At 37.8% G+C, this 72,089-nt stretch overlaps 5 protein-coding genes across 9 annotated transcripts; 3 read left to right on the top strand and 2 right to left on the bottom strand.

The window, feature by feature from the left end:
* Positions 1-13,756: 13,756 nt before the first annotated feature.
* LOC131949128 (uncharacterized) lies at positions 13,757-15,892 on the top strand. Of its 2 annotated transcripts, none has more exons than XM_059310898.1 (4): positions 13,757-13,828; positions 14,694-14,783; positions 15,130-15,222; positions 15,455-15,892. In XM_059310898.1, exons 1-4 carry the CDS (start codon positions 13,766-13,768, stop codon positions 15,878-15,880), a joined length of 672 nt encoding a protein of 223 aa, XP_059166881.1. In that variant the 5' UTR covers positions 13,757-13,765; the 3' UTR covers positions 15,881-15,892. The 2 variants fall into 2 exon arrangements, with proteins under 2 accessions (XP_059166881.1, XP_059166882.1); XM_059310899.1 differs by having other exon boundaries at positions 13,786-13,828; positions 14,707-14,783.
* Positions 15,893-19,641: 3,749 nt separating this feature from the next.
* LOC131949127 (CD40 ligand) lies at positions 19,642-33,394 on the bottom strand. 4 transcript variants are annotated; one of them, XM_059310893.1, is made up of 10 exons: positions 33,331-33,394; positions 32,781-32,811; positions 32,535-32,598; positions 32,056-32,118; positions 31,792-31,807; positions 29,411-29,509; positions 28,363-28,479; positions 22,352-22,425; positions 21,410-21,530; positions 19,642-20,467 (listed from the first exon to the last, which is right to left on the bottom strand). In XM_059310893.1, exons 1-10 carry the CDS (start codon positions 33,368-33,370, stop codon positions 20,349-20,351), a joined length of 744 nt encoding a protein of 247 aa, XP_059166876.1. In that variant the 5' UTR covers positions 33,371-33,394; the 3' UTR covers positions 19,642-20,348. The 4 variants fall into 4 exon arrangements, with proteins under 4 accessions (XP_059166876.1, XP_059166878.1, XP_059166879.1 ...); XM_059310895.1 differs by having other exon boundaries at positions 28,363-28,422; positions 33,331-33,392; XM_059310896.1 differs by lacking the exon at positions 19,642-20,467 and adding an exon at positions 24,417-24,561 and having other exon boundaries at positions 21,426-21,530; positions 33,331-33,392.
* A 4,393-nt stretch (positions 33,395-37,787) lies between these two features.
* On the bottom strand, positions 37,788-42,469 carry LOC131949093 (uncharacterized). Its single transcript, XM_059310853.1, has 5 exons — positions 42,356-42,469; positions 40,798-40,932; positions 39,747-39,904; positions 39,098-39,174; positions 37,788-38,748 (listed from the first exon to the last, which is right to left on the bottom strand). The coding sequence occupies exons 2-5, from the start codon at positions 40,888-40,890 to the stop codon at positions 38,414-38,416; spliced, it is 663 nt and encodes a 220-aa protein (XP_059166836.1). The 5' UTR covers positions 40,891-40,932; positions 42,356-42,469; the 3' UTR covers positions 37,788-38,413.
* Positions 42,470-52,897: 10,428 nt separating this feature from the next.
* On the top strand, positions 52,898-63,378 carry LOC131949095 (epithelial membrane protein 1-like). The gene is made up of 5 exons (XM_059310855.1): positions 52,898-53,089; positions 54,366-54,474; positions 61,808-61,932; positions 62,395-62,544; positions 63,047-63,378. Exons 2-5 carry the CDS (start codon positions 54,392-54,394, stop codon positions 63,220-63,222), a joined length of 534 nt encoding a protein of 177 aa, XP_059166838.1. The 5' UTR covers positions 52,898-53,089; positions 54,366-54,391; the 3' UTR covers positions 63,223-63,378.
* A 2,575-nt stretch (positions 63,379-65,953) lies between these two features.
* Positions 65,954-69,986, top strand: LOC131949094 (uncharacterized). The gene is made up of 4 exons (XM_059310854.1): positions 65,954-66,055; positions 66,654-66,808; positions 68,148-68,191; positions 69,534-69,986. Exons 1-4 carry the CDS (start codon positions 65,963-65,965, stop codon positions 69,869-69,871), a joined length of 630 nt encoding a protein of 209 aa, XP_059166837.1. The 5' UTR covers positions 65,954-65,962; the 3' UTR covers positions 69,872-69,986.
* The last annotated feature ends 2,103 nt before the right edge of the window (positions 69,987-72,089 follow it).

The raw sequence follows: 72,089 nt of genomic DNA, 5'->3' as shown, positions 1-72,089 counted from the left end.
TATCTAAGTTCGGGTTTGTTGCTTATTCGCGACATCAGGCACTATTGAACCAAACAGTATTAAAAACTTATTGTAGTCGAGATCAATTAACTAATTTTACTGACATGTATTTCTCTAAATATCCACACACAAACAATAAAATATCACAAATTATACATATGGACACGCAAGGAGATGAAAACTTACCAATAAAATATCACGAATTGTACATATGGACATAAACTACCGAAGCTTTTAATTAAATTTTCATCAACGCTTTACCAATCACTTGGCCTTGTTTTATAGAACTGAGCTGTTAAAATGTAAACAATGTCGGCAGTTGTTTTTTCTTGGATATTGATTGAGAGCTAGTTTGTCCATTCACTTATATATGTATGTATATATATATATATATATATATATATATATATATATATATATATATATATATATATATATATATATATATGTACATACATTATATAAAATCAGCTCGTACGTATTTATTCTATATAAATTGTAAAATCCACTTGTCCAGCGTTTCTTCCAGCCTTTTTTCTCCGGGGGGGGGGGGGGGGGGGGGGGGGCGCGGACACTGTTAAAAGTATATATTTTCTGTATAAATTTCATTTCGTTCGAAGAGATGCCTGGAAGAAACTCTGCACTTGTCGTGTGTTTTAGCCTAGCTATAACTAAATTAAACTTGAAACCACTTGACATTGTATAGTCCCCTCGCTCTAATGATTTTTAATGCTATTGCTGTTTCATTCAACTCTTAAAAGCTACTGCGGTTACTTCAGTCACTGGGTATCAAAGGAATAAAAAGTTCATAGAACTAGTATTTGAATTAGCCCTGTTAATATAAACGAATACTTTTTTATGTTTGAACAGGATTGAAGTTTTTAAAAGATATACTGTTAAGCTGTGTATAAAATATAAAGCGATCCCCAGTCATTTTTAGCATCTAGTAAAAAAAAATGCGCCTTCTGAATGATCAGGACTATTTATATTGTTGGGTCTACGACAAATTCCCGAAAGACACTTGCCCGAATGCCGTTTGCCCGAAGGCCGATTTCCCGAATGGACACTTGCCCGAAAGCGACAAATGCCCGAATGGACACTTACCCGAATGCGACAAACGCCCGAATGGACACTTGCCCGAATGCGACAAATGCCCGAATGGACACTTGCCCGAATGCGACAAATGCCCGAGTGGACACTTGCCCGAATGCGACAAACGCCCGAATGCCAATTGCCCGAAGGCCGTTTGCCCGAAAAATGTTAACATTATATATTACTAAATAATCAATTTAAATTTAAAATGTTGGTAAACAAAACACATCTACGCAAAAAGAACGTGAAAAAATAATATTATATATTACCACTCAGACATTTTAAATTAATTTGTATTTGATATTTAAAAAGTGTAGAAACATGCTTTCTCTTCCATATATGAAATTAGACAAAAATACAATTTTCATTCATCTCCGGATTTTAAAATGAGTTTTGCTTTCTTTATTGAGTAATCGCTTCAACACATTGTCTTAACAAGGTGCATTAAATGGAGATCAAACGTATTTGACTACGTTTAGTTTTTAAATTTGCCACCTAGACCTCGCCTCATTCTTTTGTTAAATGATCACCCCACAAGTTAAGCATAACAAGATAAATTAAACAAACGCGCCTCTGTTCAATGTTGCGAGACGCCGCGCCGCCTACCCCGTGTCGTAAAAGCTATATAACCACCGCAACACGTCGGCTAAACAAGGTGTTCAAAACATTCATCAAAAGAATGTTCGAACACCGCCGCCAACATCACCTTACATTTATTAAAGAATAAAGTTTTTCTTACTGTACTTTCTCAGTTTTGAAAAAAATAAAAATAAAAGCTAAATTTAAAATATAAACAACTTTGTTTTATGCTTAGAATTGGGTTTATAATAAAAAATTCAAACTTAAATTGATTAAAGAATGTCTATTTGGAAATAGTATTTATTATCTAATATTTACATTTTTCGGGCAAACGGCATTCGGGCAAGTGGCATTCGGGCATTTGTCGCTTTCGGGCAAGTGTCCATTCGGGCATTTGTCCAATTCGGGCAAGTGTCCATTCGGGCGTTTGTCGAATTCGGGCAAGTGTCCATTCGGGCATTTGTCGCATTCGGGCAAGTGTCCATTCGGGCGTTTGTCGCATTCGGGCAAGTGTCCATTCAGGCATTTGTCACATTCGGGCAAGTGTCCATTCGGGAATTCGGCCTTCGGGCAAACGGCATTCGGGCAAGTGTCTTTCGGGAAAACGTCCGGCTCCCATATTGTTTATTATGCATTGTATTTCATGGTCAACCACAAAACTCGATCCTTGTCGTTTATGTGATTGTGTAGTAAATGTCTTCATCAGTCATATGTCACTGAGTTGTAAATTTGTAGTAAATGTCTTTATCAGTCATATGTCACTTTTTGGTAAATTTGTAGTAAATGTCTTTATCAGTCTATGTCGCTGTTTGCTTATTGTGTAGTAAATGTCTTCATCAGTCTTATGTCACGTTTTGGTAAGTTTGTGGTGTCTTCATCAGTCGTATGTCGCTTTGTGGTAAATTTGTAGTAAATGTCGTCATCAGTCTTATGTCAATATGTGGTAATTTTGGTAAATGTCTTCAGCGGTATCTTTTCTTCCCCACAATGACCAAACACCAATCAACCAATCACCCTACATCCACCCGGTGAGTGGGGAGTGGAGTCGTTAGTGTACCCCATTTGATTGTTTTCATAAATTTTGCTATCTATCTCGGTCTTCTGCTGCATTTAGTAATTCTGCAACTGGCAGCCTAGATCAATATTTGAAGTCTATCAAATGTCGTATTTGCATTCCTCACCTCTCTCTCTCTCTCTCTCTCTCTCTCCTGGCACCGTGTCTTGGTCTTGCATATTTGTTTTTTGATAGTCCTTCAACTCGTGTGATATGCCCCATCTGTTTCTGTGCTTTGACGATACTTAGCAGATTCTCAAGGACCAATCCCATTGGTGATTCTTACACGGACCTCATCATTAGTCATGTGATCTCTTTAAGACATCCCTGTGTAGTAGTGTGTAGACATCATTTCTAGGGCCTGGCGTCCCTGAATGTCTGCAATGAGGGTCCATGCCTCGTGTCTATACAGGAAGACAGAAATGAGAACTACCTGCATGAGTTGAACTTTTGTGCCAAAAGAAGTTTTTTATCATGCCAAATACTTTTTAACTTACTATGTTGTTATGTTGTTTGGGCAATTCTTGCAAAACTTTTTAGCGCAATTTCCATTCTGGAGAATTGCGTTTATTAACTCGTCATTTCTGGGAATGGATGGATGAATGTATGGATGAATGTGTGTCCGGGCTTTAAGTCGTATCTCCTTCTCAACGAAGCAATATCGATGACTAGTTTCAAAGCAATTATGTTAAGCAAGTTACGAGAATGAGCATAGGCCATAAAAATTCCGGGTTTCTTTCATGTATTTCCCGGAAAAGCCAAAAAACCTCGAAAAAATTCAGTTTTTGGCCCATATCTCGACAACCAGACCACTTAGCGACTTGAAACATGTACCAATCGATTCCTGCCATAATTTAGAACAATATTGCCGAAGATTGTTTTCAAAAATATCCTTTCGTTCGGTCACAAATTTTAAAATTACATAAACACCTACAAACCGATCGTTCTTCTAGCTTGAACGCCCCCCAACATTATACGTCAGAGCTATTTTTAGATAACATAAGGAAATTGCGCATAAATGTCACTAGACTTTTTTAATTAACTTGTTTGCTTCAATCCCACATCAGCTTGAGTTAAGTCCAGAACTGGATTATCACCAATCTATGAAGTTTACCCGTATGTGCACAGTTATTACTATGGACTAATTGCTTCTAATATTTTCTCTGCCTACAACTGGGGTTAGTAAAGTCTGATGTAAACTTTTGTTTAATTTTTTTTCAGCCCCAGTACGGTGTTTGGCATGACCAAAAAACGTTGCTACTTGTGTTGTCTTCTGGTGTGTGTGTTTTTTGCTGGGATTGTGTTCAGGTAGGTGTGTAATGGTGGTGTGTTGTTCAGGTAAGTGTGTAGTGGGGGTGTGTGTTGTTTGCTTGTATTGTGTTCGTGTAGGTGTGTAGTGGTGGTGTGTTGTTCAGGTAAGTGTGTAAAGGTGCTGTGTGTTGTTTTCTGGGATTGTGTTCAGGTAAGTGTGTAATGTCTATGAACAAAAACTAAAAGGATAAAATCAATCGGTTAAACAAGTCTGATGGGAACGGCGTGGTTGGGGTGCGAGCACATGGTTGCTAGCTCCAAAAGTCTCGAGTTTAGATCCTCGGACAGATCACCCACGCCAGCTGAGAATAGCAACCCATCTAGGAGAGACAACTCCAAATTTAAACAACCTCTGCCTTGTAGTTTGTTCTTTGTTGGACAAAGGCTATGGAAGAAAATCTAGAAGGAAAAGCAGGCTGAAGTCACGGGGCATATGGCGTATAAAATGTTAACGTTATTGGAGAATAAAGTATGCACAGAATCTGGACAAATACTTCATGAATAAACATGTCAGTGCACATATCAAATGCTGAGTATTTCCCAGACAGAAGCAAATTATTTCCATTAAAGCATGCAAGTCTAGGCTATCAAAACATGTGTTATCTTCACTCACAAATGAAATAAAAAACACAGCAGTGACATCAGCTGATTGTGTTACAGGATCTCGGATGTGTCCGTCTACAGGTGGAACGGTTTTAAGCTCTGGTACCAAGGATTTGATCAGAATTTTACTGGCAGTACTGACGACCTAACAGACGGTAAGTCTGCTGATGGTAATATCACACACACACACACGCACGCACACACACACACACACACTTTGCTAACCAGGGGACACAAAGGAATGATGATGATGATGACGACACACACATTGATGTATGTGTGTATATATAAATATATATATATATATATATATATATATATATATATATATATATATATATATATATATATATATATATATAAACTGGTCGTCTTCAAAATATATTATTGTTAGGTTAGAGTTACTCTTAATTGCAGCGTACGTTACAGATAGATTAAATGATACTGCAGTGTAAAGTTAATATATTATCGGGGCTGGGTTGCGATTTACCCACTTCTAATTCATGCCTAACAAATTCGAGAACAGCCGCATATATGTTTAGTGTTGTGTTGAACATTGCGCATCTATGCTACATTTTCTACCATTTTCACATAAAGACATTACAATGGAAATTGTATACAACCTCAGCACCCCGGGTAGTGCCGGGCGACTGCTGCTAGTTATTTATAAATATGAAAGTAAATTAGGTAAAAGCGTCTAGTACTGTGTTGAGGAGTGGTGTGTACCAAAGTCGGGGGGGGGGGGGGGGGGTTGTAGGAGGTGAAGTCGGTAGACGCGACTAGACCAAACATTTGCGCACCATTCATAGCAGTATGATAGTAAGACTCAATAGTTCTAACCTTTATTTTTCCTGGGAGTTCAAGCGCGAAATTCGTGTCCGCTGTTTCATTCAAAACCCAGCGCTTAAAGCCTAGGGGTTGGAGGGTGCAGGTTGTATCGAGTCAGCTTAATTAAAAGATTTAAAATTGATTTGATTTCGCCGATTTGAATTTTAAAACCTAAATTTGTGAAAATAATAGGAATCTTATATATCCACTAGCTATGGGTACCCGTTTCACGTAAATTTTAGGCCTATATATTCTTACTGTTATTCTTATTTGGTCAAAACGCTATGTGCTTTACTACACCTTGAATGATATTAGTTACAAAGCAAAATAAATCTCCCCTAAACTTTCTCGAATATTCTTATATAACTTGGAATACAGACATGATTTTTAATTATTTAAACTTTTAAAAATAGAATCTCATAGAAAAAAAGAATTGCGCACCAAGCGAACGCCAAATAAAGATGTGCATAATAGTGCGCAATATTATTAGTACTTTATAAATTTACATGCGTTTTTTGAGAAATCGGAAATAGCGTAAATTAGTACTTCCTGTCAACGGAAATTACTCAAAATTTGACAGAAGGTAGAGATTTAGATCTTTTTCTCACATGTGAAATTTCATTTATCTATCTGAAATAGTACTCAAGTTATAGGCTTTTGAAAATTTCAAAGTAGAAAAAAAGTACCACTTCCGGTTATCGGAAATCGCTCAAAAGTTGATACGGATCTACGATTTTGATAAAATACTTATATATGAAATTTCATTAACCTAGCTTTAACGGTACTCAAGTTATCGTGTTTACACACAGACAGACAGACACACACACACACAGACACACAGACATACGGACAAGATTGCAAAATTAAGTTTTTCCGTATCAGTGAGGTGTAACAAATCTCGATTTTTTTTATTTTTTTTTGCACGATTACAAGACTTTCTCTATACTTCGTATATACGAGAAAGTAAAAAATGACTTAATAGCTAAAAATCCGACACATTTAAAATAACAGGCTACCAATACCTATTAGAAAACTTAAACCAAATTATTTACATTATTAGTCAACCATATTAAATGATTCCGCTAAAAACCCAGCTGGTCAATGCTTATTTTTTAAGTAATTTGTATTAGTTTGTTCGAGATCATTGTGTACATTTCATAGCACACGAGATTTATAGAATCTAGATCTAAATCGAATTCGTATGAAATAGTTGATAGTGTTTAATTCGTTTGAAAATTGAATGATTAATATGTTAGCATCTCCTAATGTTTCAAGTGTAAATGCTACATGTTTTTCTACATCAAAATATTTGAAATTTAAAAGATACAGTACACATTAATCGTTATCGATTTACGTGGGACACCTAATTTCTATTTTTACCCCCCCCCCCCCCTGTTTCTCCCCCCCCTTCCACTTTAACCTAAATGCTTAGTTGTCTTTTTTTTTAGTTGTTTTTTTTTACCGAATTATATATTTTTTACATCGTACAGCATGCCAATCATTTAGAGGCAGTTAAAACTCTAACATAACAATTAGTGTTATACTTCGCTCAATATTTTTTAATATGTCATCGTCTTATGTCGTATGGGCTTGACTTTTTTTCCGTGACTTTTTCATGATTTTTTACTGTGCCATTTTTTCACTCAGCGTTTCGCTTGACCTGTTACACATAGACCCTCAGCGGAGTTGTTCAACCTGTGGCGTGTAGACTTTTCCCCTACCCTATTCACATGTTACTTGCGCGAATGTGTGGCGGAACTTGAAATATGTGGTTTTCTGTTCTCTGTTCAAGCGAGACTTCTCCTTTAACTTTTGGGCTATATATAATCGCGCCTGTATTTAAGGCTGTATTATGGATACTTGATTTTTTATTAGAATTCTGATGGGTTTATGATCTTCAGTTTTATAAAAAAAAATATCTGCAAATTTTGGCTCGTGTTGTGTCTCGATAAACCAGAGGCGTAGCGACCCTACCCGGCGCCCGGGGACGAACTTTTCGATTTGCACCCCCCTCGAGATTTCGATTTGCACCCCCCTCAAGCTTTCGATTTGCACCCCCCCCCCCCTCGAGATTTCGATTTGCACCCCCCCCCTCAAACTTTCGATTTGCACCCCCCCTCGAGATTTTGATTTGCACCCCCACCTCAAACTTTCAATTTGCACCCCCCTCAACCTTTCAATTTATTTTTCCAACCCATTTTGGCGCCCCCTAAGCTCGGCGCCCGGGGGTAATATGTCCCCCCTGCCCCCCCCCCCCCACCTCGCTACGCTACTGCCGATAAACCCTCACGGGTACCCGTCCCCGAGACTCTATGTTACGTCACGCCAACACACCACTCCCAAAGCCAGACCCTGCAACTTAACGCCAACCCCAATCCCCTCAACATTCAACAAACGCAGACACTAACAAGCACTCACTTAAACATTAGATGCACTTCATTTCTGCATAGCGATCAGAAACGATACATATTGGTCAACGGGGACAATTATTTTCAAATAAAACAAATATTAAAAAAAAAACAACTTTAAAGCAATACATTTTAAATGAACTGAAACTTAGGGGAAAAAGAATAATCTTTCTTTAATAAAAGTGTATAAGAAAGAAATGATAGCGAAAATATGTATTAAAATTTTCAACTTAAAATAGCAAATGTTATTGTTGTGATTACCAAGTAGTTGAATGTGCAATGGGGTTATCCATAAATGACGTCACACTCGTAGGGGGGAGGGGGGTCCGTAATTTTGTGACGATGTGTGATGAGGGGGAGGGGGGGGGGGGGGGGGGTCAGATGGTGCGACGTTACACTTTTGCATTTTAAAAAAGCAATGTTAGAAAACGAATTTTAGACGTTATTCCGCGTTTTAGATAACTGTTTTAATAAATTGTAATAGTTCAGACAAGATTTTAGAAAAATATCGATGTTTTAAAAAAAATTCAACTGCAATTTTGAGGGGGGGGGGGGGTTGTAGGTTGAGGTGTGACGTCATTTTGGGGTGGGGGGGGTCTGACTTTTTGTGACGACGTGTGACGGACGGGAGGGGGGAGGTAAAAATCGTCAAAAAAAGAGTGACGTCATTTATGGATGACCCCAATGTTTTGTCATCGTTAGATCAGTGGCCTTCTCTTCTGGGCACGGCGGTCACAGTAAAGGAAATCAAAGAAAAATTCGAAAGGTTTGCCCAACTTTATGTTTCTCTCAAGTCAGTATCCTTTCTCAAATTAGATAGTCTGCTACTCATTAAAACACGGAACACCAGGGTACTTTTTTAATTTTTAGAAGTGAAACGACTATGAAAAAAATGATTTAATATTTAAATTATTAATATTTTATTTTCAAATTATAGCATTTCTGCTTTAATAGTAAGCTGTATGCTAAGTTAGAATAAAATGTACTTGTAACTTAAGAAACAATATCATGAACACTATAATTTATGTTCTATTTGTACGACAGGTGTAAAGCCGTGTCTTTAGCGCTGAGGCCTGCGTGTAAGGACGTGTATGCTAATCCTGTGGGGTACTGGAGGTCAGACTCTGCCAACTACACTGACGTCATCTCTAGGATGAACCTGGCGTCTATGTAAGGATGTAGGGGTGGGGGTGGGGGTGTAAGGACGTGTATGCTAACCCTGTGGGGTACTGGAGGTAAAATTAGCCATGCAAAAGTAAAATTAATACAAGTAATACTTTCGAGTTTTATTAGTATTGACAATTGTCCTTCATTTTAAGACCATGACGAACATGCTGTTTTTATAGCTGCGTATTTATAATAATTATATTAAACTGTTTATGTGTGTATGTACTAACCTATTTTTGGCGAATACTGTTTTGTCACTTTTCAGTTTTTATTGTCTTTAAAGTCTGCTCTTTTCGGACCTATACATTGGAGGAACCGAATTTTATTAAAATATCCAAATCTGGCTTTAAAAATAGTTATCTGGCAACTCTATTAAAACTAAAATGTGAAGCTTTCGGATTCCTTCTCAGATGCTGCGCCTTTAATCACAAGGAGCTGATGATGCCCTCACCACATCCTCTCTACCCCTGGGAAAAAGACTTCCTGTCCCACCCACCTCTACGGGATATCAGAGACATCGCGTCAGCGGACAATTCCGAAGTGGTTTTAGTCAATGACTCCAGCACGTTCAGACTAGGGGACATCATCAACATTCAAGTGGTGCTGTTTAATGGGAGAGGGGAGAGAATTACAATAGGTAATGTCACATTTACAGGATTGTTCAAAGGGGGAGAATTACAATAGGTAACTTAATTTTTACTAAGTTGCTCCATGTGAGAGAATTACAATAGATGAATACCAAAAATACTTTGGTCATGAATTGAAAGGGAACAATTTTGGTATCACAATGATACAAAGTAGGTTTGATTTAATCCAAAATAATGTGCGCTATAAAATATGCTGAAAAAGAAGAACTTATCTTTCAGTACACCACTAAATAGAATATGGATATCATAGATATCTAGTGATACTAGTAGGATACTTGTAGGATACTAGTAGTATTTGAATCAAACTGTATGCCAGGTTTACCTATAGTTACAAGAATTTTATGCCGGGCCTACACTACTGTGTAAAATTCATAAATAGAAGTGAGCTCCATGTATTTAGGATTGGCTTAGTGGCCTACTATTTTATGTCTACTGATTAAACTTTACCATAAAGATCTATAGTATATGTAGAAGTAAACTAGCCTGCTACTCTTTCTTTTTGTACTATTACTACTAGAAATCTACATGCATTTACAATATGTGTTAGGTAAACCAATGCTAACCTTCTTCAAAATATATAAATACGAGCCGACCCGCGGCGTATCACACGCCGCTATTTAGTTGTTTTATTCTCTACTTTTCAGTAATTCATAATTTGTGAATTCGACAGTACCACTGCTATCACTGAAAATATTTGCTTTAAAACACTATCAGTAGCTCGTTAAGGACGATAACCCACCCCCTCCTTTGTCCCAACCCCTACCCCCCCCCCCTTGAAAGCAGCCTCCTCTTAGCTACCTCCCCTAAGTTTAAAATCGTTTCAAACTAAATTATCTGCCCCTAATAGCCGTCACTAAACCCGGCTCTACGATTGTAAACATTTTGCGTGAACCACAGCTCACCAGACTTCCTAGAGAGGAAGAGAGGGGACTGCAAGGCGCGCTTACAGCTTGTTTTCCAACGTCTCCAAGAAGAGAATTATATATATAGAAGATCATTTTTTGAGTACATTTCGATGATTTATTATCAAAGTAATATTTATGTCACCCCACAAAAAAATCTGCCATTTCCAAAAAATCCTTAAAACAAATGTATCGTGTACCCTGACAGTACTCCAAAATATTCTTGTAAACATTGATCTAATACAGAGACAATCTGATATAAATATTTAAAACAAAAAGAAGTCAAACACACTTATCTGACTCTTGGAGATGCGATAACAAAACATCCGGGCTTTAAAAACCTAAAGCGGTGAAACGAAGGAAAACTTAGAACATGTGTGAGATCTGTACATCACAATTCTGAACTACCGTAACAGGAAGAGTTTGAAAACAGCGCCACAACGGAAAAAAAACCTCGATCCAGCCAACTACTTGTGACTCAGGGGAGATGATACTATACATTATTCAATAATTTTTAAAATTCATCTTCAATTAAAACTAATACAGACGCTTGATTAATGTGGTACTTATATGTACAGTCAGTAGATACATGAGTAAATATGAATAGGCCCTAAAAGAAAAAGAATTAATTTTGTTTTTTATAAGTATAAAGACAATTTAACTTGAGAAAATGTTTTAACTTAAAAAGTTTTTTTTTTACGAATAAAGTGTTGGATTTAGGTCTTTATGTGAGCTAAGAGCAGCATTAGGGTCTTTAAGTTAAGAAAAACCACATAAGCTGGCCACGGATGTTTCAACCTAACCTAACCATTCAACCATGACGGGTCTCAACTCCCCAGGTGGGACCAGCGTCAGGGTGTGGCTGGTCACTGCCCAGACACTCAGACAGTAAGACAAACATTAGACACACCTGTATGTGCAGGTGTACAATGACCCAACCTAGACCTCCCCAGGTGGGACCAGCGTCAGGGTGTGGCTGGTCACTGCCCAGACACTCAGACAGTAAGACAAACATTAGACACACCTGTATGTGCAGGTGTGCAATGATACAACCTTGACCTCCCCAGGTGGGACCAGCGTCAGGGTGTGGCTGGTCACTGACTCCCTTAAAGCCGCCATCGCTGCTGACGTCACGGATAATTTAGACGGGACGTATCTGGCGTCTTGTCCGTTACCATGGAATGGGGCAGTGGAGGTCAAGGCCGCTATTTCTTTCCACAGGGAACTGTACAGGACCATAATTCTCTTTCAGGTGAGAGCTATGAATTACGTAGCTGAATATTTGAGATTTGAGATATCTTCCTCTCTAGCGTACGATACATCTTCTTTATAATGTACAGGCCGAAATAGAAATGTAATATATTTAACAACAAATTAAAATTAGCATTTCCATGTCGCTAATCGATAAATATTGCTTTTATATATATATATATATATATATATATATATATATATATATATATATATATATATATATATATATATATATATATATATGCAGAAATTTCTATGTTGTCTAATATATTTAACCCTGCCGTGTCCAAACGTCCAGAGATTATTTGACACTACCCAGTGGCTTATCGGAGTTTTCTCCAACTATACACGGATGGAGGTCACCTTATGCTCAGCCATCCCTAAACTCCCCGGATACAACGTCACTGACATCTGCAACCTTACAGAGGTCAACCAGTTCCCGTGGTATTGTGGGAAGCCACGAGTTTTGTCTGTAAGTCATTCTATTTTATCTCTTTATATGCCAAGCCTACTGAAACAGGTGAACTCTACTCCAACATCACCATCATCATTATCTAATGTTCTTTGATGAAATCTGTGGCAAAAATGTGGATAGATTTGTATTTTGTTTTATAATTGGGAAAATGGTTGAAACGATATAATTTTGCTTGTTATATTAAGTAATCTGGAAAATGTACGAAATTGTGATCATTTTGCTTGTTATCTTTAGTTATCTGATGGGAAAATGTATGAAATTGTGATCATTTTGCTTGTTATCTTTAGTTATATGATGGGAAAATGAATGAAATTTTGATAATTTTGCTTGTTATCTTTAGTGTAATGACTGGAACAGGGTAAGAAAATTTGATACTTACGCTTACTATCCAATGACCGAAGCTGAGGAAAGGCTGCTCAATTTATCAGACAGGTCGGTCAGATATACTGCTAATTTGTGGATTTACTTACTTATGACCCTATTTATTTATTCTTATTGATTTATTGATTTATTATTCACTATATAATTTATATGCATGCATATATATATATATATATATATATATATATATATATATATATATATATATATATATATATATATATATATATATATACCCTAGTAAAGTTAATCCACGAAGAATCTAGCTTTAGACTGTTCAATACATATTAGCTTTTTTTTTTTAATTTTGTGATTTTTTACAGCCATGTTTTTAATTCTATTTGCAGTCAGCGACCATTTTTAATTCCATCCAACATCACTTTTCAAGTCTCATCAAGTAGGTAACATATTAGGTAATTATATACATATATATATATATATATATATATATATATATATATATATATATATATATATATATATATGGTCTATTTATTTACATAAATAAGTAAACAAAGTCTACATAGTCTGTTAGACAAATGGATTTTTGTTACTTGAAAATTAAGTCACAATCTATGCAGCCAGATGAAGCCCCTGCATCACCCCGCCCCCCCCCCCCCCACCCCCTTCCCCCTCCCTCCACACACACAAACACCTAACACATCCTAAGGGAGAGGAAATACTCATACAACCCGAGTTGTCTATCCTATCGCCTAAGGGGCTCAATCCGTTTTTTATTTGGAGTTTTCTCTCTTTGATGTGTTGTTGTAAATATTTTACAATGAACTTGTTTAGATCAACGAAGAAAAAAAAAAGATTTTACAATGAAATTGTTTAGATCAACGAAGAAAAAAAAAGATTTTACAATGAACTTGTTTAGATCAGCGAAGAAAAGACAAAAAGCCTAAGTTACAATAAGACAAACATTATAATAAACCTACTTTCTCACAGAAGACGGAAACGTTATTCAGACGCGACAGATACCGTGTTCCGAAAGAAACTTAACGGAAACGTTCGATGACGTCAACACGTCAGGATTTTTCTATTCTGGAATATGGCGTCCCATGCAGTGCCAACTGCCTGTGGTAGACAAGGAATTCCTGCTGAAATGTTTGAATGACACCCAGGTACAAAAAAGTTTTTACTCTTTTCAAAATGTCAATGTTTAACGGTTTTACAACTTCCTTGTTTATAGATGATATCGTGCACATGAACTTGAGTGTATGAATAACCGTTTATTCTTTAAAGACGTTTCGATTGGTTAACAATTATTTTATTTGGGGGGGGGGGGGGGGGTGTTCGAATACAACAGCTTACGACTGTTAACTCGAAAGTCTTGAGCTCGAGTCTGTAGTACGTCGCTGAGCCCACCCAGCTCTAATGGGTACCTGACCGTGTGATGTCCCTGAGTCCACCCAGCTCTAATGGGTACCTGACCATGTGGCGTCCCTGAGTCCACCAATCTGATAGGCACTTTATTAGCATTATGAAAACAAAGGCGGCTGTGCATGGTCTGACCACACTATCCCATTGTGTGCTGAGCTATTGAAACATGAACTCTACTGCATGTTTCTTGGGCATGCACGAGCAGGAAACGATGCTGATGATAATGAGGAATACTGAATACAGTCAGTGTATGGTACTGGTTATCTACCCTATTACAGGGACATAACTCTTCAAGCTAACCGGGCACAGGTTTTCGTGTAGATATTTTTCTCCGGGGTGGGGAGAATTTGCAATTTCCGGTGTAGCCGAACTGGTTAAAGTATATTTTAATATTTGCAGAAGAATCTACTTCGTGTATTAATAAAATGTATCTTTTAGGAGATTCATCTTTAATCTTGACAGAATTAAACAAACTGCGTTTAAAAGTGTATATCCTAGAGAATTAACTTCTCTTATCTTCTCTCTGTCTAAAGGTGTATATTTTAGGGGATTAAGGTCTAATCTTAAGGCAGATTTTAACGGACGACATAAACGTTGTGTTTAAAGGTGTATATTTTAGGGGATTCGAACTCCAGGGCTCAGATGCACTGGTTCAGACTGCTGACCGGCTGCGAGGACAAGATACAGATGACCAAGGTAAGGACTGTTTTAATTAACGTATTGGTCATATATATATATATATATATATATATATATATATATATATATATATATATATATGCCTACGTAACGGGTCTACGATAAATTCCCGAAAATCACTTGCCCGAATGCCGTTTGCCCGAAAGCCGATTACCCGAATGGACGCTTGCCCTAATGCAACAATTGCGCATTTGTCCATTCGGGAAATCGGCCTTCGGGCAAACGGCATTCGGGCAGGTGTCTATCGAGAAAAAGTCCGGCTCCCTTACATAACGTGTATGTATAAACAATATATTTCAATGACAAATAATATAATTAAATAAATGTGCTCTTTATCCAACAGGTGAAGTGGCACGCCCCCCTACTATGTGTCAATGAAAGTTTAGGTCTATACATCAAATACTTCCCACATAAACATCCGTTCTATGGAGCTCCGGTAAACCATCTTTTATAAATTTGAATATAAATAATTGTATATTTGGAATGATCGGTGTCTCTTATATTCTGGAATTTGAATATTTTATACACCATTTCAAATATATGTTCGTATCTATTTACTTTTTATATCTAGAATATGAAAGATACTACAGCGTGAATACTTTTTGTATATTTCTATACTTATATATGTTAACAAACGATTAATTATTATCTATTTAATTTTCTGACAGCGTGAATATATTAGCAATACAGACGTTCATTCATCCCTGCAACTTATGGACAACATTCCAAAGGAAGGAAAATACGTCGTACACATACACGAATACCTCCACATTGTATCGTTTCATATGTCTGTGGTAGAGAACCATCTCCTTCTTGTACGGGACGCCATAAAACGACTAGTAGAACGTAACCCTACTGCGTACGTAATTTACCAGACGGTGCATGCGGCTTTTGATAACGGATGCCCTGTCAAGCAGAGGATGAATGCCTTCATGTTGGAGCTACAGAGGCGGGTATTGAGGGGTGTCAGTGACAGGGTCATGCTGGCTGTGACATGGCCGATGACAGTGGCGTCTGCGAACAAGTTATGTCATCCGACCGTCAGTGATCAGTTTCTGAAGTTTTATATGGGCCATATATGTGGGAGATTTTAATCTGACATTTTATATGGGCCATATATGTGGGAGATTTTAATCTGACATATGGGCCATATATGTGGGAGATTTTAATCTGACATATGGGCCATATATGTGGGAGATTTTAATCTGACATATGGGCCATATATGTGGGAGATTTTAATCTTAGTCACTGATTCTGACATATGGGCCATATATGTGGGAGATTTTAATCTTAGTCACTGATTCTGACATTTTATATGGGCCATATATGTGGGAGATTTTAATCTTAGTCACTTATTCTGACATTTTATATGGGCCATATATGTGGGAGATTTTAATCTGACATATGGGCCATATATGTGGGAGATTTTAATCTTAGTCACTGATTCTGACATATGGGCCATATATGTGGGAGATTTTAATCTTAGTCACTGATTCTGACATATGGGTCATATATGTGGGAGATTTTAATCTTAGTCACTGATTCTGACATTTTATATGGGCCATATATGTGGGAGATTTTAATCTTAGTCACTGATTCTGACATATGGGCCATATATGTGGGAGGTTTTAATCTGACGTTTTATATGGGCCATATATGTGGGAGATTTTAATCTGACGTTTTATATGGGCCATATATGTGGGAGATTTTAATCTGACGTTTTATATGGGTCATATATGTGGGAGATTTTAATCTGACGTTTTATATGGGCCATATATGTGGGAGATTTTAATCTGACGTTTTATATGGGCCATATATGTGGGAGATTTTAATCTGACATATGGGCCATATATGTGAGAGATTTTAATCTGACGTTTTATATGGGCCATATATGTGGGAGATTTTAATCTGAACTTTTATATTGGCCATATATGTGGGAGATTTTAATCTGACGTTTTATATGGGCCATATATGTGGGAGATTTTAATCTGAAATTTTATATTGGCCATATATGTGGGAGATTTTAATCTGACATATGGGCCATATATGTGAGAGATTTTAATCTGACGTTTTATATGGGCCATATATGTGGGAGATTTTAATCTGAACTTTTATATTGGCCATATATGTGGGAGATTTTAATCTGACGTTTTATATGGGCCATATATGTGGGAGATTTTAATCTGAAATTTTATATTGGCCATATATGTGGGAGATTTTAATCTGACGTTTTATATGGGCCATATGTGTGGGAGATTTTAATCTGACATATGGGCGATATATGTAGGAGATTTTAATCTGACGTTTTATATGGGCCATATATGTGGGAGATTTTAATCTGAAGTTTTATATTGGCCATATATGTGGGAGATTTTAATCTGACGTTTTATATGGGCCATATGTGTGGGAGATTTTAATCTGACATATGGGCCATATATGTGGGAGATTTTAATCTGACGTTTTATATGGGCCATATATGTGGGAGATTTTAATCTGAAGTTTTATATGGGCCATATATGTGGGAGATTTTAATCTGACATATGGGCCATATATGTGGGAGATTTTAATCTGACGTATGGGCCATATATGTGGGAGATTTTAATCTGACGTTTTATATGGGCCATATATGTGGGAGATTTTAATCTGACGTTTTATATGGGCCATATATGTGGGAGATTTTAATCTGACGTTTTATATGGGCCATATATGTGGGAGGTTTTAATCTGACGTTTTATATGGGCCATATATGTGGGAGGTTTTAATCTGACGTTTTATATGGGCCATATATGTGGGAGATTTTAATCTGACGTTTTATATGGGCCATATATGTGGGAGGTTTTAATCTGACGTTTTATATGGGCCATATATGTGGGAGATTTTAATCTGACGTTTTATATGGGCCATATATGTGGGAGATTTTAAACTTCTTCTGTTTAGTACACTTTTAGATTTGATTTTTAAATGTGACTAGTATAATATTGCTCCTGAAAAGTTGATAAAATAGTTATTCATTCTCTTTTTAAATTCTAGAATAAAATCTCTCTAAGTTTTAGCAAAAAAAATGTGATGTAAATGTAACATGTTTGTTGTATGTTATTGAATATATAAATTATGTTCTTGAAATATTGTATGATAATGTTGTTTTCGCCATAAATTGTTTTCTGTAGAAAAATGACTGAGTCTTTTTAAACTTTATTTCGCGAACTTTTACTGAATCAGTTAAACTAGTGTTTGTAAGTCGATATACTTGCTGACTTGCGTCTCTTAGCTTGAGTTTAGTGAGTGATGTTAAAAGATGGATATTTGTGAGCAGTTAGTTAAACACGCTAGTTCTAAGGACTTTACTTTTGTCCTTTAATTATTTTAACATTGCTCATCAGTGGCAAATCTTATATTTTAATTAATACTTGAACTTGTGCCTAATTATTTTGCATCTGCATGTCCAAACGGTCAACGATCACATTTCGAAGTATTTTTATTTAATAGAATTAAACAGTCCTGAAAACTAAAAAAAATAGCAGTTGGTTGATTATCCACTCGTTTATATAGTACTGTAGCGGAAGTTTGATAGTCCTGATTACCGTTAAAGATTGGAAAAACCATATATTTTTGTAGCAAATTGTTGGTTATGCCTCTGACAATAATTAGTCATTAAAGTATAAAATCACTCTAAAACACAAGAAAACTCAAATCCTTAGTCTCTCTTCACAGCTTGGCATATTATATTGTATTCATATATCTACGTTTTCATTGAGAAAGAGCAACACTTTTTAAAGAATAATTCCGCACAAAAACTGAACTACAAAAATATATGATCTCAAAATATAGTTCTAAAACAAGTTTACATTCGGAGATATAATTAAGTCATTTTCTGGTTGTTAGTTTACTGTGAAATAATAACAAAGTAAAATCACATAAATTCACATTTTTTTCTAATTATGTTTAACATAACAGTCTAGAGTCAAATGTCATTGCTATTGTATTTTCCCCTAACGCATACAATCTAGAAAAAGTGTTTTGCTTTATTTACTAAAAGACAAAAAACATCGTAAAATTATGCTTCGGTAAATTTTATTTTATTTCAAGTGACTAATTAATAAACTAAAACACAGATTTTAATTAAAATAATATAATAAAGCCTTTAGTTGCAAAATAAATATATATCACTAAAATTTTAAAAGATGTGCGCACAAAAAAAAAACAGAATTTACTACAAGCTAAACTCTAAAACTGCTAATCGTAATCATCATAATCTTTTCACGTTCGTGCCAAAGACGAGTAAGGCAGATAAAGTTCATCTGACTCAGAGACCTCGGCATATAAAGGGATAGTGTGATCAGCACTATACACAGCCGCCTTTACTTTCTCTATCGCTTGGCCACGCCTTCCCGCAAATCTTGTTAACAGAATAAAAATTATCCGGAGATTGATATTTACTAAACTCATAATTGAAACCTTCGTACCATATTTTTAACACAAAACCAGGATTTCCCTTCAAAAGTGTCACAATTGATACCAACACAATAACAATCGTATTCATCTTTGAAAAAAAAATGAAAAGAAAATTACGTATTAAAATGCAATTGATAAACTACAATACAAAAAAAAAATTGTAAAATGTGCCGATTTTTCTTGGTACCGTTGCTTTGGAACCAATCTATATATATAATTCTCTTCTTCGAGCCGTTAGAAAACAAGCTGCAAACGCTCTCCCTACCTCCCCACCCCTACATGGTTTTAGTGAGCTGTGTTCACTCTAAATGTTTACAAGCAGAGCCAACGATTTTAAACGTAGGGGGGGGGAGGGGGGGGGGGGGGGAAGGAAAGGGGGGGGGGGGGTTATGGTCCTTAACGAGCTACTTATAGTGTTTTAAAGAAATATTTTCAGTGTCAGCGTTGGTACTGTCGAATTCACAAATTATGAATTATTGAAAATTAGAAACAACTAAATAGCGGCGTATGTTATGCCGCGGGCCGGCTCGTTTATTATAATCTGCCATTTAAGTTAGGCTCTACATTGTGCTTAGATAAAAATGTAGTGTTGAGTATTAGTAACCAATTAAATGTTATTTAATAATGACTAGAAGAGAAAGGAAAATGTCAATGTAAATATGTTTTATAAACGTTTTGTTGACATTATACGCTTTGCTTCAATAATCGCAAGCTGTGTATCTTGTCATCACAATATTCGACACGACAATCTCAACGTTAATATTAGAATGAAATAGTGCAGTGACAATAAATCTATTAGCTGTACCAATTTGAGCAAATATTTTTTTATAAAATATCACAGTCCAAAAATCATGTTCTTTGTTTAATAAAGACGGCTAATTTATAAAAGCGCATAGTTAAAAAACTATGATAAATAAAAAATTGCAATAAAGTTTAACAATCCTAAAAACATACTTGAAATGCAATACCACGACATTAAATCTACGACTTAGGTGAAGATTTAAACTGCTGTAACAATATAACGAATGTATCACACTGTGTCTACGGGAGTAACACTGATCTCATGGCTCCATCAGTAGCTGAAGAATTCCGACAAAAAATCATTTTTTTTCATGTCGTTTGCAGCAGAAACAAACCCAAGTGGGATGACTCAGTGTCCAGCTCCACGATTCCTTGACCGGACATTGTCACAAACAGTTTTTCTCCTTGCTCCAAACCAAAGACTCCGCCTGATAAAGGAAGGAAGGGACAAACGGTATATTAGGTATTTTAACCAAGAAATTGCTGAATAGCAGATATTTAGCTATTTTAAGATACCTTTCATTAAACTATAAAAATACATCTACGTGCATATAAATTAAGTTAACTGTAGGGATCATAACATATATTATAACAATTACTAAATTATCTCCATTATTTTTTTTTATAAATGTAACCTAAAACTTGTTATAGAACTACGCACTACCTGTGGTAACGTGTGTGTGTGTTAGGTGTCGTATACCCACACTTTACCTGTCAACTACAGTTCTGCTAAGTGTCACACACCTACACTCTACGTTCAATTAAACGTCTATTAAGTGTCACACCTACACACTACCTTCAATTAAACTTCTACTAAGTGTCACACCTACACACTACCTTCAATTAAACTTCTACTAAGTGTCACACCTACACACTACCTTCAATTAAACTTCTACTAAGTGTCACACCTACACACTACCTTCAATTAAACTTCTACTAAGTGTCACACCTACACACTACCTTCAATTAAACTTCTACTAAGTGTCACACCTACACACTACCTTCAATTAAACTTCTACTAAGTGTCACACCTACACACTACCTTCAATTAAACTTCTACTAAGTGTCACACCTACACACTACCTTCAATTAAACGTCTATTAAGTGTCACACCTACACACTACCTTCAATTAAACTTCTACTAAGTGTCACACCTACACACTACCTTCAATTAAACTTCTACTAAGTGTCACACCTACACACTACCTTCAATTAAACTTCTACTAAGTGTCACACCTACACACTACCTTCAATTAAACTTCTACTAAGTGTCACACCTACACACTACCTTCAATTAAACGTCTACTAAGTGTCACACCTACACACTACCTTCAATTAAACTTCTACTAAGTGTCACACCTACACACTACCTGTGTATGAAGATTCCTGCGAACCAGTACAGTTGGGGCAGACAGTGTGAACGGTTCTCAACAAAACTCCTGATCTCATTGGCGATCTCGGATTTTCCTTCTGCAAGTAATGGAACCAAGTCTGAAGATAGAAAAACGAAGGTGAAATAGCCCACTGAAAACTAAGTATTCGGAAACACTTTAACAAAGCTGACTGCTGAACGAGGACATAATGCATGTTCAAATACCGAAATAGTTTATTAACAATCGCACAATGATAAGCATATATTAAACAAAAGAATTAAATGAAAATTTACGGCTTTAGTACTCACTTATTTACACACACACACAAATATATATATATATATATATATATATATATATATATATATATATATATATATATATATATATATATATATATATATATATATACAACCTATATATATATATATATATATATATATATATATATATATATATATATATATATATATATATATATATATATATATATATATATATACCTATAGTCAGTTTGATTAAAGTTATCTGATTTATGTTTTAATTATAAATTATATAATTTTATTCTAAGTTTATGTGGGCAGTCTTTTAAAAACAATACCCTCTTATTAACAACTACTGTCTTGTCTATCAAATGATGCACACTGCTGTGTGGTCGAGAGTAGAGCGCTCGGCAGCTAACATAAAGTTTTTTAGTCCGACTCGAGTCTGAAATACGTCCTGGAGCCTAAGCAGCTCTGAAGGGTAGCCAGCTCAGTAATGGCAGATGGGCAAAATGCTGACTACATCTCTCTTAATATGCCGTGGTCAAGAAACAGGTGAATTTGTACTTCATCTAAGTCCGTACGCACCCGGGAACTTTATCTTTCTTGACCACGAGACCAACTGTTAATTAACAATGTACATTTTGTTTTACGATCCATTCAACAATTCACTAACCTGGTATGTAAAATCAGCCGAGTAGCGGGTAGAGTTCGGCTTAAACTTGACACCACTGTACACTAAGTACAAACCTTGTTAGGAAAAAGAGTAAAATATATTAACTGTTAAATGAGCTATATATCGAAAAGGATTCCCACGCAGGAACCCTTTGAAAACTCTTGTAGCTGTACATATGCCCCAGGGGGTCCGAAAAAAACGGTGCTACCCTCGGGGAAAATTCGGAACTCTGTTTTAACTGACCAGAGTCTATATTTCCCTGTATAACCATAATACTGTTTTTTTTTTTGTTTTTTTTTTTTTGTTTGTAAAAAAAATTAAATACAAATATCTAGACGTATAAACCCAGTAATAAATCCAGAGATCGCGGGAGTCAGTAAAAAATAAGCGTTAACTTCGGGAAATATTCGGAAGGGATTTAGAAGCAACCAGTCCGAATTCCCTATATAAACATTGTTGATTTGGTGAAAAACTGGGTATTTGCAAAACAGATTTTAGGATACTTTGGCTCTGTACATCTGGCTCATCTTTTCAATCGACTTGGGTAAATGAAGGACCATGTGGAAAAACTACCAGTCAGCTTATACCCACATGGCGAGGGCTGAAAGTGACCACGAGTGAAATTATCCTTATAGGAGCTATATATCGAAAAAAAAACTGTTGCCGAACGACCCGTCTTTGCCATATTTTCCGTACCTCTGCTGATTTAGGCTATTCAGTAACGGACATATTTTCCGTACCTCTGCTGATTTAGGCAATTCAGTAACGGACATGGAATTCCTTGATGTCCTCTAGCCGTATACTTTTGTGCCTCCCTCGGCCTATACTCATTCCTTCTTATCAATGTTCTAATTCGATTCTCTACGACTGGAACAGAGCGATTTTTTGGGACTCCAAGAAAAGATTTGAGAGACCGATTCTAGCGAATGAGATTATATGTGTGATTTTTCATTGGTCTGACTATACTCATATTATATTATTACACTTAACTGTGTGCGGCAGACTTAATTAGGCGTTTAATATTTATTTTTTAACTTTATTTAAACTAAATTGGAAAACTGGGATTTTTTTTATATTATACATGTATTAGTTATGGCAGGTATTTCTCATTGTTATGATATACTAAATGTAAACTAGCGAAGAATCTAATAATCAACACACGAGTAGACCAAATAATATATTTAATATATGTATGCAACATTGTCAATAGGCTTAAAAGTCTATAGATATATACTGAATTTTAAAAAAAAAACTATTTTTAAGTGATAAAATTATAGTTACATTTTTGAAAATTAAAGCCGTTAGGAAATCATCGATTCCACATTTTCATATTTTGTATTCAATATAAGCCATTAAAAAGTCGTTAAGAATTATTTTAATTTAATTTTAATCATCTTTAAAAACTGCACTCAACCCCTTTTTAAGGTCAACCGGAGTGGTCAAGGAAAATAAAACAATGAAAATCACAACAATTGTTTTCCGTGATAAAATACACAATAGCGGCATTAGCCTAGCAGTTTATTTATATTAAATAACATAACATACATTTTCATATCGCCACAGCAACCTGAATCTACTAATCGAAATTCAAAATAAAAGTGTTAGCTAAATTACAATTATATTGCTAGTAATTATTTGTTTGAATTTTTCTAGCCTTACGAAAATCGGAAGTAACTTAGTATTTATTTCTTAAATATTATAAAATATTCCATTTTGGTTGAAAAAAAATGCTTTCTGGCAACAACCATTTGGAACCAGCTTTTTAAGACTGCTCAGCTGAAACATGCATCTCTAAATAAGAGCAAGCCTTTGCAACCATGCAAAAAAATAACGATCGAAGAAAATCTCCTCCAAAACCAAATGCAGACTTCCTTAGCGTCCTACTGTATGGCGTGAATGCTGGAAAGTAACAATCATCCCTAGCAGATTATGTGACTCTTTCGAACTAATTGGCAGCGAAAGATAAAAGGCATTCACTTGCCTAGCACCATCTGCAATGATAGACTACCAGGGGAAATGAAAATTAAATCAGTTTTCGAAATGAAAGGAAATAAAAAGATGTTACCGTATGTGGCACATCTCAAGGATGGGTCTAGATGATATCACGGGAATGTGACTGGACGCCGAAGGAAAGAAGAAAACAAGGAAGGCTAAGGAAACGTGGAGGCGCACTTCACAAACAAGTTGCAATAGCAGGAAAATCTTGGGGTCTGCAAAAGCAAATTACCAGAGACCGGCAAAAGTGTAAAGAGCTTTCTATGGTGGCGTAATGTGTCTTGGGACCAAAGGGGGGGGGGGCATGATTCTCGATGAGATTTGATCCATGGCAATTACATTCTGTTACATGCCATAGCACTCTTGTTGTGTTTGTAGAACGCTTGTATCACATCACTCACCTGACTATTTCACATCACTCAACTGACTATATCACATCACTCACCTAACTATATCACATCACTCACCTAAATATATCACATCACTCAACTGACTATATCACAGCACTCACCTGACTATATCACATCACTCACCTAAATATATCACATCACTCAACTGACTATATCACAGCACTCACCTAACTATTTCACATCACTCACCTGACTATATCACATCACTCACCTGACTATATCACATCACTCAACTGAAGTTTGAATCACGTCACTCAACTGACCATATCATATCACTCACCTGACTATATCACATTACTCACCTGACTACATCACATCACTCACCTGACTATATCACATCACTCACCTGACTATATCATATCACTCACCAGACTATATCACATCACTCACCTGACTATATCACATCACTCACCTGACTATATCACATCACTCAACGGACGTATGTATCACATCACTCACCTGACTATATCACATCACTCACCTGACTATATCACATCACTCAACGGACGTATGTATCACATCACTCACCTGACTATATCACAACACTCACCTCACTATATCACATCACTCACGTGACGTTTGAATTACATCTCTCACCTGACTATATCACATCACTCACCTGACTATATCACATCACTCACCTGACTATATCATATCACTCACCTGACTATATCACATCACTCACCTGACGTTTGAATCAAATCACTCACCTGACTATATCACATCACTCACCTGACTATATCACATCACTCACCTGACTATATAACATCACTCAACAGACGTATGTATCACATTACTCACCTGCCTATATCATATCACTCACCTGACTATATTACAACATTCACCTCACTATATCACATCACTCACCTGACTATATCACATCACTCACCTGACTATATCACATCACTCACCTGACTATATCACATCACTCACCTGACTATATCACATCACTCACCAGACGTATGTATCACATCACTCACCTGACTATATCATATCACTCACCTGACTATATCACATCACTCACCTGACAATATCACATCACTCACCTGACTATATCACATCACTCACCAGACGTATGTATCACATCACTCACCTGACTATATCATATCACTCACCTGACTATATCACATCACTCACCTGACTATATCACATCACTCACCTGACTATATCACATCACTCACCTGACAATATCACATCACTCACCTGACTATATCACATCACTCACCTGACTGTATCACATCACTCACGTGACTATATCACATCACTCACCTGACTATATCACATTACTCACCTGACTATATCACATCACTCACCTGACTTTATCACATCACTCACCTGACTATATCACATCACTTACCTGACGTTTGAATAACATCACTCACCTGACTATATCACATCACTCACCTGACTATATCACATCACTCACCTGACTTTATCACATCACTCAACTGACGTATGTATCACATCACTAACCGGAAGTTTGAATTACATCACTCACCTGACTATATCATATCACTCACCTGACTATATCACATCACTCAACTGACTATATCACATCACTCACCTGACTATATCACATCACTCACCTGACTATATCATATCACTCACCTGACTATATCACATCACTCAACTGACTATATCACATCACTCACCTGACTATATCACATCACTCACCTGACTATATCACATCACTCACCTGATTATATCACATCACTCAACTGACTATATCACATCACTCACCTGACTATATCACATCACTCACCTGACGTTTGAATCAAATCACTCACCTGACTATATAACATCACTCAACGGACGTATGTATCACATCACTCACCTGACTATATCACAACACTCACCTGACTATATCACATCACTCACCTGACTATATCATATCACTCACCTGACTATATCACAACACTCACCTGACTATATCATATCACTCAACTTACTATATCATATCACTCACCTGACTATATCACAACACTCACCTCACTATATCACATCACTCACCTGACTATATCACATCACTCACCTGACTATATCACATCACTCACCTGACTATATCACATCACTCACCTGACTTTATCACATCACTCACCTGACTATATCACATCACTCACCTGACTATATCACATCACTCACCTGACTATATCACATCACTCACCTGACTATATCACATCACTCACCTGACTATATCACATCACTCAACTGACTATATCATATCACTCAACTGACTATATCACATCACTCACCTGATTATATCACATCACTCACCTGACTATATCACATCACTCACCTGACTATATCACATCACTCAACTGACTATATCACATCACTCACCTGACTATATCACATCACTCACCTGATTATATCACATCACTCACCTGACTATATCACATCACTCACCTGACTATATCACATCACTCACCTGACTATATCACATCACTCACCTGACTATATCACATCACTCACCTGACTATATCACATCACTCAACTGACTATATCATATCACTCAACTGACTATATCACATCACTCACCTGATTATATCACATCACTCACCTGACTATATCACATCACTCACCTGACTATATCACATCACTCACCTGACTATATCACATCACTCACCTGACTATATCACATCACTCAACTGACTATATCACATCACTCACCTGACTATATCACATCACTCACCTGACTATATCACATCACTCACATGAATATATCATATCACTCACCTGACTATATCACATCACTCACCTGACAATATCACATCACTCACCTGACTATATCACATCACTCACCTGACTGTATCACATCACTCACGTGACTATATCACATCACTCACCTGACTATATCACATCACTCACCTGACTATATCACATCACTCACCTGACTATATCACATCACTCACCTGACTATATCACATCACTCACCTGACTATATCACATCACTCACCTGACTTTATCACATCACTCAACTGACGTATGTATCACATCACTAACCGGAAGTTTGAATTACATCACTCACCTGACTATATCATATCACTCACCTGACTATATCACATCACTCACCTGACTATATCACATCACTCACCTGACTATATCATATCACTCACCTGACTATATCACATCACTCAACTGACTATATCACATCACTCAAGTGACTATATCACATCACTCACCTGACTATATCACATCACTCACCTGACTATATCACATCACTCACCTGACTATATCACATCACTCACCTGACTATATCACATCACTCACCTGACGTTTGAATCAAATCACTCACCTGACTATATAACATCACTCAACGGACGTATGTATCACATCACTCACCTGACTATATCACATCACTCAACTGACTATATCACATCACTCACCTGACTATATCACATCACTCACCTGACTATATCACATCACTCACCTGACTATATCACATCACTCACCTGACTATATCACATCACTCACCTGACTATATCACATCACTCACCTGACTATATCACATCACTCACCTGACTATATCACATCACTCACCTGACTATATCATATCACTCACCTGACTATATCACATCACTCAACTGACTATATCACGTCACTCACCTGACGTTTGTATGACGAAACCATCCGTTAGCACCTCGACTCCCGATGCATGTTCTTCTCCTGATGTCGTCAAATTAAACGTGAGTAAAACGCGATGAGTGCTGGAGAAAACAGGATCTGTGGATGCACTATCTTTCTCTCTTACACACGGCATGGTCAAATAAATCAATATCTACTTCTGATTTTTTTCATATTCATGGAAATTGATCTCACTAACCTCAGTGACCTTAACTTACTATAAATAAAATGGGTGAATTTTGTTTAAACATGTTGTTTGGCAGAGTGATTTACTTTTTCGGTGGAAAAAAAACATATATATATATATGTATATATATATATATATATATATATATATATATATATATATATATATATATATATATATATATATATATATATATATATATATATATATAACTCGCTCGAAGCTTAAAGTGATGATGTGACTATTAGACCTACAAACTCATGCTATGAATTTCCGTTTGTATTTAGTGCAAGGGACGCTGACTGATTTTCTCAGAAAATTGTATCATTTGCAAAATTCGCTAGAGCTATTAATAGCACAGCTTGCGAAAGCAATCTCATTTCTTGGAAATATTAACAACAATCATCAAAAATACTTTTTTTTTCTTTGTTTACTTACTCTTATACAGAGTAAAGAGGAAGTATTTAATCGTGCACAAAAATCAACGATCTACAACTACTCTCTGTGTCGGAAAAATATAGTTGTTCATTTTTGTCTGTCTCGTTGTGTCAAACTGGTGTGGATGTTAGCGATATGGTCTGTTGCGAATGCCTAGAGAGCGAGGGAGGGGGCAGTAAGAGGGTTAGATAGTCGTAAGTCGACGTGCGTGATGGTGTCCCGCATGGTTGAGCGACGTAGAGAATTACATATAGAGAGAGATTTTTAAAGTAAAATTATGGAATCAGTAATTTGGATAAGAGGGTTCTTCCCTTCCTGTCCTAGTGCGTCTTCCCTCCCCCCCCCCCCCCCCCAAACATCCGTTATGTGATGTATCTAAGTAAATAAAGTATAGTGCTTAAATACCTTGTAAGTTTTCGGATCCCGGAAGTCTTGTATATAATCGTAGGAGCTTGTGCGCAGAAACAGGACAAGAATGTGTCATTGAACATTTGTCAGATTTACCTGAAATTTTCGTGATGTGTTTCACCATGATGGCCTAAAATGCTTAACCGAAAGTCTCGAGTTCAAATCCGGGTTCAAGTCAATAGAATGTTCCTAGGGCTCACCAGCTCTGATCAATACCTAATTCACGTTAGGGAAACAAAGGCGGCTGGGCATAGTGCTGACCACACTATCCTTTCTATGCCGAAGTCTTTGAACCACTTTAACTTTACTTCATCTGCCTTATGGGGAAAAGATCCGGATTTCAACAGATGCACGGGTTTTATATATATATATATATATATATATATATATATATATATATATATATATATATATATATATATATATTGTAAATGGTGACCATTCCACATACACACATGTGAAATGGTCACCATTAGGTTCCAATAACGTATATATAACTAGCCGTCCCGGCCAGGCCCTGCTCTGGCTTCTGTGAAAAACCTTTCTGTTAAAGACCATTACCTGTGTGTTTAGTAATCATCATAAACCCGTCATTGCACACCCAAACCAAAACAACAAAACGCAAACATAACGCTAACACAATTACAAATACAAACGAAAACAAAAACCTAACAACTAACCCAACCACAACCACAAACACCAATACGAACACAAAGAAAAAAACAAACGAAAAAGCAAACGAAAACAAACCAAATCCAAATGCAAAACCAACCACAAACCCAAAGAAAAAAACACAAACGAAAAAACAAACGAAAACAAACCAAATACAAACGCAAAACCAAACACAAACGCAAAGAAGATAAAACACAAACGAAAACGAAAAAAGAAAGAACAAAAACGAACCAAATCAAAACGCAACCACTAACGCAAACCCAACCTAAACACAAAGAAAACACTAACGCGAACATAAACGCACAGTGCTCAGAGTCTAGCCCGGGGCGGAATCGCCTGTTTCAGCTTAATAAACGACTATAGTACCCCAACTTATTCATAGTCTTTTGCACTCACTTTAATGAACGTAGGCGCGAAACCGAACACGGGAGGCCCGGGACCCAAAATAGCACCCTGTCTGGGCGCCAGTGGACGCACCATGACGTCACCGCCTGATTGAACTTAGTAAACGACTATAGTACATAACTCATTCATAGTCTTTTGAACTCACGCGAACGTATATACCATAGCGTACACCGGAAGGCCCGCGGCGCCAAATAGCACCCTGTCGGGGTGCCGGAGGACGCCCGGATTTGATTCACTTAAAGACTATAGTAACCTTTCTTATCCATAGTCTATCGCACTGTTAAAAACAAAACTATGCAGCATAGCGCTCACATGATAGCCCAGGGTGCCAAATCGAACCATGCAAGGGCGCCGGCGGACGCGCCTGTTTCAATTTAGTGAACAAAAATGATAATACTCCAAGCTTATCCGTAAATGGAAAGAAATAAACATATAGGATTTGTAGGACCTGGCTTATTAAATGTTATTGATTTAAAAAAAAATAATTATTGAACAGTATGTTCAGTGTATAGAATAAATAAAAGGCAGTGTTAAAAATACCTAACGATATTGCACTTAATCAATCCCCGCTAATTATGTAAATTTTTTTTTATTTCTTAACACCAAAAACAAAGTAATAAAATGTAAATTCTTTCTTCATAAGAATTTTTTTTATTAAAGGGAAGTAACTGTGCAGTCAATACATTTCCGACACAATTTTAGAAATTTTATAAACGTCGATACACTTTTTAAAAATTTTATGTCGTGTTCATAATTGAAAATTATTCTTCTAAGTAAATAGAATGAGAATTGTTTTTAAAGACTTTCAATGGTAATTTTTTGACTCGTAAATTTAGACTATGAGCACGATAAAAAATCTAACACTTAAATCCATAGAAGTGTCAACGACAAACTTTTTTGCCACACGTTACAGAACTGAGCTTTATATATTAGATTTGCCCAGTCTATTGTTTAATGTGTTTTAACTTAACTTAATCTTTAAATGCCAGACTTCATTAAAACTGTTTTCTACACTTTATTTTGTAAACAATCTGTGTCTAATAGAGGGTACTCTACAACAAAGACTGATCAAAACAATTGCATCAATCTTCTCTTATATATAGTTTGTTTTCTAACATAAATATTACAAAACTGTCAAAGCATTTTTTTCTTTTGAAAGAACCAAGTAACAGGGATATTACTAAACAGGTTTATTTTAATTATTGAATGCAATTTACCGCATGTTTTTGTATACCACCCTAGAATACATAAGTGTGATTTTTAGATAAAGAAATTAAGAAACGAATATATACTATACTTACCCCTATAACTTTTTATCTAAGATTAACAAAATATTCACACAATTTATTTGAGTAAAATGTCATTTTATGAAGTTTTACAAATATGTAAATTTCTTCATTTTAAAACTACATGTAAAACAAAAAGTGAGAAATATATTAAATTTTTCTCTCCTAGAAAAAAGCTGGTTTGTCTATCTATGCCATTGTATGTATTTTTTATATGTTTAAAAAAAGTATTTTAAATTTAAATAAAGTAAAGTATTAAAATAAATCTTGAGAACTCACCTCCTTTAAATAATGACAAGCCGTTCCGGTCAGGCATTGCACTGGCGCTTGTGAAAAACGCACCTGTAAAGGTATGTGACTTGTGTGTTTATTTAATCAACATATACCCGATGCTGCCCGGGTTTTGGAAATATATTACATTTCCAATTGATGTCTATATGCAAATATAGACATTGGAGAAAATATATATAATAATAAACCTAACTCTAAATCTAATCATAAACGAACATAATCTCTTAACCTAACCACAATTGCAGCCACAAACATAAACACAAAACAATCATAAACACAACCAAAAATAAATATATACATATAACCAACCTTCGCCTCAACCTCATTGAAAAACTAAAACATGGACATGCACATTAACATGAATAAGAACGGTTGCATAAATTTTAAATTAATAAATATTTATTTTAAACGACGTTGGTTTAAAATCATACTTTGCAAGTTTTGTTAGATTGAGTTGCAAGCATTACCTTCGAGTTTATCCCAATAATCAACACTATCACCGAAGAAATTAGCAGCGATAAGAAGGAAGTACTATAATAAACAAAAGTTGCGTTAAAAACAATTTATTAATTTTGATAATGCACATGGGATTAAATTAAATTTAAATTGCTTACTGAAATATGTGCAAGTATTACTGTTTATGAAGTAAGAAAAACCAAAGTTAAATTTAACTAGTGATTATATTAGTGAAATTGCAATAAAAATATTCTTACCAGCGCGAACTGACAAACTGTTTGACACATCCTGTGTAAAAAAAGAACTGCAGTTATAAGAAGGAAATAATTATTACAAGCAGGGGCGTAGCGAGGGGGGGGGGGGCGAGGGCGAGGGGTGCGGACCGCACTGGGTGACACCATTTAGGGGGGTGACACCAAGGCAAAAAATAGCAAAAGTATATTGAAGGGGGGGGGGTGCAAATCGAAAACTTGAGGGGGGGGGTGCAAATCAAAAACTTGAAAGTTTGTCCCCAGGAAGGGTCGCTACGCTTCTGGGGGGTGACACCATTAAGTGCCGCACCGGGTGACACCCGACCTCGCTACGCCACTGATTACAAGAATCAAACTCAGGTTTAATTTACGAAAAAAATATTTTAAAAAAAGATACTTTTCAATTTAAAAAAAAAATGATAGCCCAGAATCAGAATCATCTTTTTATATGTATTTTGTTTTTCAATTTTAAGCATGTTTTTCCATCTTTTTGATGCCCATTTTGTGTTAGGTGTCCATGTAACGGCTAGATGAAGTTTTTGAAGCGATGTCTTACCTCTGTCACCTGTGTGTAGCACGATCACAGTGTCTCCCATTGCGTCTTTAGCCCAGAAGTAGCAGCTCCTAAAGACAATGAAGAACATTGATTGGTTTTTTTTTTACACCTGTAGGGGCGGCGTGGTCAATAATAGAACGTGCGACCTCTAAACCATTAGTCTCGAGTTTGGATCCCGGGCTCGAGTCAGTAGACATTTAAAACTTGTCTCATGAACACTTCATACGCTCTGATATCATATTTTAGTACTGTTATCTCCTATGTGTCTAAAAGCTGTATTCTATATGATGCAGAGTAAACAGTTATAAATCTCTTCTTTGTGCTCCTAAATGGTCTTATTTCTTGGGGCACATGCCTGTGTTATGATCATATATATCCTACTTATCCTGCTTTTAATAGTTGGTTTGATTATCCTTCAGTTATCTTCAGAGGCGTAGCGAACCTTCCCGGCGCCCGGGGACAAACTTTCAATTTGGCGCCCCCCCCCCCCCCCAATACATTTTTTTATATTTATAATACAAAGCTACAGCTAAAATGAGATTTTTTTTTCAATCCATTTTGGCGCCCCCTAGGGTCGGCGCCCGGGGACATATGTACCCCCCCCTCGCTACGCCTCTGGTTATCTTCGTCTCATCCAATAAGCGTCATCCCATCTAGTTTTACTGTATGAATACCACCATGGGCATGCAGTTAATCTACGTCTTCAAAGCCTAAACACATGATCAACCTAGTCTCACTCAATAGTTTGATATCGTCGCATTTCTGCTGCTTCTAGGGCCATTTCCATCTTCCTGACTTTCCAAGATCTTCCATTTGCGTTGTAGAAATTATGTTCCCACTGCGGTGACTGTACACTCTAATCAAATATTTAGACTTTAGACTTATTCGTCCATTAGCAGGACTGCCTTATGTTAATCATTACATATTGTGGGCGTTTCAAGACAATTTTATTTCGGAAAAATGGTTGCTAAACTTTCCCTCAACCCTTCTATTTTATTCAAGCTTAGGGAAGAGCAGCGGCGCTAATTTGGCATTTTAATTACCCTTAGAATATAGAAGAACAGAGGATATGGGTGATGGAACTGGCTAAATTGTGAAAAACTAATGAAGGACTCAATTCAAGCTGGCCAGCGTGGTCGAGTGATGAAGTTCGGATCCCGGTCTCAAACCCGTAAAGCATCCCCTAGTACAACCTTACTCACTATTGGAAAGGTAAAGGCGACTGTGCATAGTACTGACCACACTGTCTCTTTGTATGCCGTGATTGCAGAAATACGTGAACTCTACTGCTCTACCGTAAGGTTTTACATGTTATTTTAATTATTTATATGATGTCAGCTAGAAATGCAATCATAATCTGAAGAAAATTTAGCCTTATTGTCTAAATAAACATATTATTTCTAACCTTTAAACTCATGAAAATCAATCAATAATTCTGCTTTTAGATGAAACAGCTGCAACACCGACATCTGTGTATGGCTAAATCGAGTAACTCTCCAGATATCGACCTTTCCTATAAATAAGCCCTGACGTCAAACAAAAAGAACAACCAATAGAAAGAGAACAAACAATACCGCTCACCTAGGATGCAATCTATACAACAGGATTTTTCTTTTCAGGAAAACAGTTCTTAATCATTTCGGGAAGCTCAGAACAAAGAATCGGAAAGATGTTAATATATTTTATTGTGTATTGTGATTAAAGTGACAGAACAGTTTGTGTTAGAACTGGTGTCATATTAAGCAGGTTTTTTTAAATTTAATTTTATTCTGAAAAGATATTGTTCTAAAGGAACACAATCACAGCATAAAATTAGTCTTTTTACTTTCTCGTGTACAGTGTATAGAGCAAGTATTGTAATCGCGCACAAAAATCACATGAAATTTTGACAGTTTTCACCGTTTTACACCTCAGTACTTCATCATATGCGGAGTATATGGGACTTACTTTAATCGGGCGAAAATTCTAAATCCAGCTTTAAGAAATACTTTGGATTTCAATTGATTCAGGCTTTCAAACATTATTTATCTCAAACATAAAAAAACGCAAGCTACATCGATAACACTAAGAAATGAATCCATAACATCGTGCTAAGCTGGCGTGTAGTGTTTACATAGTACTATCGATCACGCTTGCTTAAGTCGAGCGAAATTGTGATGTATGTTTAGTATATATTTATCGAAATATATGACTCACTCTGTGCTAAAAGTGACGATGGAACTATATGACATATAAACTCATGCTGTGAATTCCCGTTTTTATTTAGTGCATGGGATGTAGATCTATGTTTGATTGATTTTCTCAGAAAATTGTAGAGAGTTTTATTTTCACCTGCGCAATAGCAATCAATAACACAGCTGACTCAATCCGTTGTTGTTGTTTTTTTGGGAAAATATTAACCAACATTGCCACATATAGTTTTTTTTTTTTTTAATTTATTTAATCTTATTTGGCGTATAAAGGAAGTATTGTAATCTTGCAAAAATCGACGTTTTAGACCTCTCTTGTCGGAAAAAATCAGTTTTGCACTTTTGTCTCTGCGCTTGTCTGTCCGTGTATCCTTTTGTCAGTCTGTCTGTCAGCGAATACGATTACTAGAGTGCTGTTTGGGTTATATTGACAAAACATAATTTTTATAGACGTTTATATATAATTTGTTGTTCTCTATAAACTTATGTTTAATTTCCGATAGCCGGAAGTAAAGTTTGTAGGATTTCCGGTTTATCAAAAGTATCATTTTAGTTAGGAGAACGAAACATATCAGTATTAAAATGTACGAGCCGGCCCGCGGCATAACATACGCCGCTATTTAGTTGTTTCTAATTTTCAAAAATTCATAATTTGTGAATTCGGCAGTACCAACGCTGACACTGAAAATATTTCTTTAAAACACTATAAGTAGCTCGTTAAGGACCATAACCCCCCCCCCCCCCTTCCTTCCCCCCCTCCCCCCCCCCCCTACCTTTAAAATCGTTGGCTCTGCTTGTAAACATTTAGAGTGAACACAGCTCACTAAAACCATGTAGGGGTGGGGAGGTAGGGAGAGCGTTTGCAGCTTGTTTTCTAACGGCTCCCAGAAGAGAATTATATATATATAGATGTTGCAATTAACTTTTGTACGATTTCCGGCAAAAGTAATTAAGTTCCTCTTTAGACCAAGCGACCCATTTGGCAGATGAAGTAGAGTACATGTTTCTTGACCTCGGCATATGAATGGACGGTGTGGTTAGCACTATGCCCAGCGGCCCTTACTTTTCCCAACGTGTCAGGTAGGCCCTACCCATCAAAGCTTATGGTACTCAGGGACATCCTACAATATCAAGTCCAAACCGATATCTGAAGTCGAGACCTTTCGAAATGACAGCCAAACGCTCTACCATTCTAATATGCCGTCCCGTACAATTTCCGGTATCCGGAAGTGATACTTTACCTGACTATTTCTTCAGTTATCCAAACGAAATTTCATTTTTAAATGTTAAATCTTAGACTTGGCTTACTTTAAATTTTCAGAGTAACCTTCAGTATCCAGAAGTGGTACTTAACTCTATTACTAGTTTCTAAAATACCATTTACGTTAGTTTAGCGAAATTTTTAATACATAGATATAAAATCTGATTTTATTAATTTTTTAGTGACGACAAGCAGTAGTGCCTTACGTTATTTACGATTTATCGAAACAAACAAAAAACCATACGAATTTATTTGACTTTGTTAACTTTATGTAATTTGGGAACAAAATTTTAACCACTTTAACCGAACCTATTTCTTTCAAACTTTTTAACGAGTTCTATATTTATATAAACAAAAATGTGACTTAATTATATGTATAAGTAAAAGTAAAGTTCCCTTTTCAAACATGACGGTTCATAGGGCAAGTGAAGTAGAGTTCACTTGTTTCTGTGACCTCGGCATATGAAGAGATAGTGTGGTCAGTACTATGCCCAGCCGCATATGTTTAAGTACTTTTTTAAATCTAATAATTAATGTTTCCTGTAAAAAGTACTAATTATCCGCTCTATTATACACACAATGTTTGTGTTCATTTGGTGAGCAGTTTATAATTCTACACTATTCAGATAATTTATTTTTTATAAGAAAAGACAACTTGTTTATTGTGGAGTTTATCAAACCTCTTTCATGTTTACAACAAGAGCATCAAAATATAGTAGGAGAAAATATTTTAAGTTAGTAAAAATAAAACAGTTATCACATTAATTATGTAACAATATTTACAAAATATATGTTCATGTATAAAACACATTTGGATGTATTAATTGCAGGATTTATTAAACTTCAGATAAAATTTTAAAAGAAGGGAAAGAATGGAAATACATTTAACATTTCAGATAAGTTAATTTTTTGTTTATCACACCTAATCAAAATATGTTAGAAAATATTTTAAGGTAGCAAAATTCAAACAATTATCACATTAATTAGGTAATAATATTTACTAAGTATATGTTTATGTATAAAATAAATTTTGATTTTAAGAGACTGTATGAAAACATATGTAAACATTTACCACATTGGCTAGGGTAGGATGGCAAGTTGACAAAGGTGATAACAACCATGATATAAGGGTTATGGCAAGGGAGACAACCTTGAGATTCTGGCAAAGGGGCTTAATATTTGGCTGTGTGGCTGTATTTACTGTCATAAATAGAATCCTTTCAATAATAAATAGTTTGATTATTTTAGTAATGCCTTTTGGAAATAAGGTCCACTTAGAGCAATTTATGAGACATGAAATATAATTAGGGAGGACTATGCCCTCTAACTAAGACAAACTTATGCCAACACCATCTCCAGTGCTGCATGGCTAAGTTTTATTTCACCATCTACTTTTATATTATTGGCAGTGTTTGAACTTATTAGCACATCATCACAATTTTTTAACACATTTTCTTTTAAGCACATAAGTACAGTTTAAAGCTGATTTACATTGTTTAAGCCATACATCATAATTTAAGCTCATCACAGTGGCTTTAAGGTAAACTAAAATGTGTTAGCTGTTATTTATTTACTTTTTTTTTAACATGAACACAGGGATTTAAATGTTTGCTAGGTTTTTTAAAAATTCATCCTAACTTGCCTCCCCTAGCATGGCAACTTGCAGCTTCTCCCAGGGGACAGAACTCCCAAGTTTTTCAAATCTTTTCAAAACATCAACAAATGCTAGGTAGTTGGCCTTTCTTGTGTGCTTCTGATGCCATCGGATCAGCAGCTTTGTTATAGTGTCGCTCACATTGAACTCAGAATTGTAAAATTCGTTATCGATCTCTGCGGCAGTAAAATCAAGTTGGATTAAAATCTGCCTCCAGTGATGTTCAATACACAGGGACAGTAACGCTGCATCTTTTTCTGTGATCTCTTTGGTTTGGGTTGATGAAGGGAGGTTATCAAACCATGAACTGCCTACTGAATACAATAAAATGTTTTGACTTAGATTATTTGATTTTGAAATTAAATTATATAGGCCTAATTTATGATATTTTTTTGCATGAACTTTAATATTTCAATATTTATGTGAACTAATACATTATTCAAATACAAACACTCTGAAAGTATTTAAAGATTATATTTTTTCCTATATAACATTTAGAACTTAAAGTAATTAAAATGAAATTATTTTATCTCAACTTTTTTAAAAATCAATAAAATTCATAGGATATCTAATTAAATTTTGAAAATATTTGTTTAAACATTATAAAGTAATAAAAAAAAAGTTATAGAAATATTTATTTAAGAAATGATGTTTTTTACTCACATTTATTTTGTTGTTTAACCTTAGAAGGTGATCGGATGTCCTGGCTAGTTGAAGCACTTGGTTTAGTCTCACCTTTTCTGTTAAGGTAATTTATGGTAATAATTAGCACACGAATGAGAAAACAAACAACAGGACAGATGTTTTAAATTAGATGCACCTAATTGGTAAATATTAGGCTTTTCTTTTTAGGGTAATTAATTAGTGGGACGGTATGGACGAAGCTTACCAATGCTAGTCCACAAGTCTCAGTCTCAAGTTTGGATCCTGAGACGCCCTTTGAGTCCACCCAACTCTGATAGGTACCTGACTCTAGCAAGGGAAACTAAGGCAGCTAGGCATAGTGCTGGCAACACTATCCCACTGTACACCGAGGTCATCAAAACAGATGAACTCTACTTCATCTGCCCCATGTGTCTGGGGCATGAATATGAATAGATGATGATGATTTTTCAGTGTAGCCCTTATATTACCCTATTAAATATCTTATAGAGCACATTTACACCTACCAAAATATCTTCATATGTAAATGCAGCTAATGGGAGAATCAAATAAAAATTTAAAAATAAATAAACTGAATGTTTTTTCATGCTTCTAAAGTGTATAAGGATTAAGTAAAACCAAGAAGGGTATTAACAAAACCAACTCTGACCTTGAAATAAAAGTAATTTTTTTACATCGGACAAGTAGATCCCCAAACTTCTCGTCATCACCAAGTAATCTTACTTCACCGTCGCAGAACTTTAGACACACCCCGAAGTCATCAGGGGTTTCATCTTTAGGCAACGTGAATAAGATCATACTTTTGAACTGAAAAAAAAATGTCTTTTTTATTTAATATCTTCTGATTTTGCCTTAACTCTAATTGAACAAAACATGATACTGACAAAAATTGTCTTCGCTGAAAAATAACTTCTGCTGTTTGGTACCAACAATTTACATATCTCTAAATGAAAAAAAAATCTAACAAAAATTTCTCAAAGTAAATGGGTATGGCTTGCAAAAAAACAACATAAGTTTAATATTCATAGCTTTGAGCTTAACTTTGAGTTTTGTTTTTCAAACATAATGCTAAAAATTTTGTGGATTTTTTGTATATGGGGTTGTGTGGTAATAAGTGCCACCACTTGCCTAATGTGTCAGATTTATATTAATTTATATTAGATAAACTAATCAAGGTGAAAACCCAGATCTCTAAATTGTTCTAGAACCTAGCGTAAAACACTGAACATGAAAGTATATGGAGTGTGCTGCTTGTTTTATTTTTAGGCTTATAATATTTACAAAATGTTCTGCCTGATTTGATTTTAGACTGATGATATTTGCAAAGTGTTCCGCCTGATTTGATTTCAGGCTGATGATATTTGCAAAATGTTCTGCCTGATTTGATGTTAGGCTGATAATATTTACAAAATGTTCTGCCTGATTTGATGTTAGGCTGATAATATTTACAAAATGTTCTGCCTGATTTGATGTTAGGCTGATAATATTTACAAAATGTTCTGCCTGATTTGATGTTAGGCTGATAATATTTACAAAATGTTCTGCCTGATTTGCTAAGTGTGCTATCTGTTTTGATTTTAGGCTGAATTTTATAAAAACTTTTAAATTAGCAAACAAAGCAAGTTTGGTTTAAGGTGAACACAATAATGAGCAACAATCTAGGCTAAATTTTATTTGTATGTATATTATTAAAGGCCTACCTGTTGAACGTTGATGTTGTCTGGGACTGTTACATAACGATCCGTACCCCTGAAGCAAACCTTGACAGAAACACCTTCACTTTGCCTAGGCATCTTTTAAAATCAAGACTTCGGTGCTGATGTTGTAATGTAAGTCTGGAAAAAGACGATAAAAGATTATAAGTAAGTTATACTAAAAACTTAAAAAGCATGGTACTTGATGATGACTAAAAATATTAAATCAGTTAGGTAGCCTATTTGAATTAACTATGTTAATAATACTGCCAACAATGGTTTTCTTCATTTTTGTAATCATTATTTTTTTGTTGTTTTAAAGTTGCAAAGTATGACATCAATATAGATCTAGGTCTTTAAGAATAATTCTAGACATAATTAGACATAATGTAATGCTGATATTCAAACCAAAAGTGCCATGCTAAATCAGATGTAATTAATATTTATGATATTTATGATTGGACCTTATTTGTAATTAGGCTAATTACACTTATATGGAGTAATCTAAGTCTACTGATTAAATTGTTGATCTACATCTTGATGATTTAGAATTGAGATGTCTGTTATAGTAGCCTAATAAAATAATAGACCTAAAAGGCTAAAAGTTATATAGATCTAACTTTTGTTCTCAACAACAAATAGTCTTTAAAATCTATTTATAGTTAGCTAATTACAACAATTTTCAAATTTTCAGGGTAGTGGAGTAGTGACAACCTTACCAATACCAGTGGTCAGAGTGTTTCAGACAGCTTGTCTTACTCAGTCTTAACTCTTAACTCTTAACTCTTAACCTATAGATTTTCTACTTATCAATAGGCCCTATCTAGATTGAAAATGGAGGCGAGCGAGTTGACGAGATTCCTTCCATAATATTGTTGACATGGAATAAAAACGTGCTTTTTAGATTTTAGACCGTAAAAAAAATAAAAAATAAAAACTTAAGCCTAAAATTAATTTAGAAATTTTATATTTTTAGAATAAATGCTATAAAAGTTGCAAATCCAGAGAACTTGAAAATAATTTGTTGAGTTTAAGGCTACATTTCTATTTATTTTCATCAAGCCTAAGTTAAAACCGGATGTTTCACTTTCGTAAGACAAATATTGATTGGCTGTACAGTAACTTAGTGATCGATAACTATTTGTTTACAAAACTTTGCAGATCAAGTTTTTAAATAACAATGCAAATTAAAAACCCCATGACCTAGTTTTCTATTTTTAGCTTACAATGTGTACAATAAAATCAATGTCGGCCTATCCAATAGCAGGATGCCATTGTTTATGTCGCCATTACACGTGAAAACCAAATTGTTTTGGCTTGTTTTTAAATTTTCAATTAGTTACCGAAAATTTTTAAAACATCAAATAGACCCAATCTTTAGTAAAGTCCGAAATAAACCAGACAGACAGGATTTTATAACCATATTAATTGTAACTACGCCGTGCCTGATTTTTAAACTAATTTATACACCTCTCAAATACCTTTGAGAGTTTTCTCGCTCGTGTCCATTGACTAGATCTAGATCTAGATTCTAGATTCTATAGAGTTTCTAGAGTTTACTTACTATTTGCGTTATTTGTAGATATGAATAAACGGCTAGACTTTTCCACAATTTATTCTGTTATTAAATTAAAGTATTAGGCTGTAAAGTTGACAAACAGGAAGCGACCAGTTGTAAGGCCTTTCTTGTTCTACGCTAATTCTCTCCTCTCCGCTCGATTTGTATTGGACCGGCCTCGCGGGTTTTACCGATAGTTGTTATTTTTAACCTTTATATTTCCTTTCCGTTATGGGGGAGATCAGTAACCGAAACTAGGTCGATTTTTTTTTCTGTTGCGTTGACCTTTCGACCTCGAGTTCTTCTATCTCTTTGCTTAGACTAGTACACAGCCAAATGCTTACAATGGCTTACAAGTTTACACTGTGTGTCCATGGTGTTAGTTAGCATGCTTGTAAAAAAATGTAAATTATTTAAATATTGCTCTAACGGGGAACTCAGGGAATAAAAAGACGCTAATTGATATTTTTAAATAGAGGTAAGACATGATTATTAAGGGGGACAACATTTTAAATTTAAACCGCCATTTTCTACCTACGCCCCCCCCCCCCCCCACGCCCAAAACACATAAGCGTATGCTTCTAACCAAAATGCCACGTCACACTATTATTATCAAACTCTGTTCGTTGTGATCAATATATTTTAGGGCCACTTTATTGTGCACAGTGTTTCTTTCAGTGTGTCTTCCAGACTTTTTTCTCCGGGGGGGGGGGGGGCAGTTAAAATTTTCGGGGGCGGACGGGCGGACACTTTTAAAAGTATATATTTTCTATATAAATTATCTAAATTTCATTTCGTTCGGGGGGGGGGGGGCGGTAGAATTTTTTAGGGGGGGGGGGGGGGTTTCCCCCCCCCCCCCCGAAGAGATGCCTGGAAGAAACTCTGGTTTCTTTCAGGCATTTTTTCTCAAGCTTGGGTGGGGGGGGGGTGGGGCGGGGAGAAGGGGGAACGTAAAACTTTTTACTTTAATTTCCGTAGAGGGGAAGGCGGGCTCTTGCTAAAGTATATATTTTCCAAATAAATTATACATTTTTCTACTTCGTTCATGGGGGGAGGGGGGGAGGTTAAAAAGTAAAATCTACAATGTAACGTGGGGGGGGGGGGGGGGTAAAAAGTAAAATCTACAATGTAACCCTATCAGCATTAACCCAGCATGCCGCAAAAAATAAAAGCCCAAACATAGTTTACACGGAACTAACGAAGTTTGTAAACACAGAAAAAAAAAACAATAAGGAAATCCAAGGAAAATCATAATTCTCAATACCAAATTGGTATGGTAAATGTTACAGTAGAAATTTAACAAAACGCATTCTATTTTTATGGCATTTTATATCTATAATTTACAAACTTATTGCCAGTGTAAATATAAATACTCAATTTAATTTATTTGTATTCTTACTATTTGCCAAGTATTTAAAAAATTAAGGTAAGAGTACTTTAGTATTTTTTTTAAAATGAAAAAAAAAAACACTTTTTAAAAGAATTATTGATATTGCATGTGTGTGTGTGTGTGAAAAAGGGGGGGGGGGGGTTGATCTACGGTCAAACTTTGTGATGACGTTTTGGAGAGTACTTACTTTTTGTGACACAAATTGTGACGTAAGAGAGATGAAAGGGGGGGGGGAGGGAAAGGGGGCTGAGCTGAACTAATATGTAGACTTACCTTAATGGATAGCCACTACTTTAGCGTGTCGTTGGAGAAAGGAAGGGTGTTAGAAAAATTGGAAACATTTGACGTAACATTAGCATATGTTAAAAAATGTAATCGAGGAATTTAATACAAACACTTTAGTCGTTTAATAACTGCTTTCGGGTAAATATCCCTTCTATTTTTAATCTGGATAAACAACTGTAATCTATTTTTAGCCTGATACGGTTCACCGGACGTACGATCAAAGGCCGCTATTTCCCGCCATATCTCTTCAATATATGGGCCAGTTCGTCTGTTTATAAAAAGCAGACGTTTCCTTTAGTAGGTCACACTGTAGGCGTTGGCCCTATTGCTCAACGTGATTGGGTGAGATCGGTGTTGGGATTTCCCACCGGAAGTGTGGGTGGGAGGAAAAACGTTTACAATAATAAAATGTACTACGAACCCGGTACTCAAAGGGAAAGATTGTATACTCTCGTTGATGACGTCACATCTGAATTATTATTTTTTTTATTTGACATTCCGTATTGTTTGATAGCCCCCCCCCCCCGAAAAATTCTACCGGGCGCTGACCTTAGGGGGCGCCAAAATGGGTTGGAAAAATAAATTGAAAGGTTGAGGGGGGTGCAAATCGAAATTTGAGGGGGGGTGGGGTGCAAATCGAAAAGTTTGTCCCCGGGCGCCGGGAAGGGTCGCTACGCCTCTGATAGTAATACTTCTTCTACTTCGTTCTCAATTCTAATGTTGGACGGGATTTCCTTAAAGACAGTTAAGCATTACGTGACACCTTATGCGCACTTATGACCCGTTGACTCCGATTTCAATCTGCTTTTCTTTTTTCGATTTGCTTCAATAGCCTTTATTCAACAAAGAACAAACTACAAGGCAGAAAGTGATTGATTTTGGAGTTTTCTCCCGTAGATTAGATTAAGTATTGAGCTTCACCTGTCCAGGGATTCGAACTCGGGGCTTTTCCGTTTAGAACCATGAGCCTTACCACGCCGCTGAAACTACAGTGAGAGTTTTGTATTGTTAGGCTTACGGTCCAGGCTAGGGTTTTTGGGTTTGCCGTCAGTGTTTTTCTAGAATTTTCATCGGGGGGGGGGGGGGGGCGGATTAAAATTTCCGGGGGGACGGACACTGTTAAAAGTATATATTTTCTATATAAATCCCCCCCCCCCCGAAGAGATGCCTGGAAGAAACTCTATTTGCCGTAACATTGGTCATTGTTTTAATTGCCAACAGATTAGGCACCAAATGGCCAGTTGGCATTGATTTCAGCCTGATTTTATTCTCAGATTTGCTTCCCCTTTTTTCATCCAAGAACACCCTGCTAAGCTACTGGCATGTCGACTTAAGGGTGAGTGGATATCCTTAGCTAACGAGCCTCAAGTGTTGGAAGGACATGGAACTCGGGACGTTCAGGGTAGCAGTCTTGTGCTCTACTACTGCGCCACGTCGTTCCTTTTCTAAAAGTTTACTGTAATTGTGTATCTATGTAACTCTGTATGTAATAGTGATCTTTAATATGTGATCTTAAACGTGGGTCTCATAAATTATTTTGACATCGATGAATCACCTTTTTTTTTTAAGAGCAACTAAATTATAAACTTCCCGAGTTTTAGTTCCTGATTGCAGGGGAGATAACAATTTATTTACTTTTTATTTTGTGTCTTCGTGAACCGTACTTTTCATTTATTCTGGGGGTTATTTCCCCTGAAGCTATTGGGTGTCTTCCTGTTTGCGCTGTTTGATTAATAATGAGTAATATTCTGAAACGGTATTCTTAATAAATTCCCCATCAAAATATCGGGAATATGAATGTTTTTTTTATTTGAAGGTGTATAATTCAAATTCAATGTTAGCACAACCTTGTATTTGAAATTCATTTCTATATCTCAAATAGATTTCGCTCTAAATCAAATAGTTCAGAACTTGTAATCTTGAGAGAGAGTATAAGGTTGAACGCATTTTCACTGGTTACATTACTTACTAAATTTTAAACCAACTTTGAATTGCCTTTGTTCCAAGAACAAACTACAAAGCACCAGTTATTTCATTGGAAATGTTTTATCCTAGATGGTTGGCTGTCCCCAGCTATTGAGCTTCATCTACCCGGGGTTTGAACTTGGGAATTTTCGGTTTAGCAAACAAGATCTTTATCGACACGATTACTAAAACAGATTTGATTGGAGGAGATTATGACCTGGTTTGTGAGAGGGCTGTGGGGAGGGGAGATGCGAACGTAAAGGTTGGGACTCTAAGCTAGGCAACACTTGTTGTTTTATTTATTTTGTTATGTATATAATATATATATATATATATATATATATATATATATATATATATATATATATATATATATATATATATATATATATATATTTATAAACATGTATAAACATGTATAATAACAACCTTTTAAATGCACTGAAAATAAGAAAATACAACAAAGTTGCTCTTTTTTTAAAAAAGTTTTGATCGCTAAAATTTGTAAGAGATCTCATGAACGATAAATGTTTTATTAAAAGAGTAAGTGTGTTTAATATTTTCTGAATTTCAGTGTATTTAATAATTTTTTGTTATATAGCATTTTTTTATTTGTTGTATTTTCTATTTTACGGTGATTCATAATTTATTAAATATGTTCTTTAAAACACCATACGTGGCTCGCAATCTCTAAAAGATGATTATCTGCCTTGTGAAAAGCAGTCTTCCGTGACCACAATTTACAGACAACGGCAACCTGAGAAAGAGGATAGCTCGTAATCAGGTTCTCAAATCGTTTGAAAACTTGACTACCTGTCCCTAATAGCCTTCACTAGATCACCCGGCTCTACGATTGTAAACATTCTCGTGAACCACAGCTCACCTGACTGGTCGGGTAAAAGCGTTAGCTAGTTATTTCCCCTTCTGTCAAGGAATATATTAAAATACCAAGTGATTTTCTTTTAATCTCCCCTTGGTTTCACTTTTCTTTTAAAAACTTTATTATCTGCCCTAATAGCCTTCACTTGATCAACCGGCTCTACGATTGTAAACATTCTCGTGAACCACAGCTCACCTGACTGGTCGGGTAAAAGCGTTAGCTAGTTATTTCCCCTTCTGTTAAGTAATATAGTAATATACCAAGTGATTTTCTTTTAATCTCCCCTTGGTTTCACTTTTCTTTTAAAAACTTTATTATCTGCCCTAATAGCCTTCACTTGATCAACCGGATCTACGATTGTAAACATTCGGCGTGAATCACAGCTCACTAGACTGTTAGAGCGTCTATCTAACTATCTCCCCTTCTGTTATTGAATATATAGTAATTTATCGAGTGATTTAATTTTGTTATCTCCCCTTAGTTTCAAAACCGTTTAATTTCTTGTTAATGACTAATTAAACATCTAATTAAATTAAAAAGTAGAATTTTATCGTCATCGAAGTGGAACGTATCTAGAAAGTTTAAACGGAATTTCTGCATTAGAAGTGGGTCAAAATATAGGTACAAGATTTGCCACAAACACAAATAAACAGACGTTGTAAACTAAATCAAAGCTTGTAAAAATAGGTATTCATGCATGACCCTTGAAAAAGAAGGTATCTAGAAAATTTTAAGGAAATTGCCGCATTAAAAGTTGGTCAAAAATGAGATACAAGATACGCCACAAACCCTCAAACAATCAACTGACGCTGCGAACTAAATAAAAGCTTGTGGAAGAGTAGGTCAGTTGATGGCTAGATGGTTACAAATGAAAGTGGACACCAGATCCCTCTCTGCGACGTACCTCATCGCTTATATTTATGTCTGGATCTATTCAACAATCAGCGCTTTGAAAAAAAAAATGAAAACGAGTAACATGTAGTGTGTTCTGGAATTTGATGGTAATTTGGACGTGGATTCGACCTCGAGACTTTAGTGTTAGCAGTCTTGTGATCTACCACTAGGCCATGCCACTCCCCTTGATTACACCCAATTCTATGCCTTTTTTTCTAGCTCTGTCTTTTTCTAGTTTATGCCTGGCTTATAGGCTTTATACTTACAACTTGACTTCAACGAACATTTATTTTTCTACTTGACTTAACGCTTACCACAACGTAGAGCAATAACACTTACAGGTTGAAGTACCATTAAGCCGTGTTAGGCTGTAGTTGTTTAGTGTGTAAAACACAACTTGGCACCAAAGCGGGTGGGATGCGTTTGCAAGTGTGTGTGTGGGGGGGGGGGGGGGGGGCATACATTAAGTGGCAAGGGTTGTACGGTTGGTTGTGAACGTAAAATACGTTAGGCTAATGTTTTGTGTAAGGGACTATCAAATTCATTAAATAGAAGTTAGCCCGTAAGTGGATAACTATAGTCCGGATGTAAAGAAGTAATATCCGATTGTACAGATTTTTTGCCCAGAGTGAATAGAACTAATGTCCGGATACATATAATATTTGTCCGGGTGTACGGAACTACTGTATAAATGTATAGAACTTGTTTCCGGATGTACGGAGTTTTGGTCAGTGTGTACAGATTTAATGTAGAAATGTATAGAACTAGTTTCCGGATGTACGGAATTTTGGTCAGTGTGTGCCTAACATATAGAAATGTATAGAACTAGTGTCCGGATGTACGGAATTTTGGTCAGTGTGTGCCTAACATACAGAAATGTATAGAACTAGTTTCCGGATGTACGGAATTTTGGTCAGTGTGTGCCTAACATATAGAAATGTATAGAACTAGTGTCCGGGTGTACGGAACTTTGGTCAGTGGGTCTAGAACTAATGTAGGCATGTATAGAACTAGTGTCCGGATGCACGGAACTTTGGTCAGTGGGTCTAGAACTAATGTAGGCATGTATAGAACTAGTGTCCGGATGTACGGAACTTTGGTCAGTGGGTCTAGAACTAATGTAGGCATGTATAGAACTAGTGTCCGGATGTACGGAACTTTGGTCAGTGGGTCTAGAACTAATGTAGGCATGTATAGAACTAGTGTCCGGATGTACGGAACTTTGGTCAGTGGGTCTAGAACTAATGTAGGCATGTATTGAACTAGTGTCCGGATGTACGGAACTTTGGTCAGTGGGTCTAGAACTAATGTAGGCATGTATAGAACTAGTGTCCGGATGTACGGAACTTTGGTCAGTGGGTCTAGAACTAATGTAGGCATGTATAGAACTAGTGTCCGGATGTACGGAACTTTGGTCAGTGGGTCTAGAACTAATGTAGGCATGTATAGAACTAGTGTCCGGATGTACGGAACTTTGGTCAGTGGGTCTAGAACTAATGTAGGCATGTATAGAACTAGTGTCCGGATGTACGGAACTTTGGTCAGTGGGTCTAGAACTAATGTAGGCATGTATAGAACTAGTGTCCGTATGCCTATAACTAGATATATATCACTAACCTACCCAGCAGAGATACATATCTAGCTTATACGTGGAACAAAAACTGCTGCTAGTAGCCTACGTGATCAATAAACATTTGCAATCATTAAGTCGTAAGACAATCGATTAGCTTTTAGAATTTACATTTCAACAATAAATCTTCTGTTTAATACACACGATCAAGAGGGATAAATATCATGTCCGGTTTGAGATATTTATAGTAGGAAAAAAACTGCGCTAGACGTGGTTGCTATGCCTCTTCTATGGGCTAGATTCATGTTTACACAAAACATGCTGGGAGTGTCAGGAATGTTTATTGCAATAGAAAACGTAACTTGTTTTTCATTTAAACAATGGTTTTGTTGGTTTCGATAGTTTAATCTGAGCCTATGGGATTAAAACAGTGGTTCTCAACTTTTTTGTGGTACCGAACCCCCACCTGTTTCATATCCGCATTCACCGAACCCTTTTCTATATATCTATTGTTCGCATTGCGAAAATTCGATCACTAATCATGAGTTGGATTGTGTCTTGACCTTTACTGAATCCCTGGGGTTCGATGGAACCCGCGTTAAGAACCACTGGCTTAGATTAACGTTAATGTATACCAGGGGTCTCCAAACTACGGCCCGCGGGCCGAATGCGGCCCGCGAAGTCCTCTCATCCGGCCCGCGGAAATCTTTTCGTCCAAGGAAAAATCGTTTGTTAGTGATGGTTGAGGAACTTTGCCCAGAAAAATCAAAGACATGCCTGGAAGAAATAGGCCCCCGAACTGAAATTTAATAGTTAATGCGGCCCTCGGACTGAAAAGTTTGGAGACCCCTGATGTATACAATTGTGTCAGGTTGATAGATTTCGGACAAGGATACAAAGTCTATATTTTTCGCAGAATAGAGTTCATATTTTTGTTTCGGTTATTTTAGTAAATTAGTTTTGTGTAAATGGTAATGTTTACAGAATGGATTGTATATCTATGTTTCATTGTATTTTTACAAATAATAAACAACAATCAACCATTACATCAGTATAAAAATGATGAAAATAAACCCTTACGAATTCTACAAGTATTCTTATTGTTTGTTTCGCATGAACGATCGCTACATAAACAAAAAAACTACTGCTCGAAAATTGTTTTAGAATATGTGAGTATATTATCAATAATTCAACCATTATCGGTCGCTGGTTTACTTTCTCCCTCTAGATGCGTCACCTACGGAGAAAGGTTGTTGTAGTTGTATTGTTCAACATTTTAAAACAGTGTGATCCATTGTGAATTATTGTGATCCATTGTGATCTATCGTTCACCTATTGTGAAGATCCCCTATCATCACTTTGATCAGCTTTCACTCTCCCTGAATGTGATGTTTGTAAGAGCTAATGTAGGAACGATGTTCGTCTCTTCAGTGATGAGATCAATGGCCTTTGTTAATTTATAACAGTCTTTGTAATCATAGCTGCATCGTTCGTAGTTACAGTGTAAATATCTACAGCTTCAAAGGGGTTATTGAAAATCAATGTACGTTACTGTTGGATTAAAAATTGTAAAGTAACTAACCCTTACCCTTAACCCTTACCCTTACCCTTACCCTTACCCTTACCCTTACCCTTACCCTTACCCTTACCCTTACCCTTACCCTTACCCTTACCCTTACCCTTACCCTTACCCTTACCCTTACCCTTACCCTTACCCTTACCCTTACCCTTACCCTTACCCTTACCCTTACCCTTACCCTTACCCTTACCCTAACCCTTACCCTTACCCTTACCCTTACCCTTACCCTTACCCTTACCCTTACCCTTACACGAAAGTTGGAGCATGTGTGTAACTGCGAAAAAAAATTTGGGTGATTTCAATATTTCTAAATACGATATTATACACAAACTCGTCAATTAGACTATTACCCACCCCCCTTTCCCGTCTTTTTCTTAATTAATTAACCATCTGATCAATTACACCATTGTCTTCTTCTTCCTGTCAATTACCTTTCTGGTAGTTAATCCCAAAATACATATTATCCCTATACCTATCCTTATCCATTTCTATGTCAATATTATTTATTTTTTCCATATTTTAATTGCTATTTTCTTACGATGATTTTAATTTTTAATTAATATTTTATTAAACGTCGTTGCTATATTTTTTTTAACAAATGCCATTGTAAAAAAAAATACCTCCTTACCTACTGTTGTTACCGTTATAAAATAAAGTGTGTTATTATTATTTCCAGCTTCATACCCGTAGCAAAATTCCTAAAAATAGCCATAATTTTATCCTTATCTCCATCCCTAACTTTAACACCAAGCTCTAACCTTAACCCTTTTACCAATCCCTAAATTATCCTTTAGATATCCATATCTATATTTATCTGTATATGCTGGGGAGGGTGGTCGGTGGGTAATTGACAGGGGGTAACATCCTGTTGCAGTTTTTTTGGGGTATAAAAACAGGGTTAATTAACAGCTGGTAATCAATTCGAAGAGTTTAAATGACAGAATAAAGACTGGGGGAGGGGGAGGTAATCGACATGAGGGGGGGGGGTATCCTAGATGTCTTAATACTTCATCGACATTGTATTGAGACATTAAACATATGTAAAAAAAAAGTAATGTTCCCCTTTTAAACCCGACGGTCTATAGGGCCAGTGAAGTAGAGTTAACTTGTTTCTGTGACCTCGGAATATGAAGAGATAGTGTGGTAAGCACTATGTCCAGCCGCCTTTACTTTCCCTAACAAGAGTTAGGTACCCATCAGAGTTGGGTGGACTCAGAGACGGTCTACTAACTTGAACCCGGATTCAAACTCAAGACTACCGGGTTAGCAGTCCAGCTCTCTACTGCTAGACCACTCCGTCCCATGTATTTTAAATAGGTCAATCAAAACGAACCACGCCCGTGACACACCAGGGACAGAGACAATAGCACTACATATTTTTAGGGGACGGAGTGGTCTAGCGGTAGAGAGCTGGACTGCTATCCAGGTCCGAATCCAGGTTCAAGTCAGTAGACCGTCCCTATCCACCCAACTCTGATGGGTTAGGGTTAGGCTCGTGAAAACAACAGTACTAACAAACGCCTTCCAAATCCAGTTATCTGGAATCGATACTTTAAGCACTACTACTCGCCCGTGGTATATCTACATCTACCCTAGTATAACCTATATCAGATATTAAACCGAACTATAGCCGTTGTGATTAACTTATTTTCAAAATATCAACATGTACTTTATAATACTTTGGTTGCATTGCAACTATAAATGTATTTTATAGGCGAACAAATATAATCGCGCTAAATTATTTTTAATCTTTATAATTAGTAAAGACGTAATTAACTCTTTGTATACAGCCAAAACACAGTTCGCAACAACACAAATGTTACGATTCATACACCGCCTAACATTCAACCATGAATAGTACATTTATAAAGACGTTACAATTCTTGCGTACGCACCCCAACAAATGAGGCGAAACAAAGTCTCAGCAGTATTTTAAAAAAACCGGTCTTAGGACGGGGCACTGCGGGTGTCACGTTGTCACGTGGCGTGGTGTTCACGTTTCTACACGTCTTTGTTGTGATCCGTATCGGCTGCTATGGCAGCTAGCAAACATTCGACGATGCCGGTCGTTGCTAGGCCGGGTAACAAATTTATAAAGAAAGGTTTGGATTCCCTTGTAGACCAGTTACATGAACTCGGGGAGAGGCGATCATTGTGGACATTGTGCTCTAGAATTTGTAAGTCAAGTCTTTGGATAATTAATTTTGTTTTAATTGTCGGTGAAATTATTTGGAAATTTTTTATTTTTTATTTTAATTAATTGTTTCTATGCCTCATGGATAAATCATGTTTGTCAATTTTACTTACTTAACATATTTCGATATTAACAAGAACACGCAATTGCGTTCTGTGGAATAGCTTTTACTTGTATGGCAATACTAAATAAATCCCCGACATTAATCCTAACCCAGTTGTATCCCATATCCCAACACTTACCCTAACAGCAATACATATGGCAAAAAAATCTGGATTCGAGACACTATAATCCTAATTGGAGTTTTTGGAACAACAAAAATTTAATTTTGTTTAAATACATTTGTTTAGGAATCGCTGGATGTAATTTTTTAGTGAGGTTGTGCGTTGAAGATATTGTTTGTGCTGAGGTGGTCAAGTTGTAGTTCTTTGGATCACTGTCTCAGGTGCTTTCAGTTCGAAACCTAATCTATATCAAACCCCTTGTATAGACGCGATTAGAATTGCGCTTAGTATAAGTGAACAGAAAATAAGATGCGTCTAGACAGTGTGTTGACCAATGGTCACTGATCCCATCAGCCATGAGAAAATAATTAAGAATTTTTTCGCGTATCCTTTAGAAATGCGAATTTAGAATAAAAACATTATTTTGAAAATCAAGTATATTTAGATACAAAGTTTGGTTGGATTTTCTTTTACTAAAACGTATACTTTTTTTCAATATTTTTCAATAATTTAAAATCCCTTCCAACACTAAAATTAAGAACGAAGAAGAAGTAGTGTTGCATACATATGACACTCCGGTGAAAGAGTGGGATTGTGGAATGTTTAGAGGATGCGTGACGATAAACGGGAAGGATTAGGAAATGTGAAGTCACATTTTTACGTTTTCAAACTGAAATTTTGATAGTATTTCAAGTGTTTTTATAACATTAGTTTCCACGTTGTTTTAAATGTTGACAAATTATTCTCACTGTGTAAGCCCAAGTAATATGTGAAAAAAGAAATCGTAGACTGGTTGAAGTTTGACGTCATTTGGTGGGGGGGGGGGGGTGTGATGTGTAACGAAGGGGGTTATTTAAATAGTTTTAAAAGCCTAGCGACATTTATGGTCGAACCCTATGTTGACAATAAATTATTTGCGTACAATCTGTGTTTAATTTTATACGTTTACTTAAAGGTTCCGAAACTCTCCTTCATCTGCAAAATGGATCACTAGTTCTAAAGAAGATCTTTACCCCTTTTTTGTTTTACTTAAAGGTTCCAAAATCTGAATCAGTGACGTCATGGGCTTGAAAGATGGATTCATGGGCGCGGATCTTCTGGTGAAGATTTCAGCGGTCATCGTCCTTGTCACTCAAATCTTCAAGTAAGTTCTCACCCAACCCACCAACAACACCCAACCCATCCAACCCCAACCAACTCCAAACAACCCCAACAACACCACCAACCCCCTCAACGCCAACCACCCCGCCAACACCAACCAAGCCGACCACACCCAACCAACCCCACCCAACCCCATTCAACTCCACCAAGCCGACCCAACCAACCCTACCCACCAACAACACCCAACATATCCAACCCCACCAACCCCACCAACCCCACCAACCCCACCAACCCCCACCAACCCCCACCAACCCCACCAACCCCCACCAACCCCCACCAACCCCACCAACCCCCACCAACCCCCACCAACCCCACCAACCCCACCAACCCCACCAACCCCCACCAACCCCCACCAACCCCCACCAACCCCACCAACCCCACCAACCCCACCAACCCCACCAACCCCACCAACCCCACAAACCCCACCGACCCCCACCGACCCCCACCAACCCCACCAACCCCACCAACCCATCCAACCCACCGAGCCAACCTAACCAACCCCACCAACCCCACAAACCCCACAAACCCCACCGACCCCCACCAACCCCAACAACCCCACCAACCCCACCAACCCATCCAACCCACCAACTCCACCAACCCCACCAACCCCACCAACCCATCCAACCCACCGAGCCAACCTAACCAACCCCACCAACCCCACCAACCCCACCGACCCCCACCAACCCCACCAACCCCACCAACCCCACCGACCCCCACCGACCCCCACCAACCCCACCAACCCCACAAACCCCACCAACCCATCCAACCCACCGAGCCAACCTAACCAACCCCACCAACCCCACAAACCCCACAAACCCCACAAACCCCACCGACCCCCACCAACCCCACCAACCCCACCAACCCCACCAACCCCACCAACCCCACCAACCCCACCAACCCCACCAACCCCACCAACCCCACCAACCCCACAAACCCCACAAACCCCACAAACCCCACCGAACCCCACCAACCCCACCAACCCCACCAACCCCACCAACTCCACCAACCCCCACCAACCCCCACCAACCCCACCAACCCCCACCAACCCCCACCAACCCCACCAACCCCACCAACCCCACCAACCCCCACCAACCCCCACCAACCCCACCAACCCCACCAACCCCACCAACCCCACAAACCCCACCGACCCCCACCGACCCCCACCAACCCCACCAACCCCACAAACCCCACCAACCCATCCAACCCACCGAGCCAACCTAACCAACCCCACCAACCCCACAAACCCCACAAACCCAACCGACCCCCACCAACCCCAACAACCCCACCAACCCCACCAACCCATCCAACCCACCAACCCCACCAACCCCACCAACCCCACCAACCCCACCAACCCCACCGACCCCCACCGACCCCCACAAACCCCACCAACCCCACAAACCCCACCAACCCATCCAACCCACCGAGCCAACCTAACCAACCCCACCAACCCCACAAACCCCACAAACCCCACAAACCCCACCGACCCCCACCAACCCCACAAACCCCACAAACCCCACCAACCCCACCAACCCCACCAACCCCACCAACCCCACCAACCCCACCAACCCCACCAACCCCACCAACCCCACAAACCCCACAAACCCCACAAACCCCACCGACCCCCACCAACCCCACCAACCCCACCAACCCCACCAACCCCACCAACCCCACCAACCCCACCAACCCCACAAACCCCACCAACCCCACCAACCCCACCGACCCCCACCAACCCCACCAACCCCACCAACCCCACCAACCCCACCAACCCCACCAACCCCACCAACCCCACCAACCCCACCAACCCCAACCAACCCCACCAACCCCCACCAACCCCCACCAACCCCACCAACCCCACCAACCCCCACCAACCCCCACCAACCCCACCAACCCCACCAACCCCACAAACCCCACCGACCCCCACCGACCCCCACCAACCCCACCAACCCCACAAACCCCACCAACCCATCCAACCCACCGAGCCAACCTAACCAACCCCACCAACCCCACAAACCCCACAAACCCCACAAACCCCACCGACCCCCACCAACCCCACAAACCCCACAAACCCCACCAACCCCACCAACCCCACCAACCCCACCAACCCCACCAACCCCACCAACCCCACCAACCCCACCAACCCCACCAACCCCACAAACCCCACAAACCCCACAAACCCCACCGACCCCCACCAACCCCACCAACCCCACCAACCCCACCAACCCCACCAACCCCACCAACCCCACCAACCCCACAAACCCCACCAACCCCACCAACCCCACCGACCCCCACCAACCCCACCAACCCCACCAACCCCACCAACCCCACCAACCCCACCAACCCCACCAACCCCACCAACCCCACAAACCCCACCAACCCCCACCAACCCCAACCAACCCCACCAACCCCCACCAACCCCCACCAACCCCACCAACCCCACCAACCCCCACCAACCCCCACCAACCCCACCAACCCCACCAACCCCACATACCCCACAAACCCCACCGACCCCCACCAACCCCAACAACCCCACCAACCCCACCAACCCATCCAACCTACCAACTCTACCAACCCCACCAACCCCACCAACCCATCCAACCCACCGAGCCAACCTAACCAACCCCACCAACCCCACCAACCCCACCGACCCCCACCAACCCCACCAACCCCACCAACCCCACCGACCCCCACCGACCCCCACCAACCCCACCAACCCCACAAACCCCACCAACCCATCCAACCCACCGAGCCAACCTAACCAACCCCACCAACCCCACAAACCCCACAAACCCCACAAACCCCACCGACCCCCACCAACCCCACCAACCCCACCAACCCCACCAACCCCACCAACCCCACCAACCCCACCAACCCCACCAACCCCACCAACCCCACCAACCCCACCAACCCCACAAACCCCACAAACCCCACCAACCCCACCAACCCCACCAACCCCACCAACCCCACCAACCCCACCAACCCCACCAACCCCACCAACCCCACAAACCCCACAAACCCCACAAACCCCACAAACCCCACCGACCCCCACCAACCCCACCAACCCCACCAACCCCACCAACCCCACCAACCCCACCAACCCCACCAACCCCACCAACCCCACAAACCCCACCAACCCCACCAACCCCACCGACCCCCACCAACCCCACCAACCCCACCAACCCCACAAACCCCACCAACCCCACCAACCCCACCAACCCCACCAACCCCACCAACCCCACCAACCCCACCAACCCCACCAACCCCACCAACCCCACCAACCCCACCAACCCCAACCAACCCCACCAACCCCACCAACCCATCCAACCCACCGAGCCAACCCAACCCAACCCCACCAACCCAACCAACCCCACAAACCCCAACCAACACTTACCTATCTTCTCACCCTTTCGACCCTACCCCCACCCTAGCAACCCTGTATCTAAACCAAGCTGTACTCTAACCCAGTATCCCCCCCCCCACCACACACACAAGGCGTGCACTACTATCATAAAGTGCAGCTTGCCTGTTCTCATTGCCCCCCCCCCCCCCATTCATCGATCACCCACTTATCGATCCAAGCTGGTATTTTATATTGGCCGGTCACACATCGATACAAAAAAGGTTTATTGATCGACTCCACCCAGTAATGATAGTTTAGGGTGTTAAAAATCACAGCGACCCCCTCTAATCTATGACGTCAAATTTATGGCTCCCTATAAAAGTGCCGCCGTAAATAGAGATCTTGTAAATACGGCACCGCCCAACTACGTTGTATGGATCAATTAGGTCAGGGTCGTAGTAGTTTTTGTAGGGAACTCTGATGTTACAATATGGTTTGTAGGGAACCCTTATATCACAGCAGTTTTTGTAGGGAACTCTGATGTTACAATATGGTTTGTAGGGAACCCTTATATCAGAACAGTTTTTGTAGGGAACTCTGATGTTACAATATGGTTTGTAGGGAACCCTTATATCAGAACAGTTTTTGTAGGGAACTCTGATGTTACAATATGGTTTGTAGGGAACCCTTATATCAGAACAGTTTTTGTAGGGAACTCTGATGTTACAATATGGTTTGTAGGGAACCCTTATATCAGAACAGTTTTTGTAGGGAACTCTGATGTTACAATATGGTTTGTAGGGAACCCTTATATCAGAACAGTTTTTGTAGGGAACTCTGATGTTACAATATGGTTTGTAGGGAACCCTTATATCACAATAGTTTTTGTAGGGAATTCTGATGTTACAATATGGTTTGTAGGGAACCCTTATATCACAACATTTTTTGTAGGGAACCCTTATATCACAGCAGTTTTTGTAGGGAACACTGATGTTACAATATGGTGTGTAGGGAACCCTTATATCACAGCAGTTTTTGTAGGGAACACTGATGTTACAATATGGTGTGTAGGGAACCCTTATATCACAGCAGTTTTTGTAGGGAACACTGATGTTACAATATGGTGTGTAGGGAACCCTTATATCACAGCAATTTTTGTAGGGAACACTGATGTTACAATATGGTGTGTAGGGAACCCTTATATCACAATAGTTTTTGTAGGGAACTCTGATGTTACAATATGGTGTGTAGGGAACCCTTATATCACAATAGTTTTTGTAGGGAACACTGATGTTACAATATGGTGTGTAGGGAACCCTTATATCACAATAGTTTTTGTAGGGAACCCTTATATCACAGCAGTTTTTGTAGGGAACACTGATGTTACAATATGGTGTGTAGGGAACCCTTATATCACAATAGTTTTTGTAGGGAATTCTGATGTTACAATATGGTTTGTAGGGAACCAATGTTGTTACAATATGGTTTGAAGGGAACCCTTATTTCACACTAGTTTTTGTAGGGAACTGATTATATAATAAAGTTTGTGGGGAAACCTTATATCATAATAGTTTTTGTAGGGAACCCTAAAATCACCAGAATATTTTGAGGAAACCCTAATGTCATAATAATAAGTTTTATGGGGAACACGAATGTAAATAGTTTTGTTACGGGAACCCTGACATTATGTTTATTTGGGGATATTTTTTTTTGTGGGTGCCTATATTTCGGGTAGCTGTCAGGATTTTAATATTTGAATAAGAATCCCGCAGTCAACACTGTTTTATCAGGGGCGACAACCGGATACATGCGACTGAAAAACTTTGAAATAATAATGTCTTTTTAAAAACTGAGGAATTCGCTAATTAATTAATTAAACTCTTATCTCATGAGTCCTAATAAAGTCCATCTACAAGCGAATACTTGTTGTAATGCTATAATATTAGTGTCAAGTTTCAAATACCAGAAGAATTGTGTAGTAGAAAGGGGAGATAAAGGGGAAGCCCCTGACATGATTTATACAACTCACCGTGTTATCAGTTCTCTGTTCTGTGTTAGGTCTTTTGTTGAGCTGTTACACAGCTGATATAGCTGTTTGAAAGGGAAGAATGTTTGATTTGTTATGCCTCATTTTACTCTACATATCATGCTTATAACATATGTATTCTTATTTTGTACCACATTTATTTCAGCTCTAATTATAAGCCAATACCACCCCCACCCCACTGAAAACGAAATTGCCCTTTTACTTCATTTGGACCTTTTTTTTCTCTTTTTTTTCTTCTCTCTATAGACCATTAAATTACAATTGAATTACGCATTTACATTTTCAGATTTAAAATAAAATTGAAATTAGACGTTTTGTATAGTGTAAAAGTAAACCTTGAATGAAGAAAAAAATATTACTATAGTAAATTTGTATCAGTCTACACAAGCCGATGATGAAAACAGTAATATTAAATTTCAATAATGAAATATTCATTGTTTCGTTATTTCATTTCTAAAATTATTAGGAAAATATATTCGCACTCAGTTATTTGTAAAAAAAAAAAAAAACATTAACAAAATATGTTGTGATCATCGTTCTCGACAGTGCCAGAAATAAAATGTTGCGCTATTTTCTTCATTCAACTTAAAGTACATTGGTTTTTTTAAACGTTTCAAAAGGAATTCCAAAGTAAACCATTGACACGCTTCAGTGCTGCTGCTGAAAGGACATTAGATCAATCAAAACACAATAAATTACCTGACCGAATTCATGCAATGATTGCGATACGTTTTAGAGGGTATCGATGTTAAAAGTTCTAATTGAAAATCGATATCGCTATGTTTGGCTACCTCCGTAGCTCCGATAAAAGAGTGAAGGGGAAACAAGCTATAAATCTGCCCGGCTTGTCTAGTGTTGTATGGCTCCCCCGAGGAGCAAAGGGCGGCTACTCCACCTCACCCACGCAGTCTGTTTTGTGCGGCTGTCTTTTGTTAGGGCAGATAGAGTTAGGTTCGCTTGTATAAACGTGTAGGGTTATGTTGAGTAGTAAATTGAAATAGTAATTTTTTATTTTGATCATTTAGGAAACTAGAATATTGATTGTATATGTTGATATTTTAGCAACCTGAAATAGTGATTGCATATGTTGATCTTTTAGCTAACTGAAATAGTGTTTGCATATGTTGATCTTTTAGCAAACTGAAATAGTGATTGCATATGTTGATCTTTTAGCAAACTGAAATAGTGATTGAATGTTTATCATTGAGGAAATGGAAATATTGATTTCATAATTATATTGATTATATAGTAATATGTGTGAGGAAAAAAAATAATTCGACAGTTTTATAAAATAGATTATTTAATATCTGCTTTGTATAAGATAACGTTTAGTGGAGAGGTTTATTACACTGTCTTTTATTAAGGTATCTATAATGATATGGGCCAAACATGTTTGACACGTCTTTGATTTAACGTATTCATATTTCTAACACAATGTTGATCATTGAAATTTTTATTGTAGCTTTTATTTACATAACAATGAATCAATCTTTTAATCACCAGCTAATGATTGGCTGTTATTTTGAGTAAAGATATTCTCTGCAATGCTCTAATTTCCATGATTGTTTTGTCAATATATAAATAGTCAGGCTTGTGTGTGTTTGTATGGAAGGGGTGGGGGTGTGGGAGGAGCGACAAATTTTCTACCTATTGATGATTCTTAGATATCATTTCATTTTCTGGTGACTTGGTGACTTCAAAAGCCATATGACTTGGCTTTTCCAGCCACCAAGTCAAAAAAAACATGGTTGACTTGAGAATCAAACAAAATAATTCACCAAAAGAAACCACAAACAAACATTCTAAAACAGCCAAGCAACAATTCTTAATGTGTTTAAGTACTCATTGATGTTTCTTAGGCTAAAATATGAACTGATGTACACTTTAAACGCTAGCTATAACCCTAACACAACGCTTCTTCTACATGATCAGCTGGATGGCGTTCTGTACATCGTCATGGTACATTAATACAGCAGCCAACTCACACTTGGGTCTATGGAGGTCTTGTAGTAATGTCTTTGGTGCCGGCTGTGGAATAACGGACGGAGCAGCTAATGGTACTGTACTTTGTCCTTGCATACTAGCTAATTGTACTGTACTTTGTCCTTATATACTGTACTTTGTCCTTACATACTGTACTTTGTCCTTACATACTGTACTTTGTCCTTACATACTGTACTGTGTCCTTACATACTGTACTTTGTCCTTACATACCAGCTAATGGTACTGTACTTTGTCCTTACATACTAGCTAATGTTACTGTACTTTGTCCTTAGACACACTGAAATATAACATACATTTAACACAACAGTCTCTAGCGCGTACTTTTCTATTTTTAATTATTTCCCTTCTCTTCTGCCCAGTCGATTATATTTCCACTTTTACATTACGTTGCTTCATCGCAGTACCGGGCTGAATGTTTATTTTACGACTTAATTTTTTGTTTGTTTACAATCTAAGCCAGCAACATCACGTGATTGCTACCAAAAGTTCATGTTTTACTTTTTCTCATTCACCAGACGACTTCGCAGCTACCCAGACGTTCGCCATATTCGGGTTTATCGCCCTGAACGTCGGCTGTCTTCTCATCATCTTGTACATGTTCTTCGGCTCGTGTAAGGGCAACAAGGAGGTGGGGATCTCTTCAGGCGTGGCACTCATATTCTCAGGTAATTTAGTAGTCTACAGGCGTGGCACTCATATTCTCAGGTAATTTAGTAGTCTACGGCAGTGGCACTCATATTCTCAGGTAATTTAGTAGTCATTTTTGTTGCATAGATTTATACATAAATCAGTAGACATAGAACATCGTTTTTCCTTTTTAATCACAAGACACGATTCCTTACAAAAAATGTAAATTTATAGACGGAACTAAGGTGAAATAATGTTGCATTGTTAGCAAAAACAAAACATTAAAGCCGTGTCATGAACAATTATAAAAATAGATTTTGGACCAATCTGAGTCTGAAAAGCGATATATATATATATATATATATATATATATATATATATATATATATATATATATATATATATATATATATATATATATATATATATATATTATAAACCCTCATGCGGATAGATGTACCACTTGAAACTATAAAATCGTAATATTGTACTAATGTTTTATAGAATTTAATTAATTAATTAATTAATGACGTGTTTCAGCGGTGTCCTGGCTTATCGCTGTCATCGTCTTCGCCGCCTACATCGACGACTGGGTCACTGACCCCAAATTCGGTTTCTCTTTTGCCCTGGCCATCGTGGCCCTAATCCTGGCCCTTGTTGCTGGAATCTTGATGCTGGTGGCCAGTCTTAAAGGAGGATCTGTTGGTGCTAAATAACGCTTACATTGATGCTAGACTTTTGTTTACATTTTATACTGACTGTTTTATTAATGTTTTACGATCAATTGTTTAAATGTTTAAATAATTGTAATGTTTTGTAATACTAACATGTAAATATTATTTATGCTATGGTTTTATATTTAATACTATTAAAATTTACAAACATAATTTTTGTAATATTTAATTTAAACATTTTGTTTTGGATATTTTTTTGTTGATTCGTATTTAATGGATTGTGTATGTTTTACAAAAGAAATGATTTTGGTATTTAAAAACAAAAGCAGCTACCACATATAATCTTGGGGACGGAGTGGTCTAGCGGTAGAGAGCTGGACTGCTAACCCATAAGTCTCGAGTTCGAATCCGGGTTCAAATAAGTAGACCGTCCCTGAGTCCACTCAACTCTGATGTTAGGGAAAGTAAAGGCGGCTGGGCATAGTGCTGACCACACTATCTATTCTTCACTCTACTTCACTTGCCCTATAAAGCGTCAGGTTTGAAAAAGGGAACTTTTACATATAATGTTATATTCTAATTTGATAAACCGCCACCCCTCATTATTGAATACATTTCTAGTACCCAAGCCAAACTTCATCACTAGTCAAACCACGATTTTGTACAATAAAAGATAAAAGATAAACATTACGGGAATTTTCAAAATTATGTTGAATCTTGTTTTGGCAATATGCTAAGTCTTTCGATGTGACTTAGACACTTTGTATCAAATTATCTTAGCGTATTTATATAGGTCAATTTTAAATGACACAAAGCATCGGCTATAGGAATAATGAAAAGAGTTCCATACAAATTATACCATTGCAGACAGATACATCAACCACTACACCTGAACATAGTCCATTAATACATTAATTACGTGAATTAAAAGAATTTCGAGAAAAACGGACATTTCGCTGTTTTTGAAACTTAAATTCAAACGCACAAAATAAAAAAAGTTTAGTGTTCTTATCAAAACATACATCATTGTTTCTACATAGACAATATTTTGTCTACATATACAAAATTTTTCTACATATTCAACATTTTTTCTACATATACAACATTTTTTTTAAACAAATAAAACATTTTTCTACATACAACAATTTTTCTACGTATACAACATTTTGTCTACATGTAGGGCCTACAACATTTTTATCTAAATATACAACATTTTTCTACATATGCAACATTTTGTTTATAAAGTTTTATTTTAAGTTTGGTTATAATAGGCGCTAAGGTCAGGATTAAGGTTTAGGTTCAACGACCGGACAATTGGAAAGGTTATGGTCAATGTTAGGGTTATGTAAATAATACTTTCTAAATAGCTTTCATTGGCACTATAAGACAAATTACTATCTAAATTAAATTAAATCAACTTACATTCGACACTACGGGATAAACTATTAGATCAAGTTACATTTCACTTTCTGTTACAATTTTGTGAATACGCTCAATGACGATATAAATAGAATAGCCTATTTTCTTAAGGTAATTTATCATCCAAGGCTGTAGTAAATTACTTTTAGCGACAATGCGGATGTTTATTTTTAAGGGAAATCCCACCACAGTGATTCTGAGTCTAAAATTAAGACAAGTGATAAGGTATCGATGCTGTGGTCTAATACTTGATGAAAGGAGTTTCTTGAAGGCTTTAAAGGTAGGTTGTGGATTAATAAACAGCTTTCATTTAGATATACCCGGGTACTAAGTTTAATGTAAATATAGTGTGCGCGAGGCTTTGATATATTAATAGATTAAAACAAATAAATCGATCTATTTGTAATATCATAGTTATTAACATCAGAGTTTCTTTTACGCATCCCCATTCCCTAGAGCAAGTCTACCGGTTACCCCAAATCAGATAGAATTTGTATAGAAAATATACACTTTTACCTCTGTCGGTTCCCCCTCACGGAAAATGTATTACCCCCTCCCCCCCCCCTCCCCATGGGGCAGATAAAGTAGAGTTCATCTGCTTCAGAAACCTTACCTATAAAAGGATAGTGTGTTCAGCACTATGCCCAGCCGTCTTTACTTCCCCTAACGTGAGTTAGGTACCCATCAGAGCTGGGTGGACTCATGGCCGTTTCAATTATTTGAACCCGGATTTGAACTCCAGACTCTCTGGCTAGCAGTCCCATAAAGAAACGGATCAAGATCCAAACAAACCAGTACAGATTAGTGATTGATAGATATTTTTTATATGCATTTAGGTAAGGTCAAGGGTGACTGAAATATGATTTGATATATGCCTGAGTGTGACTTGCTTTAACGCCGTGTGAAGGGTGGGGAATCGGCTAGAAAAGGGGTGTGTATTCATGGCTAAACCCTGATGGTACAGCGCATATACATGATTGTGTGCTGGCTATAGATGTCGGTTCTTATCGATTAGCCGTACCCACATAGTTGCATGTGTGCTAATCAATTGACAAAAATGTGTTCTTTAATTTTATTATGGCACAGTCATTATTAATACTTGCAGCATCATAACCCAACCCTCTCATATCACAGCACCAGCGCCAAACCCTCTCGTTTCATTATTGTCGAACCTTCTAGATTCATTCAACCCTCAGAAGGCACCATCACCAATCCCTCTAGATTGATCGAACCCCTAAAAGCACCATCAGCGAACCCCTCAACGTACCAGCGCCGAACCCTCTAGATTGATCGAACCCTCCTATTGCACCATCACCGAACCCTCTAGATTGATCGAACCCTCCTACATCACCATCACCGAACCATGCCTCTCCCAGATGTCGCTATACCAGTGGTCTACATGAAGCAAGAGTCAGTCACAACAGCAACAGTACTACAGAGGTCAACTGCTCGCCAGGTAGGTCTACCTCCATTTTATACAGAGGTCAACTGCTCGCCAGGTAGGTCAACCTCTATTTTATACAGAGGTCAACTGCTCGCCAGGTAGGTCAACCTCTATTTTATACAGCTTGCCTATTTGGTCTACGTCTAGTCTATTTATGGCATCCACACGCCCGTTGTATCTGATTTGCTACTGAGGAGGTTGGGTCGTAGAGCTCATGGTTGCCGACATGAAATACCAGAGTTCGAGGCTTACTAGTTGGGGAAACAACCCATCTAGGAGAAAAAGCTTATCAAACAGGAGTTGTGTCCCTTATGCTGTAGGTTTACCTACTGCTTTTTCCACCTTTTTTAGCCGGAATTGATACAAAACATAAAAGCTTAGCATTGTTTTCGAGTTAGACTATACAGGGGAAAAGTCCAAAAAGTGATCACAATGTATGGTCAATTCATGGTCTATTCATCTAATGCCCTTGTAGGCGCACTTAGCATTATATTTGCTTTGTGACATCAATTGTCTCAAAACGCAAAACAGAACTTTATATATCTCTTATGATCCTTAATGTGTTATCATACGCATAAGTGTAGCCCCAATCATTTCATTTCATTTGCAGTTCAAAGAGAGGAGTCTGAGGTTGTCTCGTGAAGAACTAGACAGCCATGACATCGTGTTGAGCTACGACAATGGGACCACCTACTCTATGGGTGATGGGGAAAAGTTCGGTCATCGCCTGGAGAACTGCAAGGAGTTGCTGGTCTTGTCTAGAGGGTAGGTGTGGATAGGGCAATGTTAGGGATACTATCATTATAGGGTGGGTGTGGGGAGGGTAGTGTTAGGGGGTGGGTGTGGGGAGGGCAATGTTAGGGATACTATCATTATAGGGTGGGTGTGGGGAGGGTAATGTTAGGGATACTATCATTATAGGGTGGGTGTGGGGAGGGTAATGTTAGGGATACTATCATTATAGGGTGGGTGTGGGGAGGGTAATGTTAGGGATACTATCATTATAGGGTGGGTGTGGGGAGGGTAATGTTAGGGATACTATCATTATAGGGTGGGTGTGGGGAGGGTAATGTTATGGGGTGGGTGTGGGGAGGGTAATGTTAGAGATAATATCTTTATAGGGTGGGTGTGGGGAGGGCAGTATTAGGGATACTATCATTATAGGGTGGGTGTGGGGAGGGTAATGTTAGGGGGTGGGTGTGGGGAGGGTAATGTTAGAGATAATATCTTTATAGGGTGGGTGTGGGGAGGGTAATGTTAGGGGGTGGGTGTGGGGAGGGTAATGTTAGAGATAATATCTTTATAGGGTGGGTGTGGGGAGGGCTATTTTAGAGATAATATTATTAGGTTATAGGAGTTACTGGTCTTATCTAGAGTGTGTATGTGGTGTGGACAATGTAATGGATACTATCAGTCAGAAGAACTGTAGGACATTGGTTATTTCTGAATGAGATTATCAGAATAGTGATCATCCTTGAACAGTAAGGATCAGAGAGTCAGGGAATCAGAAATAGAGAGTAAGAGAGACAGAGAACCAGAGCATAAGACAGTAAAAGAGTCAGAGAGGAAGAGCTAGAAAATCAGAGAGTCAGTCAGAGAGTCAGGAAGTGAGAGAGAATCAGATCCTCCATACTTTACACTTTCAAGATAATTATTTCCTATCACAACCTGTGAGATGTAGCTATGTAACGCTCTCTGTGTTTCAATCTTAGTCATTAACTAATGTGAGTGTTTATATATATATATATATATATATATATATATATATATATATATATATATATATATATATATATATATATATATATATATATATATATATGCGCGTGTGTGTACAAATGTATGTGTGTATTTTATGTATGTAATGTATGTGTGATGAGAAACCTGGTATTTTATAATCCAAAACCACATCGAATTTTCCTCCTACTCTTTGCTTTAAGTGCTCTGGCCATCCAAATAAATGGGAACTTGAGATTTCCTTCCTGTTACTCAACTATTTGACTTTATGAATAACGCTGGAAACTTAAAGTATCAAAAAAGAAGTTAACGCGGAACTTTAAACAACAAGCTGAACTATTAAATGTTTTACTGTTTGTATTTTCAGCCAACCGAGTTCACCAGCATGTAGTAAACAGACGTTTGACATTGGTATGTTTTAACTTCATTTCTTGGTCGAGGAGAGATTAGCACTTGAGTGTGCTAATTAAGTACTATATTTAATTAAGTTTATAAGTTTAAGAAACCCCTTCATTTGCATACAAAGTGACTGCGAGGTGTTTCATTTTTTGTATCGGGGGATCGATTACCAATGTCCACCCTACTCTAAGGTGTCGTCCATAAATGAGGAGGGGGGGGGGGGGGGTCCGTAATTTTGTGACGATGTGTGATGAGGCGGAGGGGGGGGGGTTCAGATGGTGTGACGTCACATTTTTGCTTCATAAAAAAGCAATGTTTGAAAACGGAATTTTAGCTGTTATTTCGCGTTTTAGAAAACTTTTTAAATAAATTGCTATAGGAATTGATTAAAATACTCTGAAGTGTGACGTAATTATAGGGGGGGGGTCTGGCCTTTTGTGACGTTGTGTGACGGAGGGGAGGGGGAGGTAAAAAATCGTCAAAAAAAAAGCCTAAATTAATTTGAAGTGATTATTTTTACCGATTTGCTTTAAAAAATGTGTCAGAATGCGAACATTACAATACTCAAATAGATAGACCAATCACGTGACAGTATAAATCAGCTTAAAGCGACTACACTTCCTAACAGGGCCACCCACTTTCCCGGATGTTGAGCGAGTAATGTTATGAAGTGAGTTGTTTATATTGACAACTACATCCGAGGTCAAATTGTGTCACACGATTTACCACCCCTCCCCCCTCCCATCCATTTCCTGAAGTAATTTAACATTTAATTGTATCTAAACAAGAGTACGTCAACACAAGTCGAAAAGGACTAATTTATAATTGTGTAGGTCTAACGGAAGTAATATAAGTAAACAATGTTGTATTAAAAACGTCACTGATGTTCTATGTAGCTGAGTGATCTCCCTGTAAAAACTTAATTTTAATACGAGTAGAAAAGAACTAACTATAATTTGATAAGATCTTACTTAACTATCTATTGTAAACAAACTATATGGTATTTAAAAATAACGTAAAGTAAGTAAAAGTTTCCCTTACAAACCAGCCGGTCTATGGGGCAAGTGAAGTAGAGTTAACTTGTTTCTGTGACCTCGGCATATGAAGAGATAGTGTGGTCAGCACTATGCCCAGCCACCTTTACTTTCCCTAACGTGAGTTAGGTACCCATCAGAGTTGGATGGACGTCAGGGACTGTCTACTGACTTGAACCCCGATTCGAACTCGAGACTTACCGGTTAGCAGTCCAGCTCTCTACCGCTAGACCACTCCGTCCCACAAAACTATCGGATGTGATGATAATATAACACCCAAGTCTTGATTGCTTAACACTTTAATTCCATCTTCATCTCAGATCCGTGGTTCTTCAATATACCCCCCGACATCCAGAGAGTGGAACTAAAGGAAGATACCGCCTGCCTCTTGGCCGCCTGTTTTGGAGAGTTCTGGGAATCTGTCTTCTACCGTCTCGGCTTCAACATGGCAGACGTGAGCCATACGATGGAGAGCTCGCGACACAACGAAGCGCGCGCTGCCTGCAGTCTGCTCTGTCAGTGGCACCAGCGGGAGGTCAAGGCCGCGACCTTCCAGGAGCTGGTCAGCGAGCTGCTGCTGCTGCACAAGTCTGGCGCCACCCACGTCGACTGGGGCAGGGTCAAGGCCGTCATGACCATGCACGTGGACAAGAAGTGACCCAGTGTTACATTTTTGTTATGTTGACGTCAGCATTGTAGCACTGTCTGTCTACATTAGCTAAATTAGCTCTAACCATTGGGGTCGCTAGGTCGGGTGTCACCCGGTGCGGCACTTCATGGTGTCACCCCCCCCCCCCCCCCCCCCCGCACACAGACACCAAAGGAAAAAAAAAATATTTTCTTCTTCCATATATATTTTTCTTCTTCCATTTTTCGTCTTGGTGGTGCCCCCCCCCCCCCTAAATGGTGTCACCAGGTCCGTTCCGCACCCCCTGCCCCCGCCTAGCTACGCCTCTGGCTTCAACTCTCGCTAACCCTCTGTTATTCTTTGCATATTATATATATATATATATATATATATATATATATATATATATATATATATATATATATATATATTATACAGCGCTCTATCTCCTACATACTTTAATACTCTTTCTGATACATGAATAAAGACACATGCATTAAAAATTGTATCTGTTTTGTTCGATTGTCCGTGAAATATTTTATCCTAAAACAATACTATTGTGTTGAATTTGATAAAGAAAACAGCATATATTTCGTAAATATCCAATTTGTAGTAGTATAGCAATGTAAACATTGCACGTTGTCAAAGTAGTAATTTGGCAGAACGGTTTGAACGATTTTTCAAAATGTGTATAGACGTCAACATCTGCCGAGGAGGGAGGAGGTCGTCGAAAATAGACAAGGGGGGGGGGGGGTGGAGAAGTGTAAAAAAATCCCAAATTTTTTGTGACGTTAGAGAGTTGGAAGGGGGGAGGAGGGGCTGAGTTCAACTAATATGTAGACTTACCTTAATGTCGAAGGAGAAAGGGGGCGGGGTGTTAGATACGAAAAAAATGGAAACAAAGTAACATTAGCATGTTAAAAATGTAACCGAGGAATCCAATTTAAAAATGTGTCTTTTAATAACTGCTTTGGGGTAAATATGTGTACTATTTTTAACCTGGATAGACAACTGCAGTCATCTATTTTTAGCCTGATAGGGTTCACCGGACGTACGATCAAAGGCCGCTATTTCCCCGCCATATCTCGTCTGTTAATAAAAGCAGACGTTTCCTTTAGTACTTTACACTGTAGGCGTTGGCCCTATTGCTCAATGTGATTGGGTGAGATCGGTGTTGGGATTTCCCACTGGGAGGGGGGGGGGGAATTTAGCAAAGACAACATGGACTACGAACCCGCTACTGAAGGGAAAGATTTTATACTCTCCTTTCGGTGATGACGTCACATCTCATTTTTATTTATTTGACATTCCGTGTTGTTTGAGAGTTAGGGACTAGTCGCTAGAGTCCATGGACCGCACGTCAAAGGGTTAGACGTACCACGACTACTGCTGTACTGCAGAGATTATTTTGTCGTGTATTGCAATAGGCTGCTGCACATAATTTTCAAACCTCACTAATTACAGAAAAAAAAATTAAACCAGAAAAAGATAGATTTTTTTTCATTACATTGCCAATCAATTTTTGTGTCTAGCATCAGTAGCAGCTAAGATATTAAATAGTAATACTTCTTCTTCTTCGTTCTCAATTCTAATGTTGGACTGGATTTTGTCCAACACAATTAAGCATTACGTGTTAACTAGTTAAGCGACCTCATGACACCTTGACTCCGATTTCAGAATGCTGTTCTTTCTGGATTTGCTTCAACAGCCTTTATCCTAACAAGAGCGGTTGTTAGATTTTGGAGTTGTCTCCCCTAGTTAGGTTGTTGTCCACAGCTATTGAGCTTCACCTGTCCGGGGATTCGAACTCGGGACTTTTCCGATAAGCAACCTTGAGCTTTACCACACCGACTTTTATAGAAATACTACTGTGTCTTATAGGAATAGGTTTACGGTCGAGTTTAGGGTTTTGAATTAACTCTGACACTGGTAATTGTTTTAATTGCCAAACAAATTAACGCCAAATGACCTGTCGGCATTGAGTTTAGCATGATTTTATTCTCAGATTTGCTGCTCCTTTTTCACCCAAGAACAACCTGCTAAGCTACTCGCGTGAGAGCTCTGTCTTCTGGGTGAGTGGCTATTCTTAGCTTACAAGCCTCGTGTGCCAGAAGGGGACTTGGAACTCGGTACATTCAGAATCTATTGTGGGTCTTGAAAATTATTTTCACATCGTCACGTGAGAACTCAAATAATTGGAAATAAGAGAAGAGATGAAAAAAATAAAGTGAGGGTTTTATTTATTTAT

This window comes from Physella acuta, unplaced genomic scaffold (assembly GCF_028476545.2).
Source record: "Physella acuta isolate Inbredline_101_S28 unplaced genomic scaffold, ASM2847654v3 ptg000674l, whole genome shotgun sequence".
Classification (NCBI taxonomy): Eukaryota; Metazoa; Mollusca; class Gastropoda; family Physidae; genus Physella; species Physella acuta.
This window is presented reverse-complemented; position numbering and strand designations above follow the sequence as displayed.

Bases quoted from the DNA above. Each gene is read 5' to 3' on its own strand.
- LOC131949095 (XM_059310855.1), top strand. From the start codon at position 54,392: ATGGGCTTGAAAGATGGATTCATGGGCGCGGATCTTCTGGTGAAGATT. The intron at 61,933-62,394 runs GTACTGTACTTT...CTCATTCACCAG, and splicing joins AACGGACGGAGCAGCTAATG to ACGACTTCGCAGCTACCCAG. The intron at 62,545-63,046 runs GTAATTTAGTAG...GACGTGTTTCAG, and splicing joins CGTGGCACTCATATTCTCAG to CGGTGTCCTGGCTTATCGCT.
- LOC131949093 (XM_059310853.1), bottom strand. From the start codon at position 40,890: ATGCCTAGGCAAAGTGAAGGTGTTTCTGTCAAGGTTTGCTTCAGGGGT. The intron at 39,905-40,797 runs GTAGGCCTTTAA...TTTTTTTTTCAG, and splicing joins ACAACATCAACGTTCAACAG to TTCAAAAGTATGATCTTATT. The intron at 39,175-39,746 runs GTCAGAGTTGGT...TTACCTTAACAG, and splicing joins AAAATTACTTTTATTTCAAG to AAAAGGTGAGACTAAACCAA.
- LOC131949128 (XM_059310898.1), top strand. From the start codon at position 13,766: ATGCAGTGCCAACTGCCTGTGGTAGACAAGGAATTCCTGCTGAAATGT. The intron at 13,829-14,693 runs GTACAAAAAAGT...TTGTGTTTAAAG, and splicing joins AATGTTTGAATGACACCCAG to GTGTATATTTTAGGGGATTC. The intron at 15,223-15,454 runs GTAAACCATCTT...ATTTTCTGACAG, and splicing joins ATCCGTTCTATGGAGCTCCG to CGTGAATATATTAGCAATAC.
- LOC131949127 (XM_059310893.1), bottom strand. From the start codon at position 33,370: ATGGGAGACACTGTGATCGTGCTACACACAGGTGACAGAG. The intron at 32,119-32,534 runs GTAATGCTTGCA...ATACCTTTACAG, and splicing joins TTATTGGGATAAACTCGAAG to GTGCGTTTTTCACAAGCGCC. The intron at 20,468-21,409 runs GTAGTGTGTAGG...TTCCTTTATCAG, and splicing joins GCAGGAATCTTCATACACAG to GCGGAGTCTTTGGTTTGGAG.
- LOC131949094 (XM_059310854.1), top strand. From the start codon at position 65,963: ATGCCTCTCCCAGATGTCGCTATACCAGTGGTCTACATGAAGCAAGAG. The intron at 66,809-68,147 runs GTAGGTGTGGAT...TTGTATTTTCAG, and splicing joins TTGCTGGTCTTGTCTAGAGG to CCAACCGAGTTCACCAGCAT. The intron at 68,192-69,533 runs GTATGTTTTAAC...TCTTCATCTCAG, and splicing joins TAAACAGACGTTTGACATTG to ATCCGTGGTTCTTCAATATA.